The sequence below is a fragment of the Epinephelus fuscoguttatus genome, linkage group LG16 (genome assembly GCF_011397635.1).
Source record: "Epinephelus fuscoguttatus linkage group LG16, E.fuscoguttatus.final_Chr_v1".
NCBI lineage: Eukaryota > Metazoa > Chordata > Actinopteri > Perciformes > Serranidae > Epinephelus > Epinephelus fuscoguttatus.
In genome coordinates this window covers 4,197,426-4,269,514 of record NC_064767.1, presented here as the reverse complement: position 1 = coordinate 4,269,514, position 72,089 = coordinate 4,197,426, and the positions used below count along the sequence as shown (strand labels likewise).

At 39.3% G+C, this 72,089-nt stretch overlaps 4 protein-coding genes across 5 annotated transcripts in view; all 4 read right to left on the bottom strand.

Moving 5' to 3' along the window:
- The window catches only part of mtx2 (metaxin 2), a 7,952-nt gene extending 2,751 nt beyond the window's left edge, over positions 1 to 5,201 (bottom strand). The window contains exons 1-9 of the mRNA XM_049600867.1: positions 5,041 to 5,201; positions 3,238 to 3,285; positions 3,092 to 3,138; positions 2,435 to 2,507; positions 2,167 to 2,243; positions 1,553 to 1,645; positions 1,381 to 1,419; positions 1,165 to 1,290; positions 942 to 1,018 (exon numbers count right to left, since the gene is read on the bottom strand). Of these exons, the coding sequence (XP_049456824.1) occupies positions 942 to 1,018; positions 1,165 to 1,290; positions 1,381 to 1,419; positions 1,553 to 1,645; positions 2,167 to 2,243; positions 2,435 to 2,507; positions 3,092 to 3,138; positions 3,238 to 3,285; positions 5,041 to 5,080 (620 nt within the window). The 5' untranslated portion in view covers positions 5,081 to 5,201. The remainder of the gene's footprint in view (positions 1 to 941; positions 1,019 to 1,164; positions 1,291 to 1,380; positions 1,420 to 1,552; positions 1,646 to 2,166; positions 2,244 to 2,434; positions 2,508 to 3,091; positions 3,139 to 3,237; positions 3,286 to 5,040) is intronic.
- A 3,493-nt stretch (positions 5,202 to 8,694) lies between these two features.
- On the bottom strand, positions 8,695 to 11,580 carry LOC125903913 (homeobox protein Hox-D4b-like). Its single transcript, XM_049601100.1, has 2 exons — positions 10,810 to 11,580; positions 8,695 to 10,063 (listed from the first exon to the last, which is right to left on the bottom strand). Exons 1-2 carry the CDS (start codon positions 11,231 to 11,233, stop codon positions 9,732 to 9,734), a joined length of 756 nt encoding a protein of 251 aa, XP_049457057.1. The 5' UTR covers positions 11,234 to 11,580; the 3' UTR covers positions 8,695 to 9,731.
- A 30,683-nt stretch (positions 11,581 to 42,263) lies between these two features.
- On the bottom strand, positions 42,264 to 48,684 carry LOC125903494 (homeobox protein Hox-D9b-like). Its single transcript, XM_049600448.1, has 2 exons — positions 47,643 to 48,684; positions 42,264 to 43,527 (listed from the first exon to the last, which is right to left on the bottom strand). The coding sequence occupies exons 1-2, from the start codon at positions 48,319 to 48,321 to the stop codon at positions 43,283 to 43,285; spliced, it is 924 nt and encodes a 307-aa protein (XP_049456405.1). The 5' UTR covers positions 48,322 to 48,684; the 3' UTR covers positions 42,264 to 43,282.
- A 6,657-nt stretch (positions 48,685 to 55,341) lies between these two features.
- LOC125903495 (homeobox protein Hox-D11b-like) lies at positions 55,342 to 62,522 on the bottom strand. 2 transcript variants are annotated; one of them, XM_049600449.1, is made up of 3 exons: positions 61,554 to 62,522; positions 60,205 to 60,346; positions 55,342 to 56,355 (listed from the first exon to the last, which is right to left on the bottom strand). In XM_049600449.1, exons 1-3 carry the CDS (start codon positions 62,233 to 62,235, stop codon positions 56,262 to 56,264), a joined length of 918 nt encoding a protein of 305 aa, XP_049456406.1. In that variant the 5' UTR covers positions 62,236 to 62,522; the 3' UTR covers positions 55,342 to 56,261. The 2 variants fall into 2 exon arrangements, with proteins under 2 accessions (XP_049456406.1, XP_049456407.1); XM_049600450.1 differs by having other exon boundaries at positions 60,205 to 60,343.
- Positions 62,523 to 72,089: the final 9,567 nt, after the last annotated feature.

The following is a 72,089-nucleotide window of genomic DNA, read 5'->3' as shown; positions in this document are numbered from 1 at the left end:
GTAACTCCAACTGTGCACTCCTGCTCTCTCCTCCAGCTCGCTCATACACACACCTGCACGCGCACTCACACAGCTCTCGTCCCCGTCACACTCGCACCCCGCCCCCCTACCTATACTCATTCAATCCCAAACATGCCATTAACTCACAGAACATTGACATTATAACAGGACATTTACTGCAGGGTCGCTACAATATCGTAACATGGTTTAGATTCCTAAATAAATACTCATCTCATGGCTAGATAGGCCTACTCCTGAAAAACTTGAAAAACTCGTGGATGATGCCATCTCTGTCTGCGCAAGGCTTTTTGTCCTACAAGGCCACCGTCACTTACCCGACGGGAAGAGTGAGTGAGTGAGCACGAGTGAGCCCTGCAATCTAGAATTTGACCGCTGATGTCACTGTTATTCACCATTTTTACAAACTGAGGCTTTAACACTTAACACTTTTTTTTGTTTTTATTTAGCATGTAGGCTACACATTTACACAATTAGAAAATGTAAGAATACCTTTAGGGCTACAACAATGATACATGAAGATTAACATGTTAACTGTTAACTGTTATTCATTTCTATATAATTTTTTGTCAAAGCCACAGGGAGCCAATGAAGAAGGGCTAAAGAGCCACATGTGACTCCTGAGCTGCAGGTTGCCCACCCCTGGTTTTATATACAAAATGTTCTCAGGATAAACAGAGAGAAGCTCCACTTTCAGATGAGGAGGTCATTACAGTTTTACACCACAGGGTGGTGCTAAAGGGAAAGCTGTCAGATGCTTCAAAACATTTCATTTTAGCCACAGAGCAGAATCTGCAGGGAAGAGCTGAAGTATAAACTCTCACTATGCGACACTATGAACTGTTCTGTTGTTGAGCTGCTCTGACAGACAGACAGACAGACAGACAGACAGACAGACAGAGAGAACCAAGAGAGATACATACTGTTTATTAAAGAAGTACGGTTGTGTTCCCAGCCTCTGGGAGAGCGCCTGGCAGCACTGACTCACATCCTCGTAAACCTGAAACACGTGAAGGGACAGACACTTTTTAATCATGTCAATATTTTATGAGTCAAAAAAAAAACCCACAAACAGTATCTGCTAAACATGAGAACAATTTACAAAGCATGTAAACTTCAGATATTCATCTGCAGGTGGGAGCTAACCTGCTCCAGTGTTTTCCCTCCCCAGCCGATGGCGTTCATCTTCCTGCGAACCTCCCACTGCTTCTGATAGGCCAGGATGTTATTGAGAGGCCACGAGTAAGGACTGCTGTATCTGGGACGTGAGATCTACACAAACACGTGCACACATGATCAAGACACAACAAATAATCACCGCCAAATACATTCTTCATTTTATCTAAAGACAAGTACACTCACCTCAGCAGCTGTAGCGTCGTCACACCACTGGATGTACAACTGTAGAGGGTTAAAGGAGAAGATATTATCCAGAAATACTGATAATTACAACTTCTACTGTGTGTTTTGTTGGCAGGGAGTGTATGTGTATGTGTGTGTGTGTGTGTGTGTGTGTGTGTGTGTGTGTGTGTACCTCAGCAGTAAGCAGCATGTTGTTGACCAGCTCCATGTACGCTTTCATTTCAGCTCTCTGAACATCGTCTAAGCCATCGCTCAAAGAATTACCCTGAGGACCCAAAAACACAGAGAAAATTATTTTTCTTTTCATCTTTAATTTATCGCATATTTCTAATTAATAAAACAGATTAAGAAATGACTGAAGTCAAGAGGGCGTCAGACCAAAACAGATTTGTTACATACGGTAAAAAAAATGCTGCCATTGAGCTATTGCTAGCCAAAGTAAATGTCATTTGTTCTTTCCACATCAGGTTGGGTTGTTAACGTGCTAAGAGGCTAACAAGCGTCTTGCAGTTTCACTTTTTGAATGATGAATATAGACTACCGCCGCCTGCTGCTCAGGAGAGTTATTTTCTCTCACACAGGCGCAGACTGTCATGCTAGCTGGCTGTGGGCTGGAGTCTGTCTGGTGCGTTCAGGTGCAACTTTTTGTCTGAGACACAGGCAACATGAAGCCACACAACAGTTGGCTTTCCTCACCGCTGGTTCTGTGGTGTGTCTGGGCTTTAAGATTGAGATTATTTCTTTAAGCAAGCACTCAATAACATCTTTGATATCTGTGTTACACACCTTAGCTTTGGTGAACTGCACTATGGGCCCCAGCTCTGACACCACCTGGTTCCCAACATGGATGAAGGGAATCTTACCTACAGAGAGAGACGGTAAAAAAAAAACAGAGAAAAATCTTTACGATCACTTATCTTCTGGTTATATGTGGATACACAATACTGAAAATATCCTAAATGCTCTGAACTGAACAATACAAGGTTTGTTTTTCAGTGAGACAGATTCACATTATGGCCACAGGATTCACCTGTGCAGCAGCATGTGTACTAACCAGAGGGTGACATGTATTCAGCATTTGCTCTGCAAACCACCTGCACTGGAAGACCACACATCCTGAGGTAGGCCTGTAGAGGAGGGACACAGGACACAGTCAGGCAGTGCTCAGGTGATTCATTTAGAAGCTAATCGACAAAATAAAACTTAACGATGATCCATTAGTGTTTGAAGTCATACTTCTGTATATATGCTTCTCATTTAGGGTGGCAAAGGTATGACACTATCACAGGACAGGTGGACGATATGACAATATGTGACAGGACTCCATCATTTAGTAAAGGCTATGCGATTTGTTCCATCTGATAAAGGGCCCAGACTTTTTGGATCCGTGTATTGTATGTGGAAGGATCTGGTTTCAGCCATCTGATGGTTTTACACGTTAAGGTCGCTGTAAGTAACATATGTAGGAGGTATTTCTTATGTGTGATTTTTTAAAATTTGTCTTTGATGAGCATCTTTATAAGGGAGCCTGACATCTAATATTTTCACTGCCAATAACAGTTACTCCTCTGTAACTGTTGTGCATAAGTTAATAAAGAACTTGACATCATCTATAAAATAACATAAACGTCCCCCCTATATACGCTGCTGACACACACATACTGATATATTTGTTGAGAACAAACAAAAAAAGAATTGGAACAGAACTCACCTGAACAGCCAGAGATGAGGCGCAGTCTGACAGCAGGATCTGATCCTCTGGAGGAAAATAAACGACACCACAGTAACATAAAACACTAACATCCTCTAAAGTGACAGATCATAATGTTTCTCCAAGTCATACAAACAGTGACTCACCCTTCAGCGGCTGGTACAAGGTTGCAGTTTCAGGCCAAGGCTCAGCAGCTGTCAGGGTCAGAAACACACACATAAACACACAGAGGGAGACACACGATTATAAGGTCACAAATTGGCTTAATAACTGTTATGTTTCTGTTTATTTAAACAACTAATGTTCTTCTATCTATTGTGTAATGCATTTAAAATTAAATGTCACCCTCATTGGAGATCTATCTGTACGCTAGCAGACACGCCCCCACAGAAGCACAGTATATCCCCGTGTTTAGCTGAGTTTAAAATACAACACATTTCACACTATCAACGTGAATAAACGTGTTAATTACACAAATGTTGAGAATTAAAACACATCAGAAGAAAGTTTAACTTCTCAGCAATAGTTCAGGGGGGTTCACATGAATGCAAGCCACTGATAAAGTAACAAAAACAACATTTACGCCGACGGTGTGTCAGTAAGGTTCATTTAACGCTGTAGAACCGAGTAAAATCCAAGATGGCGCGTCCTTTCTTGCCTCCCTAAATGCAGTGCTGCTCAGTGGCGCTGCGCTCACTGCTGCCGCTGGTGGCTGGAGGTGACACTACAACAGTCTGTCATATTCATCAAAAAATAAAAATAAAAAATAAAAACGGCAAGGCTATAATTTACAATAAATTAAAAAAATGTGATACATACTTAAATAAAAATATAAATAGCACAATTATACATGTAAATGGTGAAAATAGCTGGAAATATTATTTTATAACATTTTTTGTATATTTTATGTTATTATATTCATGTAAAAAACTGGTTTATATAGTTTATTGTAGCACAATGCACATATTTTTTATATTTTTACACACTTGCAGACTCAGCCCAGTTAACATATTTTTATTAATATCTGAAGTACTAGTGTTAAATGTAGCATAATGCACATTTCTATTTCTTTTTATTTCTTTACTTTATAATTATATACACCTATTATATACACTTATGTACTTATAGTTTTCTATTGGGGACTGTAACGAATTACAATTTCTAATTTCAAAGTCACATTTTAACAAAAATTTAAATTCAAATTTCTTTTTTTTGTGGGGGTGTGAAAGCATATTGCATCCATTTGTGACGTAAAGACTCTAATTAGGCTTATTTTAAACACTCCAAACTTTGATTCAAAGTCTTAATTTTTGTACAGTGAAGACGCTTCGTTCATTTTTATAAACAGGATGCAGTTTTACATTTTTATTGCTGCAGTACAACTTCCGGCCACCAGTGGCAGCACTGCGCTAAGCAGCGCCGAGCAGCACTTCAGATTCACAGAAGAAGGCATTCGTCGCCATCTTGGAATTTACTTCAGCGGTTGAATTTAATATAATTTAGCGGCACTTCGTTAAAGTAAGACGTGTTTTTGTAACTCGAAACACGGCTGTCATCGACGTGAATCCTCCTGAACTCTTTCTGCTTCAATTCACCGTCCAATTCTGGGTCTGTATTCCTAACACCAATCCTAAAAACAACATTATTAGCGTTATATTTGTAAAGTTGTCGCTACATTCAGCTAGCCATCTACGACATGTAGCTGACAGTCCTGTTTGAGAGCTAGGCTAACCAAGCTAGTCCTTGCTACAGAAACAGATAAAGGTGGACACACACAGCCACCGTTACACTTATGACTGAGCAGTCCTGCTACGTTAAACGGCTGCGGCTACTTATATTGGCTAATGTTAGCAAGTGGCTAACGCTACATGGCTGTACACATTAGCTGATGTTAGCTAGCTAAAGCTATGTTAATGAACTATAACAGAAGCACTAAGACAACACATTACCTGCCATCTGCGACACGAAAGCCTCTGCCGCAAGAGACATTGTGATGCTGTAATATCCGTATTGCTAAATGATAATAATCACAGTGAGAGACGAGGTCAATTCCTCTGCATGCAAGTTTAAGGGCAAGTGCTTGTTCTGCTGTCACAGACTGGTCCGCCCGCGATTCAAGTCCCGAGGAGGAAATGTAGCTCTGATGTTTTGTTCCGCTTTACGCCCGAGTTGGAAAGGACATCAGTCTGCTGTGTGTGGAAGTCTGTGTCATGATTATATATTTCAGTTTAGTTTATGTAAGAATGAACAGTGCAAATTGTAAATATGCATGATATAAAATGACAGAATTTTCATCTGTAGTGCTTTGGCCAAGATGTTACACAAGGCTACCTAAAATGCAACAAAGCACAGAAAAAGGCTTATTTGTACACATCAACAAAAACAACACACATAATTTAAAAACTGGAAAAGGACATACAATGTTTAAAACGGCGAGAGGTAGTAACATATAAAGAACAACACTGCAAACTAAACAGCAGCAGAAAAGAGTTTAGTATTTATGTGTCTGTATTAAACACTCATTGTTTTAAGTGATTACCAAAGGATCTATTAATGTTAAGTTTTCTGATATAAATTGGAATTCCATTCAACTCTTTTGTACCTCTGACAGACCTCTGACTGGCTGACTGGTTAAAGGCACTTTTCCACAATGGAATCATCCAATCTCCTCTCATGGGCAATTAATGTTTGTTCTTCTGTTAATATATATGCTACAAGTGGTGGTGGAGCTAAGTTATGGGAGACTCTGTATATCAAACAAAATCTTTTTTTTTTTTTTTTTTTTTTTTAGAATTGGGCAGTGATGGAAGTGCTTTGTCTTTTTTGTCTAGTGTTTTGAGTGCTTGTTTGTATAATGATTCAAGTGGTTTCAACATGCTATGATCAGCTTGTGACCAGCTTGTTATGCAATTATTAAGATGAGTGAAAATCATAGGGTATAGAAGCATCTCGGCAGCCTCTGTAGACATGTCATTTCTAATTAACTGAAAATTTGCAAGATTGAGTTGCACCATTTTCAAGGTTTTCTTGACATGTAACTTAAATGAAAGGTCGATTGACCCCAGGATATTTGACTTCACTCACAAGCTGCAGTTATCCACCTGGACCTGAGACATCAACTGCAACATCTGCTTTGGTTCCAAAGACATGGACAGTCGGTAGGGTGGTGTCAGTGTATGCAGGTGGATTTGGGGAGACAAAAATTCTTAACTAATAGCCATAAAATACATTTATTTTCACCACATTTTTTAAGACTAAAATGTTATATAAACAGGCTACGAATCAAATAAATCTGGGTTTTTTGGTGGATGGAAGTGCCACTGGAGTTGAGATTTTTGGCCCTCAGCTACAGTGGCAAGTGGACAAAAAAAGTTAATTTCCAACCCTGAATCTGACTCAAGTCTAAAATATTTTATGGAAACTCTATATCAGGAATAACCCCTCAAGATGCCATCTTGTTTTCAAGACGGTCCTCAACCAAAATAGTACAATATGAGCACAATTAGATACTGCATTTAACAAGACAACAAAAGTAACATGATGATTAAACAATACCAAATATGACAAAAACAGAGACCAAAATTAAATGAATAAATATCAAGTAATAAGACATACAAAATCAGGAGACTACACTCCAAGCAATGCATCATTCAGTTATAGGTTATAGAAAAGTGCTAGTGTCAATGATGGCATTAAATAATAAAAACATAATTAGACAGCATTATTGAGGTGTTATTGTGGACATGTACAACTGATGGTATTAAAAGAAGACAAGTGTGTTTTTGGACAAGTGGAAAGAAGATATGGATCAAATATTAACAATCAGATTATTCCAAATATAAAGGCCTTATTAGCTAATAACTTAGAGACTGTAGGAACATTAAACAGAGCTGTGTGTCTCAGTTGATAATTAGAGGAGAACGGTCCCATTAACTGCTTTACTGAGGGTACCAATGATGCTGTCTTCTTATGATGGGATTGTCTTTGTTTACGGCTCTTCCAGGCTGAAGTACTTGGCACAACCAGCCGGGGGCGTCCCTGCTTCACCACAGTCAGGCTGCAGAAACAAAGGCAGGTCGGTGTGATTCACAGCAGCCCAGCGTCCACCATGCGCAAACACATAAATCCCGGACCATTGCAAAATATGATCAGATGTGTTTACAATACAGAGACAATGCAGCGCATACAATTAATGGGATGATATATTCTGTTTGAATAATATTAGTATGAAATACAGCCTGCTCTGCGCTCTGACAGTCTCCACACATGCAGGTTTATTTCTCCATTAAATGTTAATCAGATTCCCATATTGCCAGTAAGAACATGCTGATTTGTTTTTACGGTTTCTGTAAAGTTTTACAAAACACAAAATATATCATGAGCTAATGTGCACGCAGCGTGGGGCCCGTGTAATTGTTGCCAGGTCTGTGGAGGTTCAGTGAATTTCCCACAGCCGAGCGGAACAAGTAAAGTATCCCTCAGGTGTCTTTGGCTGCTGTCTCGAGCTGCACACATGCTTTTTGTGAGTGGATATTTGGACCTGTGTTGGCCTGGCTGCTCCGCTCTGTGCTGGATCTGCAGCTTGTGATAGATGTGCCATGTTAGCCCCGTGTCGGCCCCGTCGTGCCTTTCCTGCACATTTAACTGCGTCTCGACCGGATGCCACCAATTAATGGCTGTGGGCGCTCATTTCCCTAGCATCCCACCACACACACACACACACACACACACACACACACACACACACACACAGGGAATACATACAGATAGATGTTTTCTTTCACCTCAAGCAGCCCTGCGCCGTGCGTAAACAATGCGTAAAAGGCGCATATAAGACACTAGATCATGTATAAGATCCTCCAGATCACTGCGAATACGTTTTAAACATACAGAGACGCTGATATCGTGTATGCAGCGCTACAATATGTGTCTGCCGTGTGTAAAGCCACGTATTTTAAACTACTATAGCTCTTGTCTTTAGACGGCAAACTGTCGCTTTAATGATTAAACGTTCGGGATCACCGTGTATCCGCGGAATAATGCGGAACACATTTAAATCCTCCCACATGGGAAAGATCCCCACATTTGAAAAGCTTCCCAGTTGAGACATCACGGACTCTAAATTTATCTTGCCCACCTCGAGAGGTTTGACGCTCCGTTAAATTATGCACGTAACAAAGATCGTCTATGTTACAGAGCATCGTTTTAACTTAAAGTTTAAATGTCTTTGTTTTTCCTACATATGTTGATGTGTTGACAGTGATTTAGATTATGTTTGTGCGCAGTTGTTTGGCTCTTTGTTTGAGCCAATGAATTCTTCTCTCATTTATTAGACACGTCATGTTTGAGGTAGTACTACGTCACTTCCGTAGATCCCCCTCTCACCAACTCGTCAGCCTCCAGCATGGAAAGTCATCCATCCTCCACTTAAATACGGTCACAACACAGGCAGATGGTGTGTGTGTATGTGTGTGTGTGTGTGTGTGTGTGTGTGTGTGTGTGTGTGTGATGGAAAAAAATCACCCACAGTTTTGCAGTTTGAAACATTTATTTTTTATTTTTATTTTTTTATCATCTAAGTATTTTATCAAAACATTTCCACATATAAAAGAGTTTTTTTCTTCTTGTTTTCTCCCAAAGATGAACACATACAAAAAGACAAAAAGAACAGATATTTGCTACATTGAATAAAATATGCTTCTAAATAATACAAATAAAAATAAGTACTGGCGTAGGCTATAATAGGAATCAATAGCATATAAACTGGAATTAAAAAAGAGAACATTTTTATTTGAATGCAACAAAATATTGTTTCGGTGAGGGTTATTTTAAACCTCTTGGTGCTAAACCAACAATGAGAAAGTTCTGTTCGTTAAAACCCTGTAACCCTGAGAGAACACGTTGGATTTACAGTCAGCGTCGTGCAGTAAAAAACTGTACCTCCAATTTGGCTGTTTATTTCCCCGTGCGTAAAAATTCACTTCCCCCCTGAATTATCAATTTTGGAGTAAAGAAAACTGCACGGTATGGCTACTCATCCTACTAAATATGCATTGTTTTGGGATGCTCCTCTATGTACAAAATAAAAGCCCAATTATTCTGCGCGTCACCCGCCGAGCAATTTGGCGTTTGTGGTGTTTCTGTTTTGCCCCTTTAAGCGCCAGTATGTGGAAACAACATTTGGTAATGTGCGTATTCATAAATTAGGCTATTTTATGTTTTAGGTAGTATTCTAAAAACCCTGTATTATGTTTACCCTGTAGAAATAAAACCCTGTTTTCTCCAAAGGACGCTCTCCAACCAACAGGCACCGAGCTAGTGCGCCTGTAATATCGGATGTCTAAATATGAAACCTCCAGAGAGATGTCAGATCATCTCAAAACAATCATTCATGAATTAAATATCGGACTAAAATTGGTTTCAATCTCACAACAGAAATACTTAAAAACACTTGAGGTTAAAAAATAAGGCAAAATACATTCTGGATTTTCTGAGGCCTTATTTTGGCACAAAGATGGAAAGCCTGTATTTTTTAAAGCAGAATAGTTTCAGTCACCCTGGATCAATTTAGCATCATCAGTTTTGGAGAGTGAAGGTGCCAACATGGCTGCCTGTGACGGCCAAGCTCCGCGTCATGTGTTCAGACGGTTATCAGCGCCTTCACATTGGTGCTGCCGCTGTTGTTGTTGTTGTTGTTGTTGTTGTTGTTGTTGTTGTTGTCCGTTGCCTTCTTGTTTTTGCTCCGTCCTTTGGTGTTGGGCAGCTTGTTATCTTTCTTCCAGCGCATGCGCCGGTTCTGGAACCACACCTTTACCTGCCGCTCGGACAGGCAGAGCGTGTGGGCCACCTCGACGCGGCGGCGGCGCGTGAGGTAGCGGCTGAAGTGGAACTCCTTCTCGAGCTCCAGAACCTGCTGGCGCGTGTAGGCCGTCCGTAGTCGCTTCGGCTCCGGGCCCACGTGGTTCGGATTTACTGTGGGAAAATAATGATTATTATTAAAATAAAAAATAAATAAAATAAAGGGAGAGAGAATTAAAGCAAGATCATATTTTTTTTATTTTATATGTATGCATTATTTTTTTTACTCATTTGCTATGTCCAATAATTATTATATATTATTCTAAGAATATAAAACGATACTTTACACACTAAAACAAATTAGATTAAATTAGCCAGTATTTTAAATCTTATTTAAATATTATAGCAGTTATTATCATGTGGTCATTTTTAGGGTTGATCTTTATTTGTGGTTGAGCCGGGAACAGCTCCAGAATTTTTTTATTTTACTTTTAACTCACAGCTTTTTGTTCAGCCGCAGCTCTGCACACCAGACACACGATTCCGCGTGCGTACACGAACACGCACACACGCTTTCTCTCTCTTTCTCTGTCACACACACACACACACACACACACACACACACACACACACACACACACACATATATACATAACACACACGCGCGCCATGGCAGGGGCCATAAAACTTTATAGCGGTTGTAATTCTCCCTGACTCTCACTAAGATCATAAATAACTCGACCAACAAAAAAGCGGTGCTCACAAATGGACAAAACACTTGAAAGAAAGAAAGAAAGAAAGAAAGAAAGAAAGAAAGAAAGAAAGAAAGAAAGAACATAAACATGGAGCCAGGCGAACTGAAATGAGGCGGAGATGAAAGTGTGAATTAGAGAAAGATAAAAATCTCCAGGTTATCTCACCATGAGCGACGTGCACTTTCTTCATCCACGGGTAGACAACAATAGGCGGCTTGTCTTTCCCCTGGCAGGCCGTTTTCCTCTGCACCTGAGCGGGCTTTGCGCAGGTCATCCAGGCCTGGCACTGCAGGTCACCCACGGAGAACCTCGGCTCCTTCCCGGTGCCATCTGTCTCCCTGTATCCGGGGAAGGCAGCACCTTGGTCCTCTCCATCCTCCCGGTGGTGCCCCTGCAAAGAGTGATAGCCGGTTTGTTGTGGTGTGTATGGAGGCGGAGGGGGCTGCATGGGCTGATAGCCCCCTCCATAACTACCACTGTCCTGGGGGTTGTTGTAATACCCCCCTTGGTCACTAAAATTACTGTAATCTTCTTCACAAGGCGGGAACTGCGGCTCAGCATATTTACAGCTCACCACGTAGGACTCCATGATTGATTTATAGCGAGGCTGGTAGGAGAATACTAATTTTTCTTTCTCTCCCCTCTCTGTGTCTCTTTTTCCCCCTCTGGCATCAAGCCATCCTGCGGCTGTCAAATAGACGGACGGCCGCGCGGGCCACGTGACCCCGCGGCCAACCAATGAGAGAGGGCACTCCGGGTTGTTTATGTCAGACGTAATGCGATAATTTGGAGGAAAAAAATGTTCATTATAGGACTAATGAAGCTCTGGTGGCGGGGAAAATGTTTAAGAATAGATGTTTGAGAATAAGGTTAAGAATCCTTTAGACCTCATGGAGACTAATTATCATCAAGAATTAATTATGTTTAGTTAGGCTATTCCTATCTATCTATCTATCTATCTATCTATCTATCTATCTATCTAATCTTGTGTCTCTATCTGCCCCTCCCCACCCCCTCCCACACACAGCACCTATTGAAAACGCACGGACTGTAGATTTATGACTTTTGGCTGAGTGACTTTTACCCCCTCACAGATGGCCGGAGCTGAAAAATTAATCTGGCCCATATTGAGGGGCTGCGGGGCCATATTTGGCCTTGTGGCGAGTCAAAGGACGGACAACAAAACATGGCCGGTCAGAAAGGCCTCCAATAAAAGAATGAGATAAAAGGTTCCCAGACAGTGACTAGTAGTTGGCTTTGTTCGGGCCGGGGTCAGCCCGAGGTGTCCCGCTCACCACCGCCACCAACTCGGCTTTTTAAAGACATTCCCGGGCTTAAAAAATGACACCGAAACGAGAGAGAAACGCGACAGGGCTGAAAAATGAAAGCGAATTACGCAAATCCAAAGAGATAAATATGTTAAATTTGAGCCCTCACATGGAGGAAAAGTCGTAATGAGGGAGCTTGTAGCTATTCCGTGCGCACCTTATGCGTAAATATTTTATCTTGCGCTAAAACGCAGTCCAAAATGCTAAATCACAAATGCCATGTCCTAAAAAAAACCACCTTAGCAGTGAGGATCAGATCATAAATCCGTGTTATATCCTCCAGGATCTCATGAAGACTTCTCCTTTGGCTGCAGCTGCTGCTCTCTGAGGACGCTGAAGGTCTGATGCTCAGCCAAAAGCTCTTAATAAGCCCTGCGATGTCGTATTACTTCTGCCTAATATGCCCTGTAATAATGCTCTAATAAAGAGCGGAGGAAGGAAATGTTTTTGCCTGGCTGAGGCATTAAAGGAGCTCATGCGGAGGGTGTAAATGGTTTGAGGGTTTTGGCATGGCTGACAGAGCACAAGTGAACTAAGGATTATATGGGCTTAATATATCTGATCTAATGAGTCATCTGTTCAGAGTGGCTCATAATGGATGACAGAAAATGACTGATAAGCTACTAGAACGGTGATAAAGTGACTAAATCTCACTTTTATGTCACTTTGAATATTTTCTTGTGTTTTATAGGCAGTGGTGGACTAATGCCATCCAACAGGCAGAGCATTTAAACGTGAAAACAAGTCTGGGCAGTGAAGGAGTCCCTTGCCTCAGCAGCTTCCTGAGATGCACTGAGCAAAGCCCCTACACCATGATTTGGTGTAACTGCTTGTGTTAGAATTTCACAGGAGGATTTTCAGCCACTTATTTTTAAGCTTCAATTTCAGACATTTGGCAAGATAAAGCAACATATCTGTAGACAACAAAATGGGAAATGGATGCATGTGTGCCAACAAATTTAAATCATATATTGTAGTAAAGAAAACAAACTGAAAGGTGGATTTTATGCATGTTAGTCAGGGTGTCAGCATACATGTTAATATAGTGTTAAGTTTTGTGTAAGCAAATCGCTTCAAAATACTCAGAAATACTCCACACAGCCTTTCTTTATGGATAGTGGGCTGCAGATGTTCACATCATTGAGGCAGCAAGTCTTGTTGCCTTTACTTTTTCCTGTGTTTAAAGGAATACTTCACCCTCCAAGTGATCATTTGCGTGTCAGTTTCTTAACCTGTGTTACGTTGAATTCAGGAAGGAAACTGTTTTTCTTGCATGCCTCCATGGCGCATGAAAAATCCAGACACAGAAAGAATTCTTGATGAATTGCAGTCATAAGGGTCCACATTTAAAACACAAAACTATATCCATCTACAACCTGTGCAGTGTAACCCAAGTCTCATTTATCCAGTCGTATGCTCACTGTTTCCTAAACAGATGCATTTTCACTTACACTGCACTCACCTCATGCATGGACGAGGAGTGAATGCACTGTTTTTGCAGGAGTGTTTTTAACAATAAAGTTTCAGCCAAAATGCATGTGTTTGGGACACACTGATCCAGCCCCGTCAGCAGAAGAAAATGTTTGCACTGTATGTTCCTGCAAATGCATGTTTCAAACATATATCAGCATTTCTAAAGTGACCAAGTATACAAATTGACTATGTCATTGGGAGGTGGGTTAGATGCCCGCCAAGCTGCCACCATATGAGACCAACAAACAGCAAAACTGGTTGTGTTTTAACCAGCAGGGGCAGTGCCACAAAAAGCAGTAGCTTTTTACCAAGATATCGCTGCTGGGATTGTGCCTGTAAAACTGGATGTTTTAAGCCAAAACATGATCTTTTCCTAACCATAATCAAGCAGTTTGTTTTGGTTAGAGAACTATTTTACCATTGTAAAGATAGTCTGGGCTGTAAACTGGGCTGTTCATGCAGTAGAAAGACGCAACTACTTTTTAAATCGGTGCTACAGGACTAGAGAAAACAGAGAAAAAGGATATGGTTTGCTTTTGCTTAAGAGGTAGAGAACCAACAACTACCAGAAGGCAAAATGCACGTCAGACCAGTAAATGTTCCTGCTCCTGGGTGACATAATGCTAACTTGTCCGTTTGACACAATGGCGGCTGGCTGGTACCAAACAATCTTGTATTACAGTTAAACAGTAAGCTAAGCCATGTTTCTGAAAACATTTGAGATGAGAAAAAAGACAATGCGGTGACTCTTGTCTTGGTTTATATTTGATCAGCGCTGCTTAGTCTTAACAGTTGATTTCAGATTTTCTCAGCCTCTGAGAACTCTTGCAATTACAGCTAAACACGGCCCTAAATCTGTTTCTGAAAACATTTTAGGTGAGAGTTATTACTGTTTGATCTGAGTTTGAGAGGGAAAGAGGGGCAGGCCTGCCACTTGATCCATACTCTTTGTGTTCGCAGTGGAGGCATGGGTGGCCGGCACGGATATATTAAGAGACCTGGATACAGTATTAGAGGCGGGCCGTTCACTCCTTTGAAAGCTGCTCAGTGGAGCTTGAAGCCAAAAAAGCTCTATTTCCATGGTTTGAAATTACCTGGATCTTCTGCATTATGGCACCCAAAGAGCAAGCACACTAAACTTTCGGCAGCCAAGTGCAGATGGCTTTCACTGGCTGGACAGCTAACTTCGGGTTTAGCAGTTCACAAACTTGAATGGGGATGAAATGATTTAATCTTGCAGCTCTTCTTAGACTTTTGAAATGTCATCAAACTGAACAACTCAAATCTTGATAATGAAACGAAACATTTTGCGGGGGTTGTGAAGCTGAAAAAAATGTATCCACTGATTTACAGATGTCTCTTTCCCAATACAAGTCTATGGGAAGAAGTCTTTTGGGCCCCATGGCATGACATGACAGACCCAGACAGTGTAGTTCCACTTTTGGCCACTATGTAAAATTGGCGCACCTTCTGGGGGCCTATTGGTGGTCAATACAAAAAAAATGCAGAAGCAACATGCATGCATAACATGTCATCTGGTTGAGTTTCGCTGGGAGGGGAGCAGGTAGATCTAGGCACTGGTTGGATGCAGGGACGTTTACCATAGTTCATGAACTACCCACAGTGTTACAATACAAAGCCGGTTGAAAATCTGTGAGGTGTCCCTTTAATGAATGGTACATGGTACATTGCCAAAATCTTTATTGGCAATAAGGTTGACCGAACAGACAACTGGATAAATGAGACTTGGATCATACTGCACGAGTTGTGTGAGAGCTTGTAAATGGATGTTTTGAAACAGTTTAGCTGGTGTTAAACGCAGTCTGCCAGAATTTTCTCTTTTTGGATTCTTTGTCCAACATGAAGGCACGCAAGAAAAATCTTTCCTTCCCAAACTGATTAATTGATCTTCTAATGATCTTTTGGGGGAGAGGTATTGCTTTAAGCTTTTTGCTGCAGCTAAATAGCTTTCTTAATCAAGACTCAACTGAGCGGACTTAAACGCTGCCAGAGAATTGGTGTAATCACAGTGTAATGACATCTGTGTGTAACTCTGCTCATCCAAACCATCCTGGTGATCAGTTTGGATGCAAATAGCAAAGAATGACATGACAATCTAACTTCCCCTCGTTCACCCCATTGGTGCTGCTCGATGTGTAGACAGCCGTAGCCTCCAGGAAAGTGTGAGTTGTAGAAAGTGAAAGAGAGCAGGACCACAGAGCAAAAGCACTGTTAACAGTCGTTGGTTTTTCATTCCTCTCCCTCTGATTTTGATCGATGGTTAGTCATCACCCATAGACTCCCCTAGAACCCAATCTGTGACTGAGGCAGCTCCACACACATTCGGTTCTACAGGGTATATATAGGCGACGCTTAATGTCACGGCTCACCGCTGATGACTTCTTTTGGTTGCTGACAGAGATTTACACTCACACCTTCTCACAGAGATTTTTTCCTTTGATTGTATTTGCTTCGACTCACAACTCAACCCATCCCTTCATTTTTTATAGAGGTGTTTCCATTGCTCAACACATGATGTATCAGTGTCACTGTGTAATTGATTGAAACCATTAACGGTGCTTGTAGCATGTAGCTTTTTGACATCGATAACTCATTAAGGTACACCACATTAATTCTGATACATATGTGTAATTACTGCAAGCAAGCAAGACTGTTATCTCGAGGACTGGCAGCCTCAACAACATGGTGGATATCAGGTTGGGATATCTGTATGAAATCTGTCTTGTAGCAGCACAGTGAGAGAGAGATTTACAGAGGTAAATAGCCGGAAGGGGAGCTGCGTTTCCACCGGAGAGGGAGCTAAAAGTTTATCATAATGGCACATGGTGTACAAGTGAAACTCTAAAGAATACTTTTAAAAACTTGCATCAACAACACCAGTAGATACGTTTTCTTTCCACCCACAGTCTCATTTGTCGTAATTAAACCACATAGCAGTGTCAGAAATACTGAAATCATGATGTTTGAACCCTCTTCATCATCGTACATCATTCAGCTCTGCACTGCAAGAGCATTCCTAATCAGTATGTGTGACCATGGCTATTTTACAAAGATGTATATCATTATGCTGGATTGGAAAAAGTGTCATGAGTACATATAGAACTGTAAAAACAGTGGAAATGAATGATTTTCTTCCACAGAAGAGAAACCTGACTCATGCTATAAGCTCCTTTTACGCTGCCTCTTCAAGGCAGGAATATTGTGCAGTTGTTCCATCTTGCTTTTTTCTTAAAAGGTAGGCTGACAGTCGTGGGGAGCGGGGACAGAGTTGTCTCGCCTTTAAATCAGCAGCGGAGGTAGTAACAGTGCAGAACCAGCATCTGTGTAAAAGGGACAGAATGCAGGACAGGATCATGGGCAGGACAGCTGTGATGTTTTGACGACGTGTTATGAGCAGCCTTCCCCAGGAGATTTAAAAAGTAGCTGATAGCAGTTAGCAGCTAACTCAAAGAGGAAGAACAGTAGCTGAAAATGTCCACAAATTGGGAAAACAGTGAGGTCCAGGAGTCCCTTACCCTCCAGCAGAGGACGAGATTAGCCGCCATATAACAGGGACAGTGTTTTAAAAGCACTGCCAACATGTATGTTATATGTCACACTAGAGGCCGATGCTGTCATGTTAAATGCATAGACTTTAATAGTAACTAGATAACAGACTCCAAGATGATGCGATAGAATATGTCAATAGAATTCACGATGGAAAGATTCATAATTGGTCTTGTTGGCAGTTGTAGGTGTCCTGTCAACAGTTTTACAAACGTCTCTTTTATTATGGTGGTCTATGGGGAAATGATTTTTCAGCCGCAGGGGATTTTGTCACTGCAATACTGAGAGTGGCCTCTGGGAAAAATTTGCTGCAAGGCTAGCGGCTTTCCCAGAAGCCTGAAAATCCCACAGTGGAGCGCCATGATGCCGCTGTTGTTTGGTTCTGTGCAAAAATGCAAAAGCAGCATAAAGGAGGGACTTCGTAGTTGCCCTGTTGTGCAATGTCTGCGGAAAACAGGCTATAGTTTGTTACTGATGGCCTCACGTGGTTGAACAGCCCTCGTATATTTTGTTATTTTAAACATTTGATAATAACCAGGAACAATCGAGGCTCGATCAGTTGGTTCATCCACCTTTTCCACAGCTTCACCAGCTATCTACGGTTAATGACAGTTGGTCATCTGCCAAAGTTGCTGAACAAGCCACCAGCCTGTTTACAAGCTACCAGCCGCAGTGCAAACGTGACCAGCATGGAGATGTTGGCTGATAGCAGTTTGCAAACTTTGCCTGGACCTCAGATTGGTCTAAAAAATGGAGGCTGCAATGTTTGAACAAATGTGGCCCTGAGGGCGAGTCTTAAATTTCCCATTTAGATCCTGCTGAAACACACAGATGATGGTCCGCAGCCGCTATAGATGTTTATGATTCAACATCTGTCGTCTGCTGGCCAGTGGAAGCGCCGCAGGCTATATATCCAAGGTCTGAATTATAATCAGGCGGTGAGAGGCATTTCACAGATATAGCTGATATCATATTGTTGTTTTTGTCTCTTTGTTCACTGGTCTTGCGTCAGTATGTATTAGACAAAGGGTAAAATATATGTTATCATATACTGGTTTCTATCCCACCCCATTTATTTATGCTCATACTCTTTTTTTTTTTTTTTTTTTCATTTTTCCATTCCCACATCTCATGTCTTTATTCATACATGGTAATATATTATTAGGAATATATAGCTGACATTTCCTGGTGCAAATAGGAGCTGTTGTTCATGTGTATTAACTGTATGTTTGGAACAAGTTGCCACAGGGATTGTCTGTTCCCAGATCTTGCCTTAGGGCAATTTTCTGCATCCCAGCAGGAACTCATTTCTGCTGTTTATTCCCAGGGCTGTTTGAGTGAGGAGCTGCTGAAAACTCTGCTCTGAACCATTTGTTGTTAAAGCTAAAAAGCTTGGGTAGCACATAGTGAGAGAAACAGCAAGCAAGATTGGTTTGAACACAAAACATGAAGAGTTTTGCAGCTGAGCTAAACATTGATTTTTAACATTTTGAATGGATTCAGTTGAGTAATGAAGGTGCAGTTTCAGGAGTTTGGAGCTCCTGTCCTGCAGATGAAAAAGTACAAAATGCTCAAATATCTATTCAGCTCAGGACTATTAATCCACGCCTGCACTAAAAAGGACTTTGACCTAAAACTTTTCATTTTTCACACTGATTCCAGCCCAAACTCTGCAGCTGAATGGGGGGGTTGAATGCAGGAATCATTAGCTCGCACCTTCTGAATGGAGCTCCACAGCTCTGAACTTTGGCGGACTCCTTTTTAGAGGCAACAACAACAACAGGGAGATGTTTCGCTTTTTGAAAGAGCATTCTTCTGTGAGAATGTAGCCTAGCTGCCGTCAGGTCGCGCGAGGGTCAATCAGAATCGTTGACCGCTGGTTCACCGTTTCATTAGTCCTCGCGCTGGACAGGGCCACGCAGGGGCTCGAGCTGGGGACCATCCAGAGTTCACGCGGCCTGCGGGAGTCGCGAGCCCATTGTTTCACAGCTCTCTGTGGATGGATTATTGTTGTGAAAAGGCGAATGCTGGTTTGAAATTAAAGGGTTAAAGTGCGAGAAAATGGCCATTTTTTATCAAATATAATCCACTGATTTAATCTAAATAAATAGATTGTTTCCCTTCACTAATTATTCCTGCCGTTTAATCACCCCTCATATATCACTTTTCAATTATTGGCAAGGTATTGATCACCATTTGTGCACCATGAGTTCCTCTATTGTTGAACATGCTGTCCTGATTTTTACATTGCAGATTATATTTTAATCTCTCCCGCAGTCCTCTGAGCTCATTTAACAGCTGCTTTTCTTATATCAGCCTTTTTAGACAAACTCTGCCTCTCTGTCATATAAAGCCATTCACAAGTGGCTTTTCTTTCTCGGGGTCGTTTCACTTTTTCATCTTAGACAGGCTGACCGCCGGCTCACCCCTCCGCCCCCGGCCCGTTGCCGGGTCAAAGCCGAGCTGAGAGCTGCTCTAACCCGGTTTAGACATTAACTGCGACCTCCAGCCCTGCATGGGAACACATGCACCGTCTCAGGCTGACCAGTGCGAGCGAAAAGGAGCCTCGAAATATGACTGTAAATGAAGAATAAAATATAAGATTGCAGAATTTTATATATATATTTATGCCAGCAGCTGCAGAAAGCAACATGTGGAAATTATTGGTTTATTGATGAGCAAATTGGGATAAGCCTCAGATCAATTTAATGGCCCAGAAGGTAAAAAAAGAAGTAGTCTAAATAACACGGCGAAGACGATAAATTAAAAAAAAAAAAAAATTAAAAAAATTAAATAATCGACTGAAGGAAATTGTAGGCTGTGGCTTATTTATGTATTTATTTATGTTTCCAAAATAGTGTAGACTGTAAACTTATTATTAAAATAGATTAGAACATCCTGCTTCAAACATCAGTATATTATAGTGAATAGGCCTAAGTCTGGGTTTAAAACCCTTTGCATCACAGAGGCTGTAAGTGTTGCTGAATATTATCTAAATACAAAATGTTTTCGACCATTATAATAAAATAAGAATTAACAAAATGCTTCCTCTGGCTGAAACCGCCAGTCTACAGAACATTTGTGCACAGTCCACTGCACCTGAAACAGTCCCTGCACCAAATGTGCTCTCCGACCCTGCACATGATTTGGTTAAAGGTAGTTTGAGAGATTCATGTCACTGATGTCGTGTATTTGTGTCTGTCACGCGCGCCCCCAGCTGTGACTGTAATCAGAATTTTCTCCTCCTGGTCATAAACTGCTGCTGTACAGTTTCTCCTCTCGCTCCTGTTTACAGCTGCAGAGGAGGGAGGAGAGGAGAGGAGGTTTGGTGTGAGCAGCACAGATAGTCGTAAAAATTTAGCATGTCGAGAAAGTGCCATAACTCCTGATAACTCAAACCGTGTTTACATATATACACTTAAAACATCCAGCGACACGAGCAAGACAGGAAATCACTGTGCAGAGTCAGTCTGACGACAGGTCGCTGCTGAAGGTGCTCAAGTGACGACTCCTGCAGAGAAACCTGAAATGTGTTTTCCGATAGAATATCATTAAAGCTTAATTTCAGTGGCTACTATCGCCAATTTAACTTTGATTAACTCTGAAACCTGGAACGACATCATTTCTGTTGTGCTGCTTTCAGACAAGTTTTTAATTTCGATTAAATATTTGCGATTTCTTTCAAAACAAAAAATAGGGGCAAAGGCGATGAGCAACTTGGTAGGACATGTCCCAACTATTGCAAAATATTAATAGATTCAGATAATTATTTTAAATAAATAATTAAATAAAAACCCAGGGGGAAAAAAGAAAAAGCTATGGCAAAAAAACTATATATTATTACATTTTAAAATTATGACACAGATTTTTCTTTCGGTTTTTTTCTCAAGGATTTTAAAAATATATTTAAACACTTTTTTTCCGGTAATTTCTGTCTTTGTTTTTAACTTTCTCTCCTTGTTTTTCTTTTTTAACTCATTTTCTTACTTTTAATTTTCTCTTTTTACTATTTTTTTGCACATTTTTGGGCCATTGCTCTTCCGACGTTTTTGAAAGAAATCCAGACAATTTGTTCGGGTTTCAAAAGGTTAACATAGGAATTATTATTAATATGTCGTCTCTGAACGGCAGATTATGATGTCAGAATCCTAAATCTGGTAATCCACAACATGTGGAAGAATTTAGGCGCTTCAGGATGGACTGTATGCTCACTTAGGAACACATATGCTGCGGAGATCGTGCACACACACACAAGCACATATCTGTCCTATCATGTTAAAGACAGTGATGGGAAGGTTACTTTGAAGTGTAACAGGTCAGAGATCACTAGTTAGACTGTTAAAACTGTATTTAAATGGCTTTATCACATGTAAATATTTTAATTACTTTTCTGACATATGTTTTTAACTGAACGAACACACAAGTGCCTGACTGATGCTATCAAATGTGTCCCAGCAGCTCTGCTGACCAGCGCTGTCTGGATATTTGTCAAGAGATTTAACCCCTGTGCAACCAATATTTTTATTAAGGAACTGTGATTTAATTATATATTTTTCTCTGTAACTTTAACTGATTACAGTTACATTTATTTGTAGTTTAATCACGTCAATACGTTACAATTAACTAGTTACTCCCCAACGCTGGTTTAAGACTTGCTATAAAATAAGCGATGTTAAACCACAGACCTCCGTTAACGTTAAAAATATAGAATAGATCTGAACATAGAGCCTGTGTGAGTCACTGCAACAGTCCTCCCTAATAAATAAATAAATAAATAAATAAATAGGGGAAATCTGGAAAGTCCTTGGAAATTTTGGATACAAAAAAAGGCCTGTAAAACGCGTTAAAATCAATGACTGACCTCAATAGTGGATATTTTTAGGACGTTAAATAGATATAGATAAATTTTATTGTCCACCTCAGTGGAAACTTGGCTTCCCTCAGACACATCAAAGGTACACACACACCACACGTAACACAATACACCATTAAAAACGTACAATTTTACAACCCAGTCTATGATACAATGTAGTCCAAATATAGGGCATTAAGTTATATAAATAATAAAAGAGAGCACATCTTATAAAACAGTTCCCAAATCCCTGACATGTTTAGTCTTCTGGTGAATAGTTGTTTCGGTGCAGCAGCAATTTCTGAAATTATAGTTTATATAAAACAACAAAGGTTTAAGGTTTAAAAAAGAAAATGAAATCAAAGCATTTAATGTGACCCAGTGTCACGTCTTACCCTGAACCCCGCCTTGAATTTCATCAAATCAAGGCCTTGAAAGTGTTTTTAATGTCCGTGAGACTGTGAGTGCGCTTTCAGCCCAAACTATGATTTAATTAGATCAAATGTCGGACTACAGGTGGATGTTTGGATCTTTGGACCCCCTCAGTCACCTACACAGGGGCCTTTGGGTGCTCCTCGGACCACAGCTTGAATTGGGGGAACACCCCCCACCCCCCCTCATCACCACCACCTCTGCCCCCCTGCTCCTTACAGTCATAACTTCATATCTGCGCCAAATATGAAAACAAGACACACTTACTTGTTCTGCGCTACTCTCGCGTTAAAACACGGCCGTGAGTTACAGTAAAATCCCGTTGGAGCGGATCGAAGCAGATTATCGGAGCCGTGTCCGCTGTTTCTGCTCTCTGCAACACAAAGAGCATTCTGTTGATTTCGGACAAATATCGGCTACCAATCCCATCTGGCCGCCTGTCGGCTATTTTCTCTGAGTTATATTTTGGGGCTTGTCAAACGGCCGGCAATAAAACACACTTTATTACCGTCACGTGCTCTGCTTTTTTTTTTTTTTCTTTTGCTGCTCCCACGCGGGTTCATAAATTATTAGGCCCTGCACCGAGAGCTGCTTTATTCGATAATGGCGCCAAAGGAAAAATACTTTAATCTTTGCGGTTTGATGCGATTGGAGATTAAAATATAACGCCTTTTGTGGTCAGCATAATTTACAGTGATTTGAGTAGCTGCAATGTGTTTTCCCTCTTTTTAAATTCTGTTTTGATTCTACTTTTGACTTTCTTTTTTTTTAAGAAATTATTTTTTTCTTTTTGTTTCTGGTGTTTGAGTGAAATAATTTGCCCTTTTTATACTAATCGGAGCTTTTTCGTTGCCATAATAATTAAAGGCTGCACATTTTCCTCCACAAATTAGTGTTGGACATTGTGAATGTTGTAAAAATCCGTGCGTAAATCTGATATTTCTTGTGCGTAAAATGCTGTCACCCTGCCGAGCCCCCCGTGTGGTTTCGCACTGCAGTTCTTTCCTCCACAACCAGCAGAGACTAAACGCTGTTTGCATTTTTCCGGATGTTTCTGGAATGCTGTTTGGAGCATTTGTTTCCTGCTTTGATTTCCGTAAATGGGGAGCAATAAAACCATAAAGTGGCTCTGTGAAAACACTCCGCGGGTCCCTATGTGTGTGTGTGTGTGTATGTATGTATGTGTGTGTGTGTGTGTGTGTGTGTGTGTGTGTGTGTGTGTGTGTGTGTCCTCAGCAGCTCTGCGGCTGCTCGAGTGTCAAAACAATTCATTAAACCACAAGTTGCATAAAAACTGCTTTTAAAAACAGACTTACATGACGATAAGTTAATTATAACAGGCACAATAATAATAATAATAAAAACGTTTGGAATTGAACTTTATCAAGGCGCATTCATTCAGCCGTATGTCTGCAGGATAAAATATCTGAACAAGGCACATTTCCCATGTTTGATCATGTGCAGCAAAACATGTAATTTGGGTTTTTGGTTTTGATTTATTAGTGTCGTTTTCAGAAATGCTGGAAACATCTCCAACATGCTCAGCAGCCACACAACAGATTAATAATGACGCACAGTCTGAGCTGGATGGCACCAGTGCACAAATGCGCAGTGTCCACGAAGTGCAAAATTATCGTTCTCTCTATCTTTCCTTTAATTCCTAAAGTGTCGCGGCTGTTTTTTTTAAAACCCACTTGGATCTGTGATTTATGGCGCCTCGGCTTGGCGTCCTGCCTAATAACGCCCTCTGAGCAGCTGGAGCATAAAATCCCGTCCAGACCAAACAGAAATGTCCGACACAGGAGAGCGGATCAAGTCGCGCTGATCGAGGTGCATTCAAGGTAACTGGGAGAAGAGGATTCTCATGACCTCCAAGCTGAATGAACAGGAGGGCGAGTGGGAAGATGGTGACGTTATACTGGAGTCTGAAGCCAGAATACCGATGCTGCTGGAGAATGCGTCATTCTTGAATCTGTAGCGCCCTCTAGTGTTTAAATGATACGCAACAGCACCATCTCCGGTGCGTGTGGAGCTGCTGCAGGATGCAGCGGCAGATCAACACCATTGTGGCTGCTTATTATGATGTTGATCATATGCGAGGAAGATGTGGCAGCATTTGAACGAGGAGCTTTCAGCAGCAAGTAGATTGGTAATATTGAAATTAATTTAGTGTGTGTGTTATTGCGCAGATAAGCGTCTATGATGCAAGTTTGAAAAACATTTTTATGTATAGTATTTAAATAAATAGCATTTCGAGCCCTTTCTAGAAGCATGCTGCACTATGAGTCACGCATTCCCTGACAGTCACCGCCCCCTGGTGGCTCATGATGACAATAGCACCCATAACATGGCATACAGATGTAAAATAGGATGAATGAACAGTCTGGCCACCACTTCAAATTCAAAACCACATAGATTATATCATGTGTGTTATACCTCACACAGTTTATGTGTAATTAAGTAAAAACAAAAAGCCATTTCTAAAAAATCAAAATCTGGACCCTTCTGTTCTCTCCAACTTCAGACCTATTTACAAGACTTTTTTTGTCCAAAGTTTTGGAAGAAGTAGTTTTTATTCAGTTGCAAACATTTTTTAAATGACTAAGGTATGTATAAAACCTTTCAGCCTTTAAGAGTTTTTAATGATCTTTTAGCTGTTGACTCAGGCAGCTCTGCTGTCCTGGTGCTGTTAGACCTGACCGTTTCCTTCTTTTTTCATGCCTGGAACATTGTGTGGGTATTAGAGGTACAGCCCTCAAATGGTTCCAGCTAAACGTCACCGATCGGAGCTTCTCTATTTGCCTCAGCGAAAACAGTGGCCCCACGTACTTTGGGGTTCCACAAGGCTCCATTTTGGGCCATTGCCTCATCTCACTGTATATGCAACACATTCTCACTCCGGCCTCATCGCAGTTCGACATTTTGGTTGTAGTCTTTAAATATTGAGATACAATGTGCAAGGTACCCTTAATGTAAGTGCATATTGCCCTTTATGAACTAAATAAACTAAACTAAACTAAACCCTGGGCGCATTGGTTGTTGATGTTCTGGGTTGCCGTGTCAACTTCAGCCCGTTACATGCATTGTCTGATTTCAAAATACACTTCTGTTTTAACAGGAAATGTACAGTTTGCATACAGTCTCTTTCAAAATAAATGCACTACTTCGATACTAAACTGCAAATTGATGGGGTTTTTTTTCCTTCACTTGGTTACATTAAGCTAACACATGCACATGGTTGGGTTTATAGGCAACAAAAGCACATCTTGTGGTTTGGGAAAAGAACAGGGTTTGGCTTTACAATCTCACAGGAAGCAAACCTCAGCCTCCCAGGCAAAAGTGAAAGTTGGATGAAAGTCGGTAGTTTTTAGACGCCATAACAAAATAATGGCAACCAGCTGCAGATCACGCCAATGCAAAAGGACAGCTTTTTCCTTAGTGTCTGATGCCCAAAGTCACTGACCAAGCGAGTCTCACTTAAGGGTGAGACTGAGTTGCAGTGAGCACTCCCAAACAGTGGTCCCACTTACTTGTGTGGTTCCTCAAAGCTCCATTTTGGGCCCTATCCTCTTCTCTCCATTTCACTGCTTTTGCAGATGATGTCCCGATCTATTTATTTATTAATTAACTTACTTCGGACTGGAAAAAGAAAACAGGACCATATAACACCAGTATTGGCCTCCCTCCACTGGTTTCCTGTCCATTTTAGGATTCATTTTAAAATTGTATCGCTGGTTTTAAAGGTTTTAAACGGTCTTTTAAACCTTATCGAGCAGAACTTCTGTATCTTCATACTGTATACTATATCATACTATAACAGATGCTCTTGGATTTTGCGTGGCTGCCCCTACACTCTGGAACATGCTTACCTTTAGAAATAAAAACTGCTCCGACGTTAGAAACTTTTAAGTTGCTACTGAAAACCTGCCTCTTCTTGTGGGCGTATGATTGATTGAGCCTGAAAGCTTAAATTTATTTCATCTTCTGTTGTGCTGCAGTTTGCTCATTATGTTTATTTACTTTCATGTCCCATTTGATGTTTGATTCTATACTTACCTGCTTTTATATTTTGTGACTGTTCAGCACTTTGGTCAGCTGCAGATGTTTTTAAAAGTCCTCTACAGATAAAGTTTGACTTGACTTAAAATATCAAGTGACAATAGAAGAAAACCGACATTGCCAGTTGGAATATTTCTTGATAAATAAATAGCTTTTGGTTTTTAGTTTGCTAATATCATTTCTTTTTGTTTGTTTAGTTTTTGTTACCTGTGTCAGATGGCGATGCTCAGCTGCTTTACTTCAGATAAACTGCTCAAACAGTATCAGTTCTGGAAACAATAAAAAGAAACAAAAGGAAATACGTTATTTGTAAAATGCAAAAGGATGAGCCTCTTAAAATGTGAAAGTCTGATGATATACGCCAAAGACAGGCCATGACAGAGAGGTCACTTTAATAAAATTAAAAGTAATACTCAGTATCATTTATCTACAGTAGCATAGAACTGCCAGGCCAGGAAAAAATATCATAGTTAGTTAGTTTTTTTTTTCTTTTTTTAACAAAAAAAAAAAACTTTTTGTGAAACATCTGGTTATAACGAGACACTTTTCATGTTACTACCTGATTTTTTAAATTTCTTTGTTTTTTGTGGTGTGGCATCAATATGCTTCCATAATTCTAAGCTTTGTTTAGTAAAACCATTGAATCAATCTCAATCAGGACAAACCTGCAGGTGAGTTTCATCTTTGTAAATGTGCAGCTGAATCTGAAGTCTTTGCACCATCCTGCAGGGACAGACAGATCACTTATTCGTTTATTAAATTATTTATTTATTTATTATAGTTCTCTCTCTTCAAGGTGAAGCTTTATGGTGAGTTTCTACCTCACCTGCACATGTGTTTTATTTCTGTCATTTTTTTCTGTCTGACCTCTCTTTTTAATTTAAAAAAAAAAAACGGTGCACATAAAACACAGACAACATAAGAGACAGACATGTTTTGTAAAACACTGACAGAGGACACAAACATGTTTCTAACCGTCTCTCTCTCAGGCTCTGTGTCTGTCTGTCCTTCTCCTGTCTCTCTGTCCATCTCAGGCTTTAATTTAATGTTTGTCTCATTCTCTGCATCACTGTCTTCCCTATCTCCTTTTGTCTCTTTGTTTCTCTCTCTCTCTGACACACACACACACACACACACACACACACACACACACACACTGCCTGCTGCATTGCAGTAGGTTGTAAATACTGAGTGCCAGCTGAGCTTGACTGAGCAGCACCAGTGAAATACTGTCTTTGTTTCCCTCTATCTCTCACACCCCGCCTGCTGCCCTCATGAGGAGGAAAAAAAAGATGTAAAATTCAAAAAGAGGGAGAAAATACTGTCTCTTTGTGTCTCTGACACTCAGGCTGCCCTCGTAAAAAAACAGAACGTCAATGAAAACAAAAACACGCAGGAAGGGATTCCTTCTGTCTCTTTCTGTCCATCTGTCCGGGTGCGTTTTATGGAGGAGAAATTCAGTTTCTTTCACAGCGAGGGTTCAATGTAAAAGACATGAAGACACATAGACAAAGAGGAGAAGGCTAAAATGTAAAATGTAGACATTTTCTTGCCTTTTTTAGTTTGAGATGAAAACTATCATTTTTGTTTTTCAGCTGAAGGACAAACATGAAGCCACTTTGAGATATGAAAACACTCAATTTCACATGTGCATTTTAAACCATATTCCTAAAGCTGCACTTTGACAAACAGTTCCTGCATTAGCATCAGACGTCCTTACACAATCTCTGGTAATATTCCCCTTGAATGCATGTGCAGCCTGCATGTGTGCATCTCACCCCACTGAAGTATCTGTTAGTTTGCACAGACCTCAGTGCACATAGAAGTTAAAGTTTTCTGCATCAGGCCTGGTGATTATCACCAAATACAACTGTGTTACTGCACAAAATGAATCACAAAGGATGCTCATGTTCCCTCTTGTGTTCCTCTGTAAACCAGTAGCTGCTTGACTTAGTTGGAGCATTGGGAAAGAGACCTGTTTATGCAATCTATTCATGTATGAATTATGCTCACATGCACCAAATTTTAGTTGGATGTGCAGCTGAAAAGACACATTTTACTGCAGACACAGTCCAGGCTGGTGTGTCACACTAATTCACATACTCTGTAATGTCCTGCAGTCCAGTTAAAGCCTTCTTAATTATATCTATGACGCAACACACGTAACAATCTGCAGCAGAACATAAAAGCTGTATTACTGAATCAAACACTCACATGCATAGTGGAGCAATGATTGGGTGTCTGTTCGTTTTCACACCTCAGCTGCATTTCAGACGTCAGAGCTCAGAGCTGGTACCTGATGGCAGCTTCCTGCTGGACTCCATTTTCCTCTGCAGCATCCTGAGATCAACACAACAAACAAATTAAAATATCAAAGCAGAAACAAACAAACATTGAGTCAGAAATTAGTGAAGATGCATTTAGACCGAGGAGTTAGGAAGAGATGGCCCAGAGAGTTAAAACAAGACAGGAAACATGCAAAAGAAAAATCTACGTACTCATCTTCCTCCGCCTGTGAGCAGCCCGGTTTTTTCGATTGGTAATAAACGTTGTTGTATCTAATGTGTGTAAACAACAACACATTGTTTTTTTGCGTTTCAACGTGAAAACGCAGCATTTAACGAATAAATCAGACAGAGCTGGTTGCACATGCTACAGAGAGGTAAAAACATTACAATAAAAACTAGAGAGAAAGCGTCCATGGAGGCGCGCGGATGTCGAGGAGCAGCTCTGGGCGACCGAGAGCGCGCGAGGTAAAGAGGCTGCCCTTGAGGGTACGCACTGCACGCGCACACATGACCGTTGGCGGCCAATGGCGGCCGGTGTCGGCTCGTAAAACGGCTTTTATGACCTGTGTGTGTAAATCGTGCAGACAGAAAGTGGAATTTGTGGCAGCTGCACTCAAGAGAAAGCTGCATTTCCAAATAAGCAAACACACTCACAGAGAGAGAGAGAGACACGCACACACTCTCTCTCTCACACACACACACACACACACGTAAACACGCGCGCGAAGCTTGGTGAATCCAGCCATTTTTTCAAGGCCTCTGGTCCAGTCTGTGCTGTTCTGTTGCATTTTGTTTTTTACTATTGACAACTACTTTTTTACAATGAAGGAAACCAGAACTTTACCTGAACCAAAATACCTCAATTTCCAAACATCAGAACAATTTAAACCTCTAAAACGGAACATTTTTGCTTCAGACAAACAAATCCCCTAAAATAAGATCCGGGCTGGACCAAAATACACATTCGTGTGATGTAAAGAAAACAGGGCTCATTACTTTTTATAGTGTCGCCTATAAGAACACATTTTTTTTGCAGAACCTTAATAAGACATGGTTTATTTTCTGCTTCTTTTTCCGTTTTTACATTTCCAGTTCCACCCTGTAAACTGAATAAATAACAAGGAGAGTACCTTAAAATAGGTCTATTAAAACGAGAGATTGACTGATTTTTATTTTAAACATGTAAAACAAACAAAACAAAAAGACTAAAAAAAAAAAAAAACAACCCAATAATTGAGATGTATGATGATCTATATAATAAACTCAATTAATAAATTCAAAAATTTAATTTAGATACCTATTAAACCCTTTCCCAGCGAAATTATTCAGGCTAATTATTTTATAGTGACCATTTGTTGACATGTATTATTATTATTATTATTATTATTATTAATTATATTAGGCTATATTAAATAATATCTCTCCAGCTTTCTGATTCACCATCTTTACCCTTAAAAGAGGTCATAATAATACAATATTATATAAATAAATATATATCTATATCACCTTAATCGGGTGATAATAATACATTTATATATATATATATATATATATATATATATATATATATATATATATATATATATATATATATATATATATATATCCACTACTTTATATTCTCTCTGCAGAATGAGAAGATGGCTGCCATCACTAAAACTGCTGCAGTGCTGCAGTGTGTCACTGCTCAGCAGTCCTCATCATCGTTATTTCACTGGAACTGAAATCATTATTTCCAGACTTAAAGCCATGGTAAACATCTTGAGTGCATTTCAACAAGTCATTTAAATAAATTCAGATTATCACATCATTAATTGTATTCCACAGCTTGTATGAATAAGCATTAATGTGGTTATTTTGTTCCAAACTCCGGTGCGTCTCCCTTCTGTGCAGCTGCCATCAAACAATCGCGTTCTCACTTTTTTCCATTTTCACGATGATGGCAGCCATCTTATTGTAAACTACCACAATCCACCTGTGCATATCTACCATTTTAGCTTAAAGGACTGTGATAGAGAGAAAACAGAGAGCAGGTCATCAGATGTTAAGATGCACGTGCTCTCCCCTCTCTCTTACTCTCAGTCCTGCTTTTGGCACCTCGTCCCGAAAGGTATAACTCACCATTTGAATACAACTATAACAATACATATGTGGTTATAAAAAAAGCTTCCAGTATTGAAATCTGAAACATGTTTTTTATCATTTTTATCTCAGCAGGGAATTCTCTGATATTTCTAAGTATTACTGGATACATAATACAAACCCGGGCCCTGGTGCTGGTGATATATCTTCTTTGTTTTTGTTTGTGATTTATGATTTGTCCTTTTATGGCCATGCAGCTCTGTGAGAATACGAGCAGGAAGACGTGTTGGCTGCATTTTAATGTCTACATTTATGTGGAAACTCCATAATTTATGTCACACTTAATCAGCGGTGAAAGAGAGAGGGGTTTCTGAATGACAGCAGCAGGCTACTTATGAGTTTTTGCATTATGTTGCTGTTTTACAAATTATTTTTTATTCCAATTTATTATTTCAAATTTTATTGTGTCTTCGTTGAATATTTGCAGTCTTTCATTTTCTCGTCTTACAGTTAAAATGGCTCATTTTTAAATACTATGAGTAGAAGAGATAACAATAACGGATTGTTTCTCTACGTAGTTTCACAGAGGTATGTTGATTCGTGAATGTTGGGATGTCAGGAGGCAGAGAGAGTTTTATTTTGAAGAGGAAACAAAAAGTGGAAGTAGAAACACACACCTCTCAGACTGCAGTAATGTCTTAATGAAAACAGGAGGGATGAAAAGATAAGGGACTGTTCGTTACTTATGAGGGGGAAGGGGTGGGGCAAAAAGTTGGAGGCATGTCTTTTTTTTTTTAAGCAGTGGGGAGTAACCTTTTTTTTATTGTGGCTCAGGGGAGCAGCAAACATATTTAAATTGATGTATTTTGTATGTTTTACTGCAGAATTTTTTAAAAACATACCTTTGAAACCCCCAGCTTTGTAATTCATAATACATGAAGATGTAATTCACTTTAAAGGTAATGAGATATAACCCTTCCCATTACCCTTATCTTAGAATTAACTCAGGAAATGTATATATTTGATAATATATTCTCCTTGACCTTCACCACCTCTCTTTAACGTACACTGCATAGCTAAAGTTGGTTAATCGCAAACTTAGCATTAGCATAAGTAACGAATGTAGCCTTTCCTTTACCCTAACCTAAACCACCTCTCTTTTCAACCCGGTCTGACTCCAAAGTTGTTGAAATCTGGCACTTGGTCAGTGCCCTCAGCGTAAGACACCAAGGACGACAAAAGCTGTTTTTTCACGTCAGCATGATGCGCAGCTGGTTGCCGTTATTATTTAGTCACATTGTTGAATTCTGAACCACACCTGAGCTGAACAGAGTGATATTTTGAATACATTTTATTCTACGACTCAAAAAATGAAACGCGCAAACTCACCAGCGTGCACAACAAGAGTGGAAAACCGAGGCTTTTTTCAACTCCGGGATTTTGTTTTCACCTTTTAACTTTCAAACATCAAAGGTTATGTTTTAAAAATCTAATAATTAATGTATGCTGGAGGAAGGCTTGTATATTTTTCCTCAGACACTCAGGGAGGCTCAAGAAAAAATATTTGCAGCATCGGGGAGGGTCAAAATGAAATTAAAAAGAAAAAGGAAATAAAATCACGCCCCAGCCACCCTCCTCTTCTGATGAGTAAAGAACAGTGCCTAAAGTAGAACTTCATTCATCCTGAGGGAAATTCCTGTGCAGTATTGGCAAAACAGAGTGCCACATACAGAAGGCTAAAATAACCTAACAGCAGGTGCAAAATATAAAAACTGGATAACAGTTACAGCGCAAATAAGGCGCAATCACATATAAACAATATGAGCATCACCGGAAATCACAAAGAAAGGTTATTTTTGAAATGTAATAAAGTTACCCTGTTAAAATGTAATCCACAACTACTTAAATTACTTAATCAAAGTAATGTAACTTATTAAATTTGATTTTGGATTACTTTTCTGACAAATGTTTTAAAGCGGGCCTTAAAGTTGGTCCGGAAATAGGCTGTACCAAAATAAGACATTCCTGCAATGTGAAACGATGCAAAGCAACAGAATCAGTTTTATTCTACATAAAAACTTTTTAGTGAAAATAATTCAGATGTAATCCTTTTGTAACCACCAGCATTTTGATAGGTAACTGTAGGCCTAAGTGATTATAGTTACATTTATTTTGTAATTTAATTACATGTAACTAGTCACTCCCAACACTGCACACGAGTTGGGCTGCAATTTAAAATTACTGAATGGCTCTTTTCATGTGTGTATTGCCCGGGGTTTCCAGGGTCATGGAAAACATGGAAAAGCCACGAAATTTGCGCAACGTAACATAACAGCAAATTAATTTTCTGAACGCTGTTGACATAAAGTAGCTCTAATATGCGTCCATGTGTGACTTTTGTTTACCAACAAGTGCATTTTCTCTCGTCTCTCCCTCCATCTGCTGGCTGAAATGACAGTATGGGAAAAAAATATGATGGGCCCTTGAAGAGTCATGGAAAAGTTTGGAAACTTTGTCCATGTAAATGTTTGGAATATAAATATAGAATGGGGCCCCTGGGGAGGAGGGGCCCGTGGAGAGAGCTCTTGCAAGTGATTCATATTACCAGCTTGGACATACTCAAAGATAAATGATTAAAAAAGAAGTATAAATAACGGTGCCATTTGCTGTATGTCCTCAAAAAGTCAATCTGCATCATGGTTTTCATTTTTTTTTTTTTTTTTTTTTTTTTTTTAAAGGTCCATGGCTATCTAAGACAAACTTACATGCTTTTTCTATGTAAGCTATAAAATCTATAAATATACTATGAAACTATTCAATGAAATGATTCATTTCTTTGATATTTGTCAGATATGCAGTGATGATGGCTGGGTATGTATGTCGATGTCGCTGACGATACACCATAGCCTGCACTGGGGCCTGCTCTACCTTCCTTACGCCACTGAGTGTTGGACCCCTGATTTATTTTTCTTAAAATCTTTACAAAGGCTAAAATAATAAAACCACTGTGAGGGATTTCCTAAAAATGTGGATGAATCTTAATGTGCAGCAGTAACGCAGACACCATGTCACAGAGTATGAACAGCTGGTGCAGGGAAAGCCTTCACAGCTCTGAGGTCAGATAGTTGGACTCAGAGTCCAGAGAGCTCAACATGACGTCATAAAACCACTGTGTGTCATAAAACCACTGTGTGTCAAACAGTGCGACAGCTCCACCCAGCGGACACAGACAGTCACTGCACACACAGGCTTTTATCTTCATGTCTCTAACCCATAAGAACCCACTGTGACACAGGTGCCACACATCCTTTAAATGTTCTGGAAAATTCCATGAACAGCTTTCTCCTTGACTTTAACTCATGAAGTCCCAGAGTGACACATACTTAACATCCTGGTGGATCATGTGACAGGTCATGTGATTTGGTCTTCCCACAACAACATTTCCAAGATGTCTGTGTGCCAGGTTACCACTAGGGGCAGAGCTAGCTAAATTTAAAAAGCTTGTTTTTGGTTGCCAAAGGTAAGATTCAAACCATTTAAGAATTGTAATGCTTACATAACAAGTCCTTTATTACATTTAACCTGTTATGAACACATTTCATGAACAAATTGATATAAAACAAGTCAGGTAAATATCGTTGTGACATATATGTCACATCGGACCTTTAACCTTAAAATTGTCATGGAAAACCTATTGTGACATATATGTCACAATACGAAATTTTATGATCTGCTCAGTTAACTTAACTTTTTCAATGATATTTAGTTAATACATTTTATATTGTTCAATTCAAAGCATATTAAAACAAATGTAAACAAAAATCACATCATATGAATCAGTTATTAACAAAATATATAAGGAAACCATTTTTACCCATCAGTGAATAAAAACAGACCCTATATCACTTTGTTCTACCCTATATCATTTGAAAATGTAATGAAAATAAATAAATAATAAAAATTGAAAAGAATAATTGAAAATTGTAATTTAATTTTATCTGCATTATGGATAAGAAGCGATACAGTGTTCAGGATGCACTGACATTCATCCAGGAGACGACAGTGACTTTGAGGATGTGAAAGTAGCTCAGATGACGACCTTGAAGACCCTGATTACACTCCCAGCAACAAAGACATGGAGAATGACAAGTCAAGTGAGTCTAGTGATTCAGACTGCAGTCAATCAGGTGATTTAGATGAAGTACCTCAACCAAAGATGAACCCTGGACAGCAAAATACAACTACCCAGTAGTAGTTTTTATTTTTATTCAATTTGCAAATTTTTGCAAATGTATTCATTTGTGTGTTGTAAAACAAATATGAAAAGAAAATGTTGTTGTTAAACCTAAGAGGTAAAGTTAGAATCGTTGTTACCAAACAGAAAAACATGACCAGAAAAAGACTGTAGCTCAGTTTTTTTACAGCTACAATGGCTTGTTGAGAAGACCTCCAATATGATGAGGCAGTCTTTTTTTGAATTCAATTTGCAAATTTTTGTATTGTGAAATAAATCAAAATTTTGTTGTTAAAGATTTTGTTATTAAACCCAAGAGGTAAAGTTATGATATTGTGGAAACGCAAATAAAAAGACAAAGCTTTGTTATCAAACCAAAAAAGACTAAGGCTGATTAATTTTCAAAAGAGGAATGAATTTACCATTAACACCCATTGACAGATCTTTGACACTAATGAGTGTTATTTTGAGAAAAATGTCAGAAATGTGTTCTATATGGTCTATTTAGTCTATTTTATATCCCCCATAATTACCCTTGATGGATAAATTATCCAGGTTCTTAACGCCCAATGTGACATATATGTAACATTACAGATCTCTGACAGTGAGGGGTGGTATTTTGAAAAAAATGTCAGAAATATGTTCTATGTGGTCTATTTAGTCTGTTTTATGTCCCCCATAATTTTCCTTTAAGGAGAAATTGGTCTGGGTTCTTATGGGCTAAATGTCTTTATTTGAGACAACAACACGAGCAGGGACATCTATTTTAACAAATACATGTACAAACAGTTTATTACTTTTGTTATGTCTCTTTGTAATGACGCTCGTGTCACCATCTTAAACAGTAACAGATTACTCATATGAACATCTCCGTCCTTCACGGGAACACGCTGCAGGAGTCCTTCTTTGTAACCAATCACTCTGAATGTGATTCACTTTATTATTAGCCTATAGTTTAATACCGTATTACTGCACTACTGTGAATTGATTTTATGTTACTGCAGACCTTGTGTTGGGAACAACATTTAATCGGGAGCAATCACTTGAACATTACCGGCCGTCCGATTTAATTTCTGCAGCACAATAAGTATTCCCTTTGTTGTAGTTCCCTGTTAGTGCGGCTCCTTCCTTCATTTTGGGTTTATGACGGCAGATAGATCCTAAACATTTATAGGAATATCTGTCCAATTGTTTTTGTCCCATCGTTGTTTTTGTAAATGTCTTATTTACTCCTTTTTCCTTTATTGTAGAATCTTTAGCTGCATGTGGAATGGTAACATTATTTATTTTAATTTAATTTAATTTAATTTAATTTAAAATAATTTTTAATTTAATTTAATTTAATTTAATTTTATTTTATTTTATTTTATTTTATTCATTACGTTATTTTTAGACATACTTATTTTTACTAAGGCTATGTTGAAGTTTTTGGGGTTTTTTTCCACTCCAGGAAATATCAACTGGGCAAGTGATTTTGTCTTTTTTCTTTTCCTTTTTTTTTTTAATCTATTTATTTAATTTCTTCCTTTGTTGCAAAAACAGATAAACGGTATTCTTAAAAATGAAAATAATAAAATGAAAAATAAAATAAAATAAAAACACCAGCCCGATTGCCTGGAGTGCCAAAAATAAATGAATAAATAAAATGAAATATAATAATAAAAAATACAATAAAATGAAAGATTCATGAACGCAGCTTTAATAAAAATATAATGTATTTTTTTCAACCCTTCATTTGTATTTTTAGGCTTTCTCGTCTCCCTCAGCAAATTCTTCATAGGCTACAACATATGTCAGCGATCAGTCGACAAATGTGAAAATAACACACACACACACACACACACACACACACACACACACACACACACACACACACACACACACACACACACACACACCGAAATTTAAATCCAGAAAACGAGACGAAATTGTTCCTTTCTGTTGCAAGAAAACGGAAATATAATTAAAATTCTGTCATTTCTTGCAGCAAAGTGTTCCTGAGGATTTGGTGCATTAAAGCTGGAGGCCAGTTTCTCCTCTCGGCCTCAGACAGCTTCATTACACTGTTAAAAGCGGTAATCTGGATTATAAAAGTGGCAGCCCTGCACCTCAGATCGTGGTGAGTCCAGACTCAAACGCTGCTCAGACACACACTTTTGTTTTCCGTTTAAATCCCCTGTATAATAAAACCTCCTGTGTTTTGTGTTGCCGCAGTGTTGTGTGTGTGTGTGTGTGTGTAGATGTGATGGAGGCTGTCTGGTCTCATCTGCAGACAATGACTTTAACATTTAGGACAGTTGAGGCTCCGCGGCAGGAAAGGGTGTCCCAATAAAACCATATAGTGTCTGGGCTAAATGACTTTATGGTCCCTCCGTCTTTCTCTGTGCGTCTCTGTGCACAGTGTTGTGTGGTGTGTTGTGTTGTGGGGGGAAAGTCACGTTTATTCTCCAAATGCATGCTGTTGCTTTATGACCCTGCAGTAGGATGAGCGCGTTATATGGCCGCAGTAAATGAGGGAAGCTCCGAGGCGCTGCTCTGACTTTGACTAAACAAGCAGCAGAGATGTGTCTCTGCGGACTGAAACTCTCTACATACCTGCACAACACCTTGACGTTGGCATAATGTCATCACAATAAAAGATATAATAAATGTGTGTGTGATCCGATGAAACGTCAAACATGACGTATGCTTCTGTAGCACTTCTCTGGTGTGGGATCAAACCATAATAATAGGGCGACACTACGAGACAAGACTCATGTTATTATTAGAGGTGATCATGTTCGTGCAGCAGCGTAGGAGTATTTTATCCGTTTCTGTATTTCATACAAAAATATAAACAAAAAAGCGATGCAAATGTTTTCACAGCTGCAATAACCAAACTGTAGCGGAGGTATTTTGTGTTCTGTGTTCCACACAAGTAAAAATACAAAAACATAATATGCTGTTACACCTGTAATAATCTGGCCAAACGAGTGTCTACAAAAACATGCAGGCTAGATGTATTTTGTGTTTCTCTACACCGTAAAAATCATTCAATACGAAAAATATTAATAACCTACAGCCACAGATATCTAACCAGAGACTGATTAAAGAATACTTTGGCAAAAGCTGTCGTAGTTGTTGTATTTTGTGTGTGTTTCTCTGCTGATACACAAATATAAAACATGTAATACAAGCACTATGAATGATACAGCCATAATAATCTAACCAAAGGATTGGCTATATATGTAGTACCTAGTAGTAGTAGTAGTAGTAGTAGTAGTAGTAGTAGTAGTAGTAGTGGTATTTTTGTGTGTTTCTCTTCTGCATACACAAATATTCATATTTGATCTAAACATTATAAATAACAATACAACTTTAATTTTATATCAGCTATTACAGACTGGGCCACAAAAATATGTAGCACCAAGCAGCAGTAGCCGTCACAGTAGTACCAGTAGTGTGTGTCGTAGCAGTCGTAGTCGTAGGAGCAATCATATTTTGTGTGTGTTTCTCAACCTTGTACAAAGATAAAAACATGTATTACAAAAGAGAGATGATACATTACAGCTGTAATTTTATTACAACCACAGGCTGGTAATCTAACCAATTATTGGCCTACGGCATACCTAGTAATAGTAATCGTGGTTGTCATCGTAGTTGTATTTTGTGTGTGTTTCTCTACTGCATACAAAAATGCAAATGTTTGATCCAAAAATTATAAATTACTCAACAGCTGTATCTTTATTACAGCTATTATGAGCTAATCTAACCAAACGATGGGCCACAAAATATGTTGCACCTAGTTTTGTGCGTTTCTTTTGTGTGTGTTTCTCTACTGCACACAAAGATCTAATTATTCAATTCAAATATTATAAATAACAGCACACATTTAATTTTATTACAGCTATTGTAGGCTAATCTAACCAAGAGATGGGCTCCAACAAATATGTAGTACCTAGTAGTAGTATTAGTTACTGTTGTTGTATTTTGTGTGTTTTCTATTATTATTTTGAAATATGAATATTTTTATAAAAAACGATACTTGGCTGATCTACTAAATGATTGGCTAGGAAAAAAAATATGCAGTTGTGCCAGCAGCAGTAGTAGTGACAGTAGTGGTGGTATTTAAAGTATATTTATCAAGGCTATTTTTTATACAAGATAATAATACAACATCGGCCTATATAGGCTATCTAACGGTATTTTTATTACAGCTATAATCATAATATATTGTGTTAATAATCACAAAAAAGATTGCAAACATAAAACGTGTTATTATTGTTATTAGTTTTAATACTTGTAGTACGTAGTAGCGGGCTGGTGTTATCATGTCCGCATACCCGTACTAATACCTCTAACTCATAGCCTACTGTGTAACTGGTATTATTGTAAATATCAAATAAAGTCCTGACGCCGTGTCAACAACCCGCCGCATGAAATCTCAAGCATATACTGCAACTAAGAATAAAAACAACAGGGACGGTGTATTATTAACAATGATGACGTCATTCATTTTTTATTTGACTTTTATAAAAATCCCCACGAGCAGCATATTGAGCGTAAATGAGAGCATGATGAAGGCCTCGTGTCGTCACATCCTGACTCCAGTTCAGTCGCAGCGCGGGGCTGCAGCTGTAGGCTAACATAGCCTGTTGGGTTTCCTCTGTCTCCAGAGAGAACGGCGTGTTTCTGACTCCATCTCATCCTCGGGAAAAAAAACAACACTGAAATACTGACATCCCGTAATAGTCCTGTGATGTTTCAACTGCATCTGATGGTTCATTCTGACGTGAAAAATATAAGTTGTGCGTTGTGTCTGTTTCTGACATGGACTGTAGCTGTTTACAGGAGGTAACCGTGGAAATAACCATCAGACTGCTGTCACACTGTAGCTTAGCATGACTGGTGTGTGAGTGAGTGAGTGAGTGAGTGTGTGTGTGTGTGTGTGTGTGTGTGTGTGTGTGTGTGTGTGTGTGTGTGTGTGTGTGTGTAGGCATGATCTGCACATTATTAGACCCACATTAACAACAGATATACACAGCAACAACACAATAACAACAACAATAACAACAAATAGGCCCATTGGCTCCATGCACAGTTTATAAAAAAAAAAATAAACAAAAAAGCTTTTTTCTGTCTTAGCAACAAAATGTCAAAGGTCCCCTCTGGGTATTATTTTAGGGGAGACTGGGGTTGGTTGTAACACAGAGGTTTGCTCCAATCAGGAGCAAGATTAAAAAACAACAACACATGATTATCTGTGTGTTGCAGGGTTAGTCTGACAGCACCTGAACACACCTGAAATACACTGCGAATTACTCAAAAGTAATTTTGATATTACAGTTTTTTAATAATTTGCTCGTTTGTTTATTTTAGAGTTAAAATGTTGCAGATTTGACATAGTGTTCTGTTCCTATGCCCCAGGAATGAGTCCTAAAACCTGTACACGAGTTAGCATTTAATTCACTCCCCGTTCCCTCGTCTTAATGTCAGAAGGTTAAGGTTAAGAGACTTTCACGTTTTGTTTTATGACATAAAAGACAACAGTAAATACCCCACTCATGAAATCTGAAGCTTCTATGAGTCTTAAAAAAGACACACAGAGGTGAGACAACAGAACGTCATCACGCCGAACACGACTTTACAGTCTTGTTATGGTGGTGACGCTAGGTTGTGCAACCATATTGTAGGTTGTTTATAGCCTAATGTTAGCTTTTCACTTCTGGCAACACATTCTCACTCCGCCCTCGTCACATATCGACATTTGGTCATGGAATTGCCACGTCGAGTTATGACGTCCAAGGTACCCTGGGTGTGTTGGTTGTTGACGATTTGGTACTCCGTGTCAACTTCAGCCTGTTACATGCATTGTAATTAAGTTTAGGCGACAAAAGCATGTGTTGGGTTTAGGAAGAAGAACAGGGTTTGGCTTTACAATCATACGGGAAGCGAACACCAGCCTCTCAGGTGAAGCTCGGTGCTTGTTGGACCATCCACAACCAGTCCTGCCCACCATACTCAGACTTCCGCCACCTTTTTTAATAATTTTCATGACGCTGCGTATCATGCCGATGTGAAAGAACATCTTTTTACGTCTATGTCCGACGCTGGAAGTCACTGACCAAGCACCGGATTTCAACAACTTCGGAGTGAGACCGGGTTGCAGGATTGGATCTACAGCCAATATGGCAGCGCATCCAGAGTCAGGTGGTGTTTCTCAAAATCAAGAAAGGATCCTTAAACAGCTGAAATTCAAGGAGGTCACATCATCAAATCCTGCTGGAGGATTGATCCAATGTCAAGGCATCCTTCGAATTGTAACGAGGACCGAGTCCTTTCTTCAAAGAATTTTTAAGGATGCATGTGTGTATCCTTAGCAGTCAAGAAGTGCTTGCAATTATTTCAGCATGATTTGGAATTGAAGGCAAGGCCTCTTCAATGAAACACCTGGGCACTTGCTTGCCTATTCCAATGCATGTTCAGCAAATGCTAGGAAGGACTCTTGCCAAGCCTCTGCAAGGTCCGGCTCGGACCCGTCCTACCAGAGAAGCATTTTTGACTTTGAGAAGCAGAGAGTGTTGTAACATTTCATCTTATCCAACAACCACTGACGTTCCCCCCGGGAGGCTGGTGTTAACTTCAGGTAAGATTGTAAAGCCAAACCCTGTTCTTCTTTTCCAAACCCAAACGTGCGTGTGTGTTGTTGAGGGGAAAAAAAAAAATCAATTTGGGATGTTGTACAGTCGTAGTGCATTTATTCTAAAAGAGACTGTATGCAAACTGTACATTTCCTGTGAAAACGAAGTGTATTTTGAAAACAGACAATGCATGTAACAGGCTGAAGTTGACACAGCGTCCCGGAACATCAACAACCAACACACCCAGGGTACCTTGGACGTCATATGTGGACGTCAAAGTTCACTGACCAAGCAGCAATATGTGACGAGGTCGGAGTGAGAAAGTGTTGCAACATCACATTTAACTCACATTTCATTTGTCAATTTCATAAAGAAAAAACATTTCACATGTGAGGATTTCATATACAGCCTACATGTGACCTTCGGATAGTTCACAAGATAAAATAAATTCCATGTGCTAATTCACATATGAAAACAGCAATTTTACATTTTGTGTAAAATGTTGACATTTGATAGAATCACATTTGTCTGAGGGTCTGAGGGTTATGATCTCCTACATAGTCCAATGGCTTTTTGGCCGACAGGAGGGTATACTCCATATACCCTCCTGTCGGCCAAAAAGCCATTAGACTATGTAGGAGAGTATCCTCACCTCCTCTTCAGGAACCTACTCATCTACCTCGTCCTTCACCCACCCCATCAACTACCACTGCACCACTGGTTATGGTATTGTCAGCCAGGAGCAATGAGACTGAATAACAGTACACTGACAGGAAGTCCAGCCAACACTGGACCATGCAAATCACTTCAAATGACAGTCTTTTAAACCAAGAATTTTTAAATCAAAGCCAGCAAAGGGATCAATTAAACACACCAAGTCCTCATAGTCCTGTGTAGTTACCACAGAAAGTCACCATTTAATCTCTTAGATTTTGTCTCACTCTCTTCTGTATTTTAGGCATTATTATTATGATTAAGTGTCCAGCTTCTGTTTGTTCAGGTTTCTTCCCCCCAAGTATTTTATTCAATTTACAAATAAACACTCGGCGAATATTTCACGCCGTAGCAGAAGTGGTACAGTCATGTCTGGCACGCTGAAAGCAGTTTTTATGAGGAGTTTTAGCATTAAATCATAAAATGCAATTCACAGTTTGGCACAAAGCACAGACAATTTATGTGAAGTCAAGTATGTGTCAAGTAGTTTCAGTTTTGGACATGTGAGATATACAGCCTCATCAAAACCAGATGTGTTTTAAAATGAGCAAAGTCTTTGATATCTACTCGTATGTTTTCTTAATTCAATTTATGGATCGTCCTGTAAATTTTAACATTTTATTCTGAGCATTATTTACAAGAACCCCAGCTGACAGGTTGACTGTCTTCATTTTGCTACATGCAGATGGAAGAATTGTACACCAGAGTTCAGAGGACCTGACATGAAAAAGCCATAAGACGTTAAAAGGAATATTTTTCTGTAAAAGTGTTACAACGTATCCTGGCCTCCCCCACACAGTTTCACCACTGCAGTTATCCAAAGCAGCCATGTTAGCTCCACAATCCGATGATTAGTAACACCTGCTCATGCCAGCTGATGTTTAAGATGTTGGGCATCTTGTGGCGTTTCATTTATCAGCTATAACATCACCACCTCCTCACCTTCCCTGGCAAAAACAAACATCCCCGCAGCCTCTCCTCCAGATCCATCATTCATTCACACCCCTCCTCTCCCGGATCATCAGCTTCTTCATCTTCATCCGTCTGTTCTGGAACCAGATTTTGACCTGCCTCTCTGTCAAGTTTAAGAGTCCTGCCACCTCCAGGCGCCGGTCCCTGGTCAGGTACATGTTGTAGAGGAACTCCTTCTCCAGCTCCAGGGTCTGGTGTTTGGTGTACGGACACCGTTTCTTCCGGGTGGATTTAGCATGGATCCAACTGGCTGATGGGTTTTCTGCAGAAAAAGACACAGAGTAGCACAAAGTTTTACTTCAGCTGGACACCTTGATATTTACTCAGTACGTTTACATGCACATTTAAGTCGATCTAACTGGACTACTGTCCTTTTCCCAGTATAAAAGTGTGAGGGGGGAATCGATTTATTGACCAAAGTATGTCAGACTCCTCTACTATAGGTGGCGATACGCCCCCTTTCAGCTCAATAGTATTGGACCTTTTTCTGGTTGACCTCACAGACCAGACAGTTAAGCATTGTCCAACTGTTACATCACTTTCTTGAACACAGCACCATTCCGTGTTTTCCTCCCATCCATGTATTTTAAAATGTTTAACTCTTTCAGCTGACACAACATGAACTGTGTCTTCTCGTCCGTCCAAAACTGTGCAGCTCTAGATGTAGATTTCATCATGTTGTTACTGGCTACTTCTTCTGTTAATGCTTTTGGACTTCCGGGTCAAAGCCCGGGGTGGATGCTCAGAGCATCTCGACCAGTTTGGAGGAATTCGACTTCCAATCGCAATATCTGGGTGTTAGTCTGACTTTGAGAAATTTGTACGATTTCAGTCGGACTAACATGTTTACATATATTTTAAAACTCTGGTGTGTGTGTCTGTGTGTGTGTGTTGTACTTGCACTTGCTACATAGTGAGGACCACAACAAGTTTTTAACCTACAGAGTGAGGACATGTTTAGAAAGTGAGGACATTTTTGCCGGTCCTAGCTTCCTCAAAGGCCTGTTTGAGGGTTGGTTTTCAGGTTCAAGTTAGACTTTGGTTTAGATTAGTGTTGGGTTTGGGTTTTAATGCAGCACTCTAATGAGTGCAACGAGGGGCACAAGCACACGAGGACCAGGTGAATAAAAGCACTTTAAAAATATAAAAACCACATATGGTTGATTAAAATCCACTAAAATGATTTTGGTCCATTCACTCAGGAGGGCAGGGGGAAGATCAGTCATATTACTGTTAGGCTGCTATGTCTTTCTGTTAGCTTGGTACATTAATTGCTAAAATATTTTAACACACAGCACAGGTTAGTGACACAAAAAAGTATGTGCTTAAGGTCTAAAATCAAGACAACCACAATTCAGAATAACACACATGCACACTGTAGATTAATACATTAAAAAATTATAATGTTATCAGCGAGAGGGAATATTTACAAGCAAATAAACTGTGATGGAACGTTTGCTCAAAACTACACTGTAAAATATTAAGCTATACATTTACAGTACATTATTGTGAAACAACAGCTGTATACTGTGATCTCACTGTAGTTATGCCTTTATATTACTGTGATGTTCCTGTAAAACTATTATGTTTATTGTGACCTCACAGTTTAAGCCCATTGCATTACTGATATAACAGTACATCCCTGTAAATTACTGAATTTCACAGTAACTTCACAGTTATGTACATTTGATTACTGTGATTCATCAGTATGCTCCTATAGAATTCACTGTAATCTCACAGTTAAACTGCTTCTGTAAAATTACCTTGTAAGTTTCACAACAAAATTCTGACTTAGGTTAAAATATCACAGTAAAAGCCTGTGAGGTGATAAAAATGTAAATTACTGTGAAATATTAGTTATATGTTGTAATTTCCTAGAATGAATTTGCAGTGAACATATCATATTAATGTTTCTAAAGTGACGTAGTATATGAGATGAAACACGATCTCTTCCTAACCATAACCAGTGGGTTTTTATGCTTAAATCTAACCACACCTCAGCCACAGCGTTGCTCAAAGCATCCTACATAATGGCATTTAACATTTTCCTGATTTGCAGAAACGTTAAGTGCCAACATTTTTTTTTTCAGGTCATTGGGTTGCAACATTCCCCTGATCTGAGCTTAGATTCTTCTGTCCAGGTGTAACTGTGCTCCTGTGTCCAGGATCCAGTCTGGCCTACTGAATGTCATGGAAGCTATACTGCACGCACTGATCTGTGAGGCACACAGATACAAAGGTATGTACATTTGATTACTGTGATTTAGCAATATACGCCCATAGAATTACAGTATTTCACTGTAATCTCACAGTTAAACTCATATTACTGTGATTTAGCAGTATGCTTCTGTAAATTATTATATATATCTATATCACAATGGTGAGAATGTCATTAGAGACATTATTGTGTTACAGGACTTAAAGGACCTCTTCTTTCTTTTCTTTCCTTTTCTTTAGCCACAGTTGCTGAGGATCATGGGTAATTTAACCTGCCAATTTCAGAAACTGACAAAAAAAGGCTTTATTTCTTAGAGTTGAAGGAGAAATAATTAAACGGATGGCCTTAACATTAACCCATCCTGTTGCTGAGTTATCAAGGACACTTTTCTTGTTTTTGTGTTGAGAAATGTGGAGACATGAAGGAGAGACAATGATTCAAACAACGTGCAGGTTTGGGTGAGGGGAAAGGTGTGGGGGAGGGGAGGGTTAGGCATTTAGTTGTGATGGTTAAGTTTAGGGTTAGAGGGCTTGGGAATGCATTACATCAGTGAGGGTCCTCACAAAGAGAGCAGTACAGGGGAGTGCATCTATGTGTGTGTGTGTGTGTGTGTGTGTGTGTGTGTGTGTGTGTGTAGTTCAAAGACTGACATAAAAAATCTGAGAAAATATTCTCAGGAACCAGTTTTATGAGCCTGCAACTTTTGGCTCATTAGAAAAAGAAACAAAGGCACATGCTCCAAACAGCTCCATAAATAAAGACAGTGTTCCATTCATTTAAAGATATTGATATATTTTAAAACCATATTGCTCCTTTTCACTGGGCTTAAACACTTTTATTAGCACCAGGGTTGTTTATGCCTTCATTTTACCTTTCCAGCATTTTAATAATTTAACATAATGTGACATTATGCTAAATTATGTTCAGTGGTTTCTGATGTAGCTATGGACCTTTTAAGATGAAAATGTTTTTGGGGAGGACAGAAAGCAGCCATAAATACAGCAGAGTGCCCAATAAAGTCTCGATCTGTGTGTGAGTGCAGGCTGTGTTGGTAAAGAGCCAAACTGAGTCTCATTTTTTAGAATTATTAAACTGCAGTTGGGGATATTTGAACCTTTCACTGATCTGAAATGTTTTATAGGCCACTTTGAAAAAAAAGTAACGCAGCCAGAGAGTGCTGTGAAATTATAGTTAGACAAATAGATAGGGAGCAACAAGGGGACCACACAGAGGACATCTCTGCTCACTTTGATTCAATTTCTGAATTATATATAAGAGGGATTGAACTTCCGGTTTAAGCACAAATCTTCTGAAATCATTTCTTTACCAATAAGTAGAAGTCTGAGAAGAATCTGAGCCAGTTAAATGGGTTTTAAACTGAATTTTTGACGCAAGAATCCATAGTGTTTTAACAATAAATCAATAGGCTGCATGACCAGAAAATTACAATCTAGGCTAGTGCTTGGAAAAAAGTTAAATGCTGCAAAGGAAAGAAGTAATAGCCACTGATTATATTATTATTATTGACCTTATTATATTATATATTTACCTCGTGCCTTTTTTCGAGTTCCTTTTTTTATAATAAAAATGTATAAAATATTTTTTGACTGAGATCCACTTTTTTGTCATTCAAACTTTTTTAAAAAAAAAGTAAGTATATATATATATATATTATTATAAAGCCCATTTGTTGGTTTGTGGGGCATGCTGCATTACGAACTTACTCCTACAAGCTACTAACAGTTAGGAGCCTTTAAATTCTGAAGGTCGTTTTAGATAGACATGCTTATGCAATAATACTTGCTGCAGTATATGGAATATTTCTGGGAAATCAAGCTTCGAGCATTTATTGCAAGAAAAAAAATTGAATAACTCGAGTTCCTGCACAAATCCGATCAGTGAGAAGCAGCGCGAGCTACCTGCGTTTTCTCTTTAGTGGCAAATTGTTAAATAACAGCAATAGCACCTTAATTATTTTAATGGACAATAAACTTTTATATTTTACCGTTTACAAGACATTTATAGGGCTATAAAAGTCACACACACTTACTTACTTAGGCCACAGTCTCCCTCTCTGTCACACACACACTCACACACACACACTTTGTCACTTCTTAAATGCTAATAAACATTCCTGAGTTTGGTATATCTGTCTTTACCCGGGTCGAGTGGTGGCTTTGCTTTTCTTTCCTCGTCCTCCTTTTTGAGCTCCGGCTTCCTCCCGAGCTCCTCCACGGTCCCAAGCCGCTCGAGGACCACCTCAGTCGGGGAAGCGAAGCTGGAATCCCCGGGGCTGTCTTGTGACGGCGGTGAACTCTCGGGTTCTACCGCCTCGTACCTCGGGCTCGGATCGGAGAGGTCACCCTGAGCGGGGACACACCCGGGGAAGCCGGTGTGTGACAGAGAGGTCTCCGAGGTGGGAGTCCCCCCCTCCCAGCAGCGGACGAACCTGCTCTCGGAGGCGGCCGCGGATGCGAGGTGCTCGGTGTGGCTCTGCGTCTGCGGGCCGTAGTACGGGTGGTGGTGGCTCAGGAGGGGATGTGGATGGAAGAGGCCGGTGATGGAGGCGCCGGGGGTGGACTGCAGCTGCGGAGAAGAGGGCGAGGAGGAAGCGGAGGTGTTCGCCCAGGGAGAGAAGCCGTTTAAGCTTGTCTGTTTGTTGGAAAAATGTGAAAAATCCGGAATGTGTGGGCCGGGGGTCCCCTCCTCCTCATCCGCTCTCCGGGCTGGCTTTGCGCAGCCGACCGTCGAACCCTGCAAGCCTCCCGGGATGAAATGTGCACCGTACGGCTCCTCAGTCTGGAGCCCCATCATGGAATAATAATTCGTTAGCGACATGTTTATTTTATTATTTCAATAAAAAGACACTTAAGTGCGACTGTAAAACGTTAGATGGGCTGGTATAGTGGCTTACATCCTCCCCTAAAATGGTAGTATTTTTTTTTCCTGCCCTTACCTTCTTCCCGGCTGCCCATTGGTCCAAGTGTGGATCACATGGTTAGACTGTATTTACCCGGTATAGGAAATAAATCTCTTTTTCCTTTTGTGCTCAGAAATGTGATAGTAGGCCTCGGAGCCTGCTGCCAGATGGGCCCGGTGGAGCACACAGCTTTTTAAAACTCTGTAGTTGAAACACAGTTTTACAAGCAGAATAAAAAGTAGCAGGGAGTCGTTTACAAGCTCGTTTGAAGTGTGTGTGTGTGTGTGTGTGTGTGTGTGTGTGTGTGTGTGTGTGTGTGTGTGTGTGTGTGTGTGTGTGGTATTACATACTTCTCGTAGGTGCTTCAGCCAAACCACTCTCTTACTATATAATGAATGAACAGCTACACTGCAGCTTATTTCTAACTGCTCTATAAAAACATCTCTTTATCGCCTCAAAGCGCAAAAAAATTGAGATTAACGGAAGAGAATTTTGGATTTTGATCTTTCTTTGTCCGGACAAGTGATTTTCTTCATCTTACACTGAAAAATATTGTGTATTTCTTGGAAAATTGAGACGAAAACTGTCCCTTCAAGGTCACGCGTGGTGGTGCAAAATGAGCGTTATTTTGCGCACGAAGTTACAGTACATTGCTCTTAATTGGATTTGTGTCAGTGGTCTGGCTTAATGGTCAAATCCTTCTGCTTCAGTTGTATGTTATCTGGTTACATTTTTAACAGGCATATAATTAATTATATTGCCTGCTTGGAAACATTTGACATGTCTTTATTTAGCCTATGTGTATCTATTACGATTATTATTATTCTAATGTTTAGTTGTTGAGATCTGTTGCTGTTCAGTTTATTCAACTTAGGTGTCTTTGAATTTGCTTTATATAAAAAAGCTAATTAAAAAAAGAGGAATAATTGTGCCTTAAAGGACAACCCGTTCTCATCCCATCTCCTCACATATCATCTACATGTGACGCGTTAGGTGTCCTCCTGCGGTTGTTGTTGACCCTCCAGGACACCGTTTCAGTTTTGCTCTGTAAAGCACTTTGAATTGCCTTCATGTATGAAATGTGCCATACAAACACATGCCTAACCCGTGCAACACAAGCGAGTGGTCAGGTTTAGGCAACAAAGCACATCATGGTTACATTCATGAGAGTGCAGGGTTAGTTGGACCCATCCACCATCACTCCCACCCGCCCTATAAAGGCTTTCCAAGTCCTTACATTATGTAGTTGTGTGCATCTAACGCCATTGGGCAGCATACAGCCGGACAGGTGCCTTCTGACCGACCAGATATCACAACACCGCTAAAGGTTCCCTCCTGCATCACAAACTGACGCCACCCAGCCGTGTGGCATACTGCGCATAAGGTGGCTTTTGGCGTCGGTGTCTGACAAAGCGGTAGGATTTGGTGGATTCAATTTCAAAGCATATTTGGTTGTATCTTAAATTACTACTATTAACTTCTTACTAAAATGTCTTTTCATTTTTCTGAAAACCCGTTGGTAACTAGGGGCAACCAACCCAGTATGTCAGAGTATCTCTGATGGTTAATTACTTCTTGTTACAATAAGCTGTAAGATGACAAGGATACCCACTCCAAGCCCAAACCTAAAGCTTCCATTCAATATGGGCGTGGCTATTGAAAAATGTTCTGTGAAGTAAAAGCTGTAACACTAACCCAACCAAGAATTCTGATATGTTAAGAGGAAAGTTCAATGAATGTTTGTGAACATGAGCTGCTCTCTCTCAAAGCCAGAAACCAGAGAAATGATGTCATGCGTACAAAGTCTGGAGCTGTTCAGTAGACAATCAGTGGGAGACTGATTTAAATTTGATCTTGCTTTTCCGTCAGAAAATAAATAAATAAATAAATTGAATTTGTCCATTCAACCGCACAAACTATACAACAAACACTACAAGTGTGAATCAGTTTGATGGTAGTGTAAAACATTTTATTCCCTTGCTCACATTAAACAAAAAACACTAAAGAATTGCACAAAATCACACGAAGAAACAAAACGCTGGACGCAGTGTGCAGCTGTGCCTGGCACCAGATGTATAGACTGTATACTGTGGAGCCACGGAATGTTCGTTTCCTTTTTTAAACTCAAAATGAGCTTTATTTTACTGCAGTGACGCAGAAAGTGTACCTGTACACTCAGTGTCATCTGGATCATCTTTCACCAGTCATTGTCTATGGAGCAGCTTCAGACTTTATGCAACAGGCTTTTAGTTTTTCTGATTTTATAGATTTGAGAGAGCTGTTCTTGTTTAACAGTATTTTGGGACTGTCTGAGACCACAGGAGTTACATGTATGAATTTTGAAAATGAGCGCACTTCGCCTTTAAGTGAAGATAAATCATGTACTGGATTATCTAAAAAAATCCTTCATCACAAAGGCTGCTCTCTGTCTCATGAATAATCAACACTTTGGAGACACATTAAATTATCTGTCCGTTGCTCAGATGATAGGCTAATAAATGATCAATATTATTCTCTGATCTGATCCATAAACCACATCTGGTCTCACTCCCCCATTCATCGCCACTGTGTCCACGTTTGAGTGTAAAAGTGAAACCCCATTGGCTGGAGAAGAGGATGACAGGCAGGCTGGGGGCGTGGCCTAAAGACAAACTTTCACATATGTCCCCACAGCCTCCTTGTAACATAGACCTTGATCGCTTGTGCGCCTTTACCGCCACCTGCTGTCTGGATGAGTTCAAAACAGAGTCCAAGTTCTGCAGGAGGGATCCCCCAAACTTCATCATGTCGGATCGGATCATGCAGCAGCCTGGGCACCTCTTGATGTAGCAGTCTACCATGTCGGTATGAGCTCTGTCCACTGGTCTCAGTGATGAAATAAAGAAACACATGAATCAGAGCTCCTGATTTCATTTAGCTGGAGCCTCGAGGATTCAGATGGGATGATGTCATGGCTTTAGACACCTCTAGGTGGCGGTAGAGGTGGGGTCAAACTGTGTAAAAGTCACACAAGCTGACAAATATATAAACATTTATATGACGGAACATGAGAAGTAAAGACAACATTGCCTATAATGCATTGCCATATGCTGATGCCAGCTGTTTTAGAGATGGAAATCTGTTACTGAAATATGTTTAGAACCATTATTACTCTTTCTATAGCTTTTATTTTATTTTATAAAATAATAAAAAAAAAAAATCTAACTTTTTTAAATGTAATTTATACCAATTTTTTCATTTGAATTAATTTAATTTAATTAATTAATTTTCTTTTTTAGCCTTTTAAGCATTACTTTTACCCTGGCTATTTCTATTACCATCACGAACACCTTAATTTAAGTCCACCTAGCATTTTTAAGTTGGCATCATCAGTATTTATCAAATCATCCAACTCCAGATTCCTCTGCTTGTATACAGTTCCCTGAACATGATCCTTCCCTCATATTTTCATCAGCACTTTCCCACAATCATCAATTCCACAACTCCTCAGAATAACCATAAACTCAGTCCTCCTGAGTGTCAAACATCTCCACTACACTTTGGTTTAATTTACAGAGTTCGGTGATATTTGACGCTCTGCCATCTCATATTTTAAAATCAGCACCTGCACAACTCAAGAAAGCTGTTAAAAGTTTGTTTTTATCTATTGGGTTTTAGGGTTATTAATTAATTCCATCATTTATTTATTATATTTCAATGGTGCAGTAGGGACCTGAAGGTACCATAATTCTTTGTAACACTGTTGGACAATAATTGGGGCAATAATTCAACTAGCAACACTGTGCAGTTATTCAACTGTGCAATATTCTTTCAGTGTCTTAATATGTGTATTTAACATGATGCATTTATTGTATATATTTCTATTTACATACATATTTTTATATTTCTCTTACATACTATTTTTATACATTTTAATGTAGCATAAGGCACATATATATTTATATTTTCACACACTTACCGTACTTATAATATTATACATATTTTGAATTTCAGATATTTTACATACTCGTGTTAAACACTACAGCATAACGCACATATTTTCATTCTTATATTTTTACAAACTTCTCACTTAATACTGAATTCTTAATTCTACTATCAGTAATTCTCCATGCTTCATGTCAGAGCAGCTGTAACACATCACAGTTTTCTCCCATGGATCAGTAAGTAGGCTATTTCTAATTCTAATCTTTGTAATTAATGCTTTTTATTTTATTTTCTACTTTGCATACTTGCACATGACTGCTACTGTGTGCAGTCATATCTTTTGTCTTTCTCTTGTACACATCATTGCAACATTTTTCTTTCATGAATAAAGAAATACCCTGCAGAGAGCCCCTCTGAGGTTTATTTGCACCTCTCCATCACATTGCTGTTGTTTATGTACTAGTTTGTATCTTTTGTATATGTCTTAACACATAAAATAAACTAAAGCAACATACAAACATTGTAAACATGTTGTTTTGACACATTGTAGTGTAGGCAGATACATCCTGTTGTTACATTTTAATAATTTAGAATATCTGTCAATAAACTTCTTCCATGAAGACATATTTTATATAATTAAAACTGTGTTTTACTATATTGTCATTTATTATCTGTCTGTACAGCAGCCATCACCTATAAAAAAAATCTGTAATTTTACAATACTTTTCCAGTAGCCTATGTTTCACAGATTTTTCCTGTATTTTTGAAATATGCAAACATAGCAATAAAATTCATAAAGCAGACTGTGAGTTTACATCTTTAATATAAAATAACACAAAACTGTATCTGTGAATAACCAAACAATTGTTGTTGGGTTTTTTTTTACAAATAAACAGAATGTTAAAACACATTTACATATTCATAATTTCACATTGCTTTCATTTATTAGATTAAACTGTTCAGTTTAACACTGTAAATACATTTGTATAAGACGTATTGGTTTTTGTAATTTTATGTAGATTCTTCTGTTATTTGACAGATATATTGTACAATTATGCAAGTTTTCAAAACAAAAGCATTGAATAAATGTGTTTTTATCGGTGTGTGAGTGACCACAAGACAAGTTATAGTTGTTAAACTTAAACATTTATATTTGGTCACAACCACATTATAGTGCATTAGAACCATTAATTTAGTGTTCATACTGCAATTAAATGCTCAAGAGGGGGAGGTTATTTCTATTTCTGTTATTGCAACTTGCACAATAACTACAAGTTGCTGCTAGCACCAATATTACTGCGACAAACAATTATGTCTGGGCTGCCTTAAAATTTAAGTTGACTGGATGTGAGTACAAGTTGAGGTAATTTTGTAATTATTCAATGTGTCTTCTCAAATTTGGTCAACTTAATAACTTAAGGCAGCCTGGACACAAACTTTTAAAGTAAAAAAAAAAAAAAAAGTTCCTTTTTACAGTGCAACTTCTACCAGTCCTGCAATACTGCTGCTACCTTTGTCTCCTTGCAACAATAAGGCTGCTGTTACAAATACTCCCACTATCAGGCTACTGCCTCTATTACCCCTAATTCAGCCTCTTTGCCCTGCACTAACTGCACATACACCACTATTACTGCTTCTACTACAAGTTAGCTCTACTTTCTACCCATGTAGGATTTCTTTTACAACATTATCCATTTATTTAAGACTGCAAAAGGTAAATAAATAAGATTAAGACAACACAGTTCTCAGCATCAAGAGTGTAAATGTACAAATAAATCAGTTTAAAATGTGTTTGTGTAAAAAAGAAGCTCTGGTGGAGTTTATTGTAGGTCATTAGCCTGAATGCCTTTAGTTCCAACACAATCTCTCCTTTCATCTACTTGTCTTTCTTTTTACGTCAAATTCACACTCATGCACGCTCTCACACACACACACACACACACACACACAGACTGAGTGAGACAAAGACAGAAAGGCAGACACAGCAGACCGTCTGTATTGCCCCAATAAAAGCCATTAAGCTGAGGAAATGGTGGTTGTGACAGTTGTTTGCTGGTTGTTTTGCGGTTCAAGGTTCATCTGCAGCCTTGGACTCACTGCGTGTTTCTGGTGTTGTTCAAAGTCTGGGTCGGATAAGAAGAGAGAATACCTGACAGAGAGGCTATTTACTTTTACTTATTTTTCTTTGATAGTTTGACACTTGGATTTTATATGAGTGTAACCTGGGGCAGCAATTACCTGCTTAATAACCTGCTCTTTAGTTGGCATGGCTGTGGTTACGATTCAGGCATCATCCAACTCCAATGTGAGCCCATTTAAATGTGCTTCTGGGTCTTTGTTGCAGAAGTGATCATGCATAATGTTCAATTCATTTTATTGCTATGTGAAAACAGCCAGGCAACATGGCCTCCAGATATTTTTTTATTTCCTAAGAGATTATATTTTTATTCAACAAACTTGAAAAGTGTCTGAGACACCACTAAGAGGGGGTGAATTTAAAAAAAGTCCTTTATAATTTCCTAGTAACTAACGTTAACTTTAACCACATACATTTGCGGCGTGTGTAAATTAAAAATGCATTTAAAACTATGAAATTGTGTCATAAAATTTAACTCAAGCTGCATCAAATTAAAAATCACACACTCCTCTGTAGTTGAGAAAAAGCCCTCTAAGTTTTAAAAGAGGCAAGTCATCTTAGAGAGAGGTTGACCAATATTTTCATAAATTACCTTAAAGTTTACTGAAATATACGTTCAGATTTTGGAAGGAGGATGCAGGGAACACGTCCCCCTCAATATTTAGAACATGTTTTGTCCCCCCAGTGAAAACATAAAAGTAGCACAGGACTTTTATTTTGACAAATGAAAGACATTTCCATCATAAACTCATGCAGCAAAGGCACATATTGGTGCATACAAATTCACCAGAGTGCAGTAAAGTGTACGATGCAACAACAAACCCCTGTTCATATGTGTGTCCTGACTGCATGTTAGAAAACTGCATGGACACTCGCGGCACCTGAAATAATGACTCATTCATAACGATGTGTCAGTCAATATTTAATCACATTTAACTAATCACAAAGTACATCCAAGTAAACCAAATAATTGCACTCATATGTTTTAGATTTTTAGTATTTACAGTCTTTCATGTAGAAACGCTGACACAAAATGGTCACAATGCTGATATCAAATCTCAGAGATATCAGAATAATTAATACAGATTGCCTTCGCTTGCCTAAACAGATAGATTTATAAGCGAAACAGATGGTGAAATTAGATTTTATGAGGTATTATTAACTTGTGTAAGTTATAAACAAATGAACATGAACAGCAAGAGGATTTATAATTCAGTAACTGAAACATTAATACACAGACACATCTTTAGATTGTCAGCAGTGCAAATCAACATCAAACACCAAAAAGACCAAAAAAAATCAAATACTCTCAGAAATGTGAACACCAAAACAGGATGCTCCACAGACGAGCGTATAAAGAGCTACATCCGCATTTCATGTTTCTCTATGTTTAGTTTTTGGAAAGGAAAAAGGATATAAAATGTATGTTGTCATTTCAAAGTTAGGACATGAAGCCCCGAGGCAAAGAAAGGGTTAATGTCTTCACAGTCAGCCACATAACTTCAGAGGGAAGTCAGGTTTGAATAAGGCAAGAAGAAAATCAGGAGCAAGACAGAGTATTCATTAGAGAAGTTGTCAGGATGTGTTTGTCCTCGAGAAAAACATGGGGCCTAAACGTGAGCCTTGGAGGACTCCTCATGGCAGGAATACTGGATTCATTTATTTATTTATGTCTTGATTAACCTGCCCACATGGCTGGAATGAGACAGGGCTGTGAGAAGGTTGTAGAGCGTTCCCACAGCTTGTGCATGACTGAAAGATAGACTGTCTCTTACTTCTTTCTCAATAACCCATTGGTCAGAACAGGTGATATCCTGTGTGGTACAGCAGTCTCTCTCTTTTCAGTTTCTTCTCTTTCATTCGTCTGTTCTGGAACCAGATCTTCACCTGTCTGCATCAGAAAAGGACACGAAACATTGTTTACAGTTTGATTTCTTTGTGCTGTCCCAGCAAGAAAAATGTTGTACATTTCTGCAAACCATGAACATGTTATATTTGCACGTTATTCAGATACACTGAAGCTTGACATTTCAACTGTGCTTTGGTTACTGTGTAGTTAAGTTTAGGTACAAAAACCACTTGGTTATGGTCAGGAAAAGATCATGTTATGGCTTAAAATACCCAGTTTTTGGGGCACAATCCCTGCTGGAAACGAACCATGTCTCTGTAATAAACAACAACTGCTTTTCTGGCAAAGCAGCAATGTCTTAGTAAAAGAACAAACACTTTCCAGGAAAGAAACACCCACATGCAGGGGCTAAAAAGCTGCTGGAAACACAGCAATGTCTCGCTAAAAAACAACTGGGTTTTTTTTTTTATTTATTGGTCTACAGCTTGGCAGATGTCTGCCAACACGCCACCCACCATCCCCTCCACCTGCAGATGACAAAGTCAACTCATTTACTATGTCACTTTAGAAACATCCATATGATACGTATGAAACAAATGTAACACAGTCATGGTTTGCAAAGCGTACAGTGCCAACTGGGCTGGTTCTAGATGAGTTTAAAACAAAAGCAAAACACAACAAACTGCAAAATGCAATGATTATGCATCAGATTGGTTATGCCTTAAGCATACTGTGTGTATGTGCCAAATAAATATGATGATGGTGAATTTTAACAACCAAAAAGATGTGGGTAAGGCAGGGTTCGGCAACCTTTACTGTCAAAAGAGCCATTTTTGGCCAAAAAGAAAAAAACACTGACACCACAACACAGATTTAAGCCTCAAAATAAAGGTAACACAGCCTTTCAAGTCGAATTTAGCCTATCAATATTACTAATAGATCTAAATGAGCATTCAGTATTTGTTTAGCACAAAGTGACTCCTCTGCAGAAGGCTATTCATGATTATTTAGTACTTTCACTTTGCAGCATTGTCGATGAAAGCAAACAAATCTGTCCACATGCTATTTTCCTCTGAGGCATTTCCCTTCTTGGAAATTTGGAATCCACAGCTAGCCTAGCGAGGAAGACTCAAAACCACTGTAGCCATCGCTAGTGATCTTTTTAGAGGAAAAGGCGCCAGGCCACAGACGTATGACGCACATTTTAATTGACGAAATGTTAAAACATTGTGTACAGGCTACGCATTTTTACAGCCGAAGAATGTAAGAATCACTTCAGGCCTACGACAATAAATGAAATGTTACAAAAAAATAAATAAATAATGGTTAATCATTTCCATATCATTTTCTGTCAAAGCCAGGGAGCCACTTGAGAGAGGCGAAAGAGTCGCATACAGCTGTGGAGCGGCAGGCTGCCTACCCCTTGGGTTGGGACACATCATCAGTTCATAAAGTTTTGAAGCCAGATGTGCCCAGAAAGAGGAAGAGTGTGAAGATGTTGCACGCCATCTTGACTTCCCACTGCACTGAATAAAGATCTCTCTACTTCCTGCCACTGAACAATTGTTAACACGGGGACAACTAACAGTTAATTTCATCATAAATCAATCTGCTAGGTGATTTCACGATTAATCAATTTGTAATTTGGTCTACAAAAAGTCGGGACACATCTGATCAGCAGTCTAAAACTCAAAGATATTTAGTATATGAGAACAGCAGAGAACCACAGATAAAAGTTTAATTTTCTTACAATGAATGATTCCATGTATCAACTTAATTCCATTACATTTTTACTGTCACCATGACATTATTAAATCCACATGGTGAAACATCTTTTTCTCCTTCCAGATTAAAACAACACGCAGGCCCATGGTCAAAGAAATGACCATTAAATATTCGTTACTAATCAAACTTCCATAGTTTCCACAGCATTTTGCGAATAAGTAGAACCAGACACCACTGTGGAAAATTGTGTGTTTTGTGTTCTGCAGAGTGTGGAGTGTTTAAAGAGTTTCACTGCAGCCTGCAGCCGAGGCTGAGCAACACCTGGTGAGAGGAATAACAAAATTTCAGCCCAGCTGCCAAAAGAAAATGTTGGCATCAGGGACCAGATTCTGGGCCATGTGCACATGTAGTCTCTGAGGGCCCCCCGCCCTCCTCTCGTGATTCATGTCCCTCTCACGTCCCTCTGGATTTCTATTTTTTTTTATTACAAATTCAGTTTGCTTTCTTTTTTTTTGGAAAGTCTATTTTTCCTGGGGAAACACATGACAGTGTATGTTGGTGCTCCAGCAGTTGTCACTCACTTGGCTCACTGTGTTTAGAGATGAATCCTAGTGCACGGTGGACTAAACCATTTTTGCCTTTAAGGGGTGAGATGGGTATCAGAGAGCTCCCACTATTTTTTTTTCAATGTGAAGTTCAGTCTTTCAATCAATTTATTCAGTCAATTTGCATTTAGTTATGGCACTAAATACTTTGGTTTTTGTTGCATCTTTTTTTAATTTCAAACATTTTATTCCAGGCTTTTTGAGGGCCCCCCTCCAAATGAGGCCCTGGGTAATCAGTACTGCTTTCCCCTGACTATACATCCCCTCTGGTTGGCATTGTACCTTTCTGCAAACCATTTAGTTTCATACACTGTAAAATATTTGACTGTACATTTACGTAAATTATCTGCTACTAGCTACATCACTTTCACAGTAAATGAAAATGTATCCTGTGATCTGACAGCAGTTATGCCTGTATATTACCGTGATTTAGCAGTATGCTCCTTTAAAATTATTATATGTAACTGTACCTTCACAGTTACTGTACATCTGATTACTGTGATTTAGCAATATGCTGTTGTAGAATTACTGTATTAGATTGTAAACTCACAGTTAAACTGCTTCTGTAAAAATATTGTATTTACCTGCATAAATTTCGTAATAAAATTCTGAATATGGTTAAATATCACAGTAAAAGCCTGTGAGGTGATAGCAGTGTGATTTATTGTGAAATATTACAGTTAAATATTGTAATTTCCTGGAAATAATCTGCAGTATACGTATCATCAAAGTTTTAAAGTGACGCAGTATAAGACAGAGGCATATGGTAGTTACAATGGGCTCCAGTACACGCTATAATGATGGGTCCTAGTGCACCCAAGTTTATGAAGCACACACATACAGTTTTAGGCGTACATTTTACCAACAGTGTGTCTTACCACTTTTATATTATATCATATATATCATATATACATTGTTACATGATTAAACCGAGACTTGATACTGGACGTCTACACACGTTACCCAGCAGTCATCATCACATACCTGTTTATGACAAAAACTACAAGAAAAAAAATGGGAAATTATTAGTTTAGCGAAAGATTTTTTTATGTTTATGTGGAATAAGCACATAATATTGTTATGGATTGATACTGTTTTACAAAAACAGAAAACCATGATGGAGATGGGTTCTCCTTTTTGAGGGCATACACAGAAAATTGCACCATGTCTTGATTTAAGGTGAGGTCTTCTTTGAACGCAAGCATTTCCAGGCATTCAGGCCCCTCCACCCCACGGGCCCCAATGCAACTGCACTGTCTATATTTACGCCCCTGATATGAGATGAAACATGACCTTTTCCTGACCATAACCAGTGTGTTTTGCGCCTCAATCTAACCACACCTCAACCACAGCGCTGTTCAAAGTATCCTAATGTAAACATAACGTTTTCCTGGTTTGCAGAAGCGTTAAATGCCAACATTTATTTCTGGCGATTGGGTCTGATCTAAACTCAGATTAGACGTGTTCTTTGTTTTGCGCAGGTGTAACTGAGCCCCTGTGCCCAGGGTCCAGTCTGACCCACTAAATGTAGAATGAAAGAAACAGTGCAACATGCACGCACCGGTCTGTGAGGCGCAGGAGGCGGGACAGCTGCATGCGTCTGTCCTTGTTGATGTAGATGTTGAATAGAAACTCTCTCTCCAGCTCCCTGATCTGCTGCTTGGAGTAAGGACAGCGCTTCTTTCTCATCACACAGGGCTCTGCTGCGGAGAGACAGAGGGATGGAGGGAAGAGGACAGGCCAGAGGGGAGGGGAAATGACGTTTAAGTTACAAAAAACAGCAATAATTTACAATCTGTAGAATTATAATCGGCCCGCTGTGTGCAGCGTAATCCAACATTAGTGTGAATGTTCAAAGGAGACACCCAAACATAGATATGAGCAACTTTCGACTTACAAAAGTCAAATTCATGCGCATCAGTCTGAGTTTCATTTAATTAAAAATCATTGCATTTAAAGTGAATGTCAAGGTCTGGGGTCAAAACGGTGACTTTAAGAAGTCAACATGACTTCATGTTGCGTGGCTGTTTCAGAGTCTCATTAATGCTCTCATTATAAATGTGTATGCATTTGCAATATGCGCAAAGATAGCGTGGTTATTGAGGCCCATGCGCTGTTAGTGCCATGTGACTGTTTGCTGTGTTAGCATGCAGCCAAACACATCAACTGGGCTGCAACTAAAGCTGCCAACAAACGGAGAGGAAAATGTAACATAACTTTATTTGGTATATTTGGAAAATAATCACATTTACCCAGCGCGTCTAACTTCATAGGAAAGTACGATTTTTATATTCGATGTGGGAGAGATTAGTTATATCAGGTTCAGTAAATGTATCTTGGGTTTTAAGCATGTACCAGAAAATACACGATTATTATCTTTTTTTTTAAATTATTATTATTATTATTTATTTATTTATTTTTTTTAATTTAGGCCTACTTTATTCTGAAAAGACGAACTTGGTCTAATAAAAATACTGAATTATATAATATCAGCAGCAGCACAATAAATAAACCAATACACAAATTAAAGAGTTTACTATGAGTCTATTTTTTTATTCTAGATTTTTATTTTCTAAACAAATGATTATTTTCTGAACCTGATCTGGCTACTGGCCGCATTTCGCGCTCCAACATTGTCACTGTGATTTGGTTAATCTCAATGTAACAAAGAGAATATGGAAAGAGACCCCGGAAGTTGAAGAAATTATGTAATAACTTTACTGACACTGGCTTACATGATGTCAAATAGTTGTACAAATGTCCCGTGACCCTGTCAGCATATGCACGTGAGGTCATGGCGATTTAAGAAACTGCTGTTGGATTAAAATAGTTCCACGTGGTCTCGTTTTAGAATGAAACTATTTAGCTCCATATTAAATTATAGTAAATTATTGTTTGACCTCCACTCACCCGAGCCATGACTGTCTCCACTGCCGCTGGATAAGGGCGCATCCTCCTCTTCCTCCTTCCCAGCCTGGGGTGACTCTGACCCCGCCCTCACCTCGCTGCTCTCCCCGGTGTGACAGCTCGTCCACTCGGCCTGATGTGTCTCCGTCTCCTGTTGGCTCCCAAGTGTGATCTGCGCTCTCTGATCCACCGTGTCCTCTGCACACTCGAAGAACTGATCAAAAACAGGCGGCAGGATCCGGCTCCGCTCTTCCGGGAAGCGATGCTGTGGATTCAGCGCCGTGTATCTGCCAGGGAAACTCCGCGGGTCTGCGCCAAACGCCTGTGCGTAAAAGCGCGGACCGGAGGCGCTGTAAACCGCTCCGCCGTACACAAAGCTGTCCTTACCGGCGCTGAATATCGTCTCCGATGATGATGATGATGATGATGATGGTAAACCCTGGTACTCGTGATAAACGGCTTCCCCCGGCAGGTTGACGCAGGATGTTGGCGCAGAGGTGATGGCGCGGTTCGCCTGGTGGAGAGTCCATTTCCACGGAGGAGGATACTGCTGCCGTGGCTCGTGGTAGCCCGGCAGTCTCCGCGCTGAAGAGGCGCCATGAGCCGGGCTGTTCTCCGCTAGAAACGGTGCAGTGATGGAGCCAAAGTCAGAATTTGGCGGATAGGTGCAGCCCGGTAAATACATGGACTATAAAAATCTTTAAATCCAAAGAGGCTGAGGTTTGGCCCAAGATATAACAACACCCAGGAACTGTGACTCTGCTGTGGGACACTATTTTGGGGCCCGGAAATTAGTTTTCACCCGAAATAAAGTCATAAATGAAGCGATTATAATCAGCTTAATATGAACCTAACTGTGCATCGTGACCCCCTGAGCCCTCAACGTTAAAACAATAAACACAGCTATGATACAGCCTGAATATGAAGCCTGTCACAACATCTCTCCTCCATCCATCCCCCAGTGAAACCAGCTCTCAGTGTCTGTGCAAAGTGAGGAAAACAGTCTTTGACCTTGAGCCTGCCCAAACTGGGTCTGCTGAGTACAATCAACTAAAGGCTGCGCTGCACGTTTTTGTGGTCAGGCCATGTCAATTCCAAGGCACACACACACACACACACACACACACACACACACACACACACACAATACGCTAACAATAGTGCTGTAGTTAAGCCTTTCTAACATTCTATATAAAACATAAATACATTGCCAGGAGGTGGAATTTAAATTGAAATCTTCATCTGTATGTGGCCTGTAATAAAAATCGTTTTTGTTTTTTTGCACGCACGCCGATTCTCTAAATTCACGACATGAGACCTCTGGGATATTTTCGACTTGTAAAACCACATCCCGATGTTGAGAGTAAATTTCTTCGAATAAAGAGCACAAACAAGTCCTACAGGAAGCTGCACATCAAAGCTCATTTGGACATCTTTGAATGTATAGAGTCCTTACAATGGTTTTTATTCTCTGGGATCACGCACACTGTCCTTTGTGCCCACACTGAGTCCAATTAGAGGGGAATACTCAGCTGGGATGAAAGAAGCTTCATCTCATATTATTTTTTGTTTTGTTTTTTTATGGAAATATTGTGAAGGGCAGCAACAATCTTCCTTTTTATTCACAGAATACAATTGATACAAATACTTGCAGTGACATCAACTTACAGTGTGTAATGTCACATTGTGTGTTTAAGAAAAAGGTAATAATTTTACTCCAAAGTTAGGCTCAATCACTAATTCTGATATTTTGCAACTACTGCATTTTAGCCCAAAATAAACACCTTTATATACCAAAACATTTTCCCACAGACAGAGGTGAAAGGTGTGAACCCCAAAACTGATTCATGGGGTTCATGAATGATGCTTAAAATAAAGATATTCTTCCACATAAAAAGATTACACTTGTTCCATTAACCTGTGTCAGTCAACTGACAGCTTATTTTAAGACCTTTTTTTGAGTAGCATAGAATTAAAATAAACAAGTTATAATATCTTACAAAAATAGTTTGACCACTAAATAGCAACACAACTTTTGGATAAAAATTAAGTTGGTTCATCTTAAGCTTTTCAGGGTCAGAGTAAATCATGTTGGTTGCACTAAACTTACTGAGTTAGTCAGATTATAAAAGACTTAGAGGACTGACTCAATTAAAAAGATGCATGCACATTGTTACATTAATTTGTTTCAGTTGAATCAGTGGATTGTTTTTTAGAGTTCAATTCGCTCACTCAACTTTTTAAGTTAAATGCAATACCGTAACTTTTAAGTTTTAACTTTACACCAGACAAAGATGTGTCACATGACAACTGTCTGACAGGAGTTTTATGATATTTCAAAAACTTGTTGTTGTTTGAGCATTTAATCCTATGTCACATTAACATAAAGTTACCATATTGCTGAGTATTTTTTTAATGTTTATAAAATACAAACAACATGGTGTGTCATATGTACAAACCACAATATATGTTCTAAATTTAAAGTCAAACAAACATAAAATGTTTTATTGTTGAGCTGGATCCAAAAGTCACTCACTCTAATTAAAATTTACTGGACATGGCCGCACACACAACTTTGCAGTACAGTCACATGAAAGTTTCGAGTACACTGGACACAGAATAAATGACCCTCATCTCACTCCATATTTCTGTGTGTTTAATACAATATTTCAATCAAATGATAAAATAATTTGTGTTTTAATAACACAGAACTCATTTGAAGTGAGGATATCGAAGATACATAACACAGATTTATATGTTGTCGTCAAATTAACTCAAAACTCAAATATTGCAGATTTCACATAACAAGAAATATGTCAAGCTCACAAAGGACAAGTTTTTGTATCACGTGAACATAAAGTTTTTATGTCATTTTGACAGTCTGGGACATTTGAACATATTTTACATCAAAGTTTTGAGTCATGGATGGATTGGGGTTACAACAGGCCCAAGTGCACACTAGTTAGAAGCTATGAAGCAGACTTTGCATGTAAAGCAGCAATCGTTTAGAGACTTGACTTCGGACAGGGGCGTAAATAAAGACAGTGCAAGCAGTGCAGTTGAGGGGCCCACAGAAAGACTGAGACCTCCAACAATGTGTTGGGTGGAGAATGGGCCCTTATGACTGATTGCCACCTTGGAATTATGCCTGTGTTCAAAGAAGAACTCCCATTAAATTAAAACCAGTGCCATTTGCTATATGTCCTTGAAAAAGGGAAACTCATCTCTGTCATGTTTTCTTTTCTTCTTTTTTGCAAAATAGTCAATAACATCTATGACAGAATTATATGCTTACTTCAAATTATTAAATTATTATATTAATAGTTTCTTATTTTCTCTGGTAATTTTTGTGATATACAGATATGCAGTTATGATATGGTGATGCTGTCCAATGTCAAGTCTCTGATCATGTGACGAGACAATATGTGCACAATAACATGCACTAGGGCCAGATGTAGCTGTGGGGGGGGGGGGGGGTTGTGTGATGAGGAGGAGTTTGAAGTTGATACGCTGGCTGATCCGGAGCCAGTGGAGGTTATGAAGGACGGGGTGTGAGAAGAGGAGCGGCTGAATTCTGGATATATTGCTTTGAGTTTAGCAAAAATGTGATTTTAAATTTTATACATGAGCCTCAAATTTTCAGACTTGTTTGCATAGTTCCCTTTTTCTGTGGAGAAAAACTGTAACTCAATAGCCTAGTTGTTTTTTATAGTTTATTTATAGTTTAGTTCATGTAGGATAAGCATGATATCTTGTTATAGAGTGCCACTGACTGTTTAGCAAACAAACAGAAAACCATGACAGAGTTAGCAGATGGCACCGGCTCACAAAATTACCACACTCAATTAAATTTGACTGAGGTTCATCCAGGAACACAGGCATTTATCTGAAATAACAATCTGAGTCAGTTGCAAAGGTCTGTTCTCTGCTCAACATATTGCTGAGGGTCCTGTTGAGACCCACATCATGGACCCCAGTGCAGCTGCACCGTCCATATTCATGATCCTGCCCAGCATTGTGAGAAATACTGCAAAGTTGCTTTTAAACTTGCATAAAGCTACAGATATGCAAACATATACCCAACATATGATATGACTTCAGGAGTCAAACACCAACAAAAAAAGCTGTCCTTTCATGTCGGCATGATACGTGGCCAGTCGCCTTTATAGCTCAGTGGCGCCTGGTGGCGTCAGGGTGAAATGTGGTGGGACAGGAATGAAAGTTGAGGTGGTGGAAGTCTGAGTGGAAGGGTCCAATAACCAGAGACTTTAACCCAGGAGGCCGGTGTTTGCGTCCCATAAGATTGTAATGCCAAACCCTGTTCTTTTTTCCTGAACCCAACCACGTGCGTGTTGGCAAAACATAACCAATGCAAACAGTACATTTCCTGTGAAAACAGAAGTGTATTTTGAAGATAAACGAGGCATGTAACAGGGTGAAGTTGACTTTGCATCTCAGAACTTAAGCAACCAACGCACTCAGGGTACCTTGGACGTCATATCTCAACGTGGAGAGTCTGCAGCCAGACACGGATATGTGACGAGATCGGAGTGAGAATGCATTTCTTTTGGTGGATGCTCATCACCAACTATTAATCTTCCTCTTCAGATGCACACAGATGCCTCACTGATTATTGTTTGGAAGACAAAATCTCCAGCCGTATGTCCTCACACTGTGGTCCCATGTTCCGCCTGATGAATCAAGAAGTTATCAAGGAAAATAGCATCATTATATCCTGTTTGCAAAATTATTACTGGTTGTAGCTCCCTACAGTTGGAGTGGAATAGTAGTTAACTGTTGTAATGTTCCCTCCAGCTGGTGGCCCATCACTCTCCACTGATATATACTAAGATAACTTGTAGTTGTTTGAGAAGTCGCAGCAGTCGTTCTCAGATTACATTTTGGTAATTTCCCTATAAAACATAATATATGAGAGCTGTGTTAAAGGAAACCTTTGTGTTGTTTGGGGATTTTCCCATTTATTGCTCAATAAATATGTGTCTGATCATTTCCTGTTATGCATTCACTCATCATGAGGACATCTCACTGAAACACATCAGGGTGTTGTTCTGATGGAAAGCCCATTGACAGCTGACGCCCAGGGTTATTTTTTGGACAGTATCATGTGTTGGACTCTGACACGTCCGTTGATCAACCTATAGGCAGATTACAGATTACTGCCGAATATAGACACGTGACAGAAAGTAGTGTCTTAATGATGTTGATTAAGGCTTCTTAGTGACTGTGCCCTACAGTAAACTAGATGCCACTATGATTTAATATTCTATTGATGAACAAGGGAAAACAGTTGGAGGCTGCTTAACAGAAGGATGGCAAAGGCCAGCCAATGTCTTTGGACACAGGCAGGAAGTTACCGACATACATCAAAATCAAGTTTACAGCGTAACAGTAGGCTTTGTGCCGGTGTGAGGCTGAGCTCCTCCCTTCTCTCTCTCCTCTCCATGTTGCGTAGCCTGTGGACATAATCAGCTCAGGTTCATGACTTCATCATAGCTCTGGAGAGAGAGGAGCGAGGGAAGCCACTGGGGGGTTGGCTCACAGGCTGAATACCTTTCTGTTAGCGTGACTGTCAGAAGAAGAGGCCTAAAGCAGGGCTGGACGCAACTACATTTCCTCATGAACCAATTCAAGACATTTTGTAAACGTTATATTTCTACTCTGCTCACTGATGGATTACCGGATGGGCCTAGCCAGGGGCCTAAAATGTCAGGGCCCCCTCTGGTCACCTGCAAAATGTCACTCATATGAACATGTATCCACCTTAAAGAGACAAAAAATGACCACAAAGAGACAAAAGGACCTTTTAAGAGACACAAAACCGCAACAAAGACATCCAAAGAAACTGCAAAGAGACTCAAAACAACCAAAGAAGGCACAAATACACCTCGAAGAGACACAGAATGACTTCAAAGAGGTGCAAAGAGACGCAAACACACAAGTTTGGGCACCCCTGGTCAAAATGTCTTTTACTGTGTATAGTTAAGAGAGCAGAAGATGAACTGATCTCCAAAAGCAACGGCGACTCACTCCGAAGTCGTCGAAATCAACACTCGTGCAGTGACTTGCAGTGTCAGACACTGACGAAATAAGCCGTCCTTTAACGTCGGCATGACATGCGGTCGATCACTGATACACTTTAACGGCGCTCTGGGAAAATGCTCAGGGAAACACAGTGCACTGCAAACAGCACTGCAAATACTGGGCAGCAAATAGTCAATGTTAATCACATTAGCTTGGCTTCACCACCTTCACCATGGAAGGACATATGAAGCGTTTGGTTGGGCATGTTTTAAGAAATTATTTGACCCTTCGAATGATTTTATTTAGTTAAATTAAACTGTTTCAGTAACACGTCTGAAACTAACATGTTGAAAAGATATTCCCACCTTTAAAAATCCCACCACACAGAGCCTCCAAGTCTGGCGGGACTTTTTTAGTTAACTTCCTGATGTAGCGACATCTAGTGGATTTTTTTTAGCATAACATAACAGAACTGAATTGTAGCGATAGTTCAGTCAGGTTTAGTTCAACACATTTTCCACTGAGATAAAGTGACTCATAACGTGCTCTACCAAAGGATTTAGTAGAATGTTATTAATGCTGGACTTTTACTTTTAACAGAGTATTTTCACAATGTGGTATTAGTAGTTTTACTTGAGTAAATGATCGGAATACTTCCTCTACTGCTGATGTTTAGTTTTCATATGGCCTTGGCTGCCTTGGGGTGCTGCACTTGAAACATCTTCATCATTGTTTTGTGGAAGTTTCTCAGGTGTTCATGGACGCTTCTCTGACGCTGACCATGATGGCTGTATGCAACAGCACCAGAGTGACTCCTGGTTACTGATGTGTTTTCTCTACATCAGCAGATTCGTAGCAGGGTGCTTTTGTTTCTGGTTACATCCCATATTCACATGATGTGACTTACAACTTGCAGCTTGTTGCAGCCAGAGTGAAGTTTTCTATGTAACATTTAAGTCAATGGACAAACCAGATGTAGAGCTGAGCTGTATTTGGGTCAGCACATATCATATGGCTGAAGAGGCTGCAGCACAAAGCCCTGAGGCCTCCAGAGGTAATAAGGTCATATAAATACCTGAGAGCTGTTCTGGGATTTCCCCCATTTATTGCATAATAAATATTTATGTCTAATTGAAAGACTTTGGCTGTTTAATGCGCAGCAGGAGGACATCTGAATGAGACACATCAGGACAGTGTCCTCGTGGACAGGCTCGTGTCTTTGAGACCATTTTAAACTCCCTGTCAGGTTGTTGATTTGAATATAAACTCAACATGTTGTATGTTTAATTACTGGAGCACATCGCTGTGACATCAGAACACACGTGATGTGTGGTGACGTATTTGAGCCTGTGTTAGGCTTCAAACGTAATATGGAGAGAAAAAGCTGAACAATTATTTTCAGTTCGCTTTGTGCTTTTGACGTTTTTAAAGGCTGCCACTGGGAACTAAAGTGATTTTGATGTTACTGGATCTAAATCGATGAACAAACAGAACTTAGACCGAAGATAATGCACGTGGTCTCACTTCAGGCCGACCATCTGAAACGTCCCAACAGAAACGAGATCAGAATCAGTGACTCCGGTTTCGTTGCAGTAATCTCATATGGATATTATTCTACATTACAAAGTCAATCCTCTTCCGAAAATAATTATCGTTATTATTATTATTATTATTATTATTATTATTATTACAAAACATTACTCCAGTGTTTTTTTTAAAATATATTTTTTATTTTATTTTAATGATTTTAACCGTGTTGCATTGCTCTCATATTGATATTATTCTACATGACAAAAATTCTATGAATCATATAAATAATAATAATAATAATAATAATAATAATAATAATAAATATTGTATTATTTTAATTATTTTTACCCTTTTTATTATTATTATTATTATTATTATTATTTTATCTGAATTATTACTACTATTATTATACTAGTAGTATATATATATAAATATATAATTTGCAAATAATTTAAATTATGTAAATAGGTCGAAATTATTATAAACTTATTTAATTTATGCAATATTTTCCTTGTTAAAACTTCAGTGTTCCTACAGTCTGAGTCCTGCTGTAACAGCTAGTAGTTTGTAGTCCACGTTGTTGTTGTTGTTGTTTCCTGTCTATTTACAGCGAGCTAAACGAATCAAACTTTATAAGCAATCGCGTATTTTGTGCGTGAAAATTCAGTGTATTGCGTCACATTCAGTGAAAAGCAGGCCAGAAAGTATTATTGACATTTTTTGCGCTCAGAGGTGAACTTGCACAAGAGAGCAAATGAAACTAAGGACAGAAACATTAAAGGAATACATGTTTTGAATAGTGTTTGAGTGTGAGTAACTAAGTGGCGGAACAAACTGTGATTAACTGAAAAATGGAGCCTTACCTTGTTGTGCGGAGCAGCAGCAGCAAATCCAGCCCAACTTTGCGCGCTGTGCGTCGGCGTGGACATTTGTCCTAAAGCAGGTGTCTCCTTTTTTACTGACAGACACACACTGACTGCCAAGTCCAGTAAACGGTCTGACCCCCCCCCAAAATCTTTAGTGTCTTTGAACCATGTGTCGTCCACTGGAAATGTTCAGACAGCAAATGGTGGCTTGCAGGAGGCCTTTCATCCCCACTGGAAGGATCAAACCACCGGTGGCACCGCTCTGATAATTAGAGATTTTTAATTAAGATCACATTGCGCATATATCATTAAAGCCAATCCTGCACAGCTCTCTCCCCGTGACTCATGTCTTACATTTCCTTGAGAGCTTTAATGGGTCAGGTGAAAGTTTAGTTTTACTTTTGCCACTCTGCGGCCAATAAACCCTGCGGGAGTTACAGTTAAACATGTTGCCAAATTGTATATGTGTGTTCAGAGTGCTCTGTAAATTTCTAATCAACAAATGAATATGTCTCATGTCATTAAGCTTCACTAAAAATGCTTTTTAAATGAGTAGGCCAACATATTAATAAGTTAATCTCTTATGTGTTGCAGCGCTGTTGTTTAAAACCAGTTAAAAATCAAAACACACAAATATAGTCAATCAATGTTAAAAACAACAATAAATAAAATAAAATAAAAATAAATATGAGGTGATTACTGTTGTCTGTGACTTTGCAAAATCCATTTGTCCCACTACTCATACAAACATCCCTAGTGTGTGTGTGTCTGTGTGTGTGTGTGTACTTTGTGTAGTGTACTTTGTGTAAGCGGGGGAGAGCTGTGTAAAAAAAAAAGTCCTGCTTTTCATTTTTATCCAGGATGTTTAATTCATTACAGGTTAATGAAACGGAAATAACATCAGCATCAAGATTACTCATCAGTTATAATATACATCAACAGCATACAGTGTGTGTGTGTGTGTGTGTGTGTGTGTGTGTGAGGGAGAGAGAGTTTTATTAGGCCCATAACTCTTGAGACTCCAGAGGAAGCTGTAAGCATTAAAGCTGAAGGCCAAATCTCTGCACACTGCAGCCTAATGTGAAACAGCTCAGCTGGGAGCTCAGAGAGAGAAGAGGCTGCTGAATATTCCACATTCACAACATTTTCTACACTGAAACACGACAAGAACATTTGTGTGTGCACGTGTGTGTGTGTGTTTGAGAATAATCTGTTTTGGTGACATTTAGCAGCACAGATTTTTTTGGAAATTACATGATTCACCTGAACTATAAATGTAGATCTGAGGTTGTGCTACGTGTGTGCAGAGAGTGTGTGGTCTCCAAGAGCTGCACAGATCTTCACCAGGAGGATTAATTATTATTATCACATTATTATTAAGATAACTATAATGATAACTATATTTCATCTGTGCTGTTGCGTCTGTTCTGGCTGGAGAGGGGATGATTCCACGGCAGGTAATTTGTATTAAATTAAAAACAGGCTACATGATGACATGCGTGATGACAAGATATCCGTTAATTCTTCAATTAAAAATATTTTATCATCATAGTTTGGTGTCAACACAATAAACTGTCCCGCTGATGAGCTCACTGTGGATGCTGCATTGCTTAATGGGTCACACGTGGAATAATACAATGTGTGCGACATCTAGTGGTGAAACTGTGACTCACATCTTCCAGTAAAATGCATGATGTATTTAATTTGTGCAGATCCTTGATGGACTTCTTATTAGATGAATGGCTTTATATTGTTTCAGCTCTGTACGCTTGTTTTTGGTGGCTGACCTTTTAGTATTTGATTTGTCCATGTCATGTTTGAGTTTTAATTAACTGCAAAGTGTATTTGTTAATATAGGTTTGGTTTTTCAGTGTTCGCAATGATCAACTTCTGACAATAATACTGTTAGTAATAGTAATAAAGTTTATTTGTATAGCACTCATTAGAAAAAGTTACAAAGTGCTTTACACATAAAAACACAACAATAAAAGACACAGTGTTTGAATAACGAGGTGAGCATTAAGGAGGAGGAAAAACACACAAAGGAATAAACTTGTACAAACAATGCCTTCATTTTAAATTAAAACTAAACAGTGCAAGA

Coding starts and splice junctions, on each gene's coding strand:
- LOC125903913 (XM_049601100.1), bottom strand. CDS start 11,233: ATGGAGTCCTACGTGGTGAGCTGTAAATATGCTGAGCCGCAGTTCCCG. Junction 10,064..10,809: donor GAAAGTGCACGTCGCTCATG/GTGAGATAACCT, acceptor ATTTTCCCACAG/TAAATCCGAACCACGTGGGC.
- LOC125903494 (XM_049600448.1), bottom strand. CDS start 48,321: ATGTCGCTAACGAATTATTATTCCATGATGGGGCTCCAGACTGAGGAG. Junction 43,528..47,642: donor AAAGCCACCACTCGACCCGG/GTAAAGACAGAT, acceptor CTTTTTCTGCAG/AAAACCCATCAGCCAGTTGG.
- LOC125903495 (XM_049600449.1), bottom strand. CDS start 62,235: ATGTATTTACCGGGCTGCACCTATCCGCCAAATTCTGACTTTGGCTCC. Junction 60,347..61,553: donor TGGAGACAGTCATGGCTCGG/GTGAGTGGAGGT, acceptor GTCTCTCCGCAG/CAGAGCCCTGTGTGATGAGA. Junction 56,356..60,204: donor CTCCTGCGCCTCACAGACCG/GTGCGTGCATGT, acceptor TTTCTGATGCAG/ACAGGTGAAGATCTGGTTCC.